We start from the raw sequence: 72089 nt of genomic DNA, 5'->3' as shown, positions 1-72089 counted from the left end.
AGATAGGAGATGGTTCACAGGCAACATAGTGAGACTCAGGTCACGGCAGGACTGGGCATGACTTCAATGAGACTGGTTTATTGTCAAAAATAATAAAACTGAAAAGGACATGCAGAACTACAGAGCTGAGGAACAACAGTGATCCCAGGTTCCGGGGTCAAGGGGTTTTGGCTTAAGGAGCCAGCGGGCTAAGGAGCTGGAGACAAGGGACCCACAAGAGCTGTACCTCACACAAGGCTAAAAAGTAAGAGGAGCTGCACTGTCTGATTCAGACATAGCTTTCGGTTGTTTGCATTTCCAGTTCCCCCATCAGTGCCACTTTCTGTAGAGCTGCTTTTTTCCTGGAGGTGAACGTGTGAATAGATTGTTGTTTCTTCCTCCCACCTTCAACTTTAGCTAAGTTTGCAAATAGCTAAATCTAAAAACATGCTCCATACTGGTGCACTGTGTGTGTGTGTGTGTGTGTGTGTGTACACGTGCACGTGCAAGCTCACGTGCACGTGTGCCTATCTGGAACTAGGTCTAGGTTGCTACAATATCCCAAGGCAATGTGAGCATAAAAATTGCTACCATTTATCAAGCACTTACTATGGACACAGTGAAGAACTCTTGAATCCCTAATCCCTATAATGCCAGAGGATAGGATTTCATTTATTCCTTTACAAGGCTAATGCTGAGCCTCTCCAGTGCTCCCCAGAACTGAGTTTATGATAGAAAATAATATAATACATGAATATAATATCATCACACCTAGGCAAGGTCTAGAAAAGTAATGTCTACACTTAGACAACTAGCCGGACCACTCTTCCTGAAATGGCTAAGTCAGCCAACCAACTGACCTGACTGATTTTGTCCAGTGAACTGACTGACTGATTGACTGTCTTGGTGGAATAACACAGTTACTTCAGCATCATTTTGCCACAGCTTTGCAATGTGTCTCTGCTGATGAAATGAAGTGAAAGGCGATGAAATTACTACAGATATTTCCCATTTCAAAGATGTTAGCCTGGATTGTTAAAACCTCGGGAACTTTTGCCATAAGCCAAACTGTATGACGTAGAATGAAAAAGGGACCCCATGGACAGATCCCTAGACTGGGTTTGCTTTTGTGCCTGGTTTTGTTTTCTTTTTTGTTTTTTTGGTTTTGGTTTTGCTTTTTTTTGTCCCTGGGTTTGCTTTTGTCCACCTAAATCTCAACTCTGGCTACTCATTAGAATCATCTACGAAGCTTTTAAAACCATTCATGGAGGAAGGTCCCCAAGACACTGATTAAACTGGTCTGGATGTGAACCTGGACAAGGGTACATATTTTTAAAACTTCCCAGGTGATGATAACAAATAGCCATGATTGAGAATCCTGGCTTTTAGTGATATGGTCCCTCTGGGCCTCAGTTTCCGTTTATTTAACAAGAATTTTGGACCAGGTGATACCTAGGGCCCTGTACAATTCTAAGATTCCTTGCTAATTTTGATCCCATCCCCAGCTGACAGGCAGCTCTGAAAAGACCACTTTCTCTTTGGATAATTCAATTCCCAAATACTGCCAAGATGGTTGACCTACCACAGTGGGCTGGCATGTAGGTTAATGAGATCATATTTGCCAAGTGTTTAGAGCTCTGGGGAAGGAATCTCTAATACATGCAGCTAAAGAATGATTACAGCAACATTAATGCATTTTTTTTTTTTTTAGGAATAGTAAACCACAGTTCACAAACTCGCATATGCCATAATTAGACTATCTTGCCTGGATGGAGAGTGGCAGAGTGGAAAGTAGATAAAAGAAGGTCTGCTCTTGTTAAGACTAGATGCCAGGTCAAGGCTTCATGAGACATGTCTATGAAATCACAATTGATATGGACTGGACTTTAATCTATGCAAAGTCCTCTCGTCCCCAAGCACACCTCTGGTAGACTTGTGACCCGCGTCTTTGTGGATCTACTTCCATGTAATAGGGACAGACGATTAATCTCTGGGCCTTTTCCAAGAATAAATAATCATCAGTGGGACTCTATTTCTAAGATGTTACTTCCTGTGTTGTTTTTGACACATTAAAATTAGAAGAGGTGAAATAACCTTCTTTAAGAACTGATTCATTTGACCTGCCCATGCATACGCTATAGCAACAGAAACAGATTGCAAAGACTCTAGAGACTGAGAGATGCGAATTTGTGTCTGGCTCTACCTCTTACAAACTCCATGACTTCTGGAAAGTCTCTTACTTTCTTCTATCTTATTTTCTTCTATTAGATAACACATAAAAAGCACCTAGCAAAATGCCTAGCATAGTTCAATAAATATTTAGTTTCCAATCTTTGTATCATACATGGGAAACCACTGGTAGATAGTATCAGGGATTTACAAGTAACAGTCAGTCTGCCCAGATGGCACTGAAGGCCTCTGGTAAGCCAGATCTTTTGTTTTTCATGGCCCATCTGCAATTTCATTCATTCATCCACTGACTTACATTCAACCAGTTTCTACGTTTTGTCTAATATAGACCCAGAGACGGACTTTGTCATTAATGATCAATTAATAATTGAAATTCTAGGGAACTTGAAACACTCCATTTTAGAGTTCTTTCCAAACAATTGGGGTGCACCAAGTGATCTGAAAATTTGTATTACTGTTTTATTTATGAATCAGTAATTCTGATCATAACATGAACTGATGAAATAAAAATTAACTTGGAATCTTGAAGAAGGCTGGATTCATGTATAGGTTTAAGCATTTCAACAAAAACACCAATAGGTTTTCTTTGGAACTTGGAAAAATTATTCTAAAACTCCTCTGTTACAACAAATAGTTTAAAATGGTTTTCAGCTTTTTTGAAAAAGAAAATTAAAAAGTGTGATGCTGACAACAAAAAAGAGACCAGCAGAACTGAATGGAGACTCAAGAACAGACCCAGGTCTATGCAAGAATTTAATACATGATAAAAAGAGTATCTCAGTTTAGTTGGGAGGGCAGGATTAGTCAATAAATATTGCTGGGGCCATTGGTTAACTATTTGGGAAAAAGTTCATTTGGCATCTCAATCCAAATCATTCACCACATTAAAAGGTAGATAGAATGAAATATGTTTAAAAAAAATCCATAACACAACTCAATGGAAATACAAAGTAGTATCTCATGCATCTCTAGAAAAGACTTTCTAAGTTTAAAAGCAATTTGAAAATTAAAAGAAAAAGGAAGAAAATTTGACAACATGAAATTTTAAAACTGCATAAAAATTATGTAAAAGGCTTTTGAACTGGGAAAATTTACAACAAACAATGGTTACTCCTGATACCATCCAAATAATTTAGAAAAACACTGAGGGGCTTCCCTGGTGGCGCAGTGGTTGAGAGTCTGCCTGCCGATGCAGGGGACACGGGTTCGTGCCCCGGTCTGAGAAGATCCCACATGCCGCGGAGCGGCTGGGTCCGTGAGCCATGGCCGTTGAGCCTGCGCGTCCGGAGCCTGTGCTCTGCAACGGGAGAGGCCACAACAGTGAGAGGCCCGCGTACCGCAAAAAAAAAAAAAAAAAAACCACTGAGACTAGTAGGTTAAAAGTCTGTGGACATTAACAAAAAATACACACACACTTAGGGGCAGCACAGGAATAAAGATGCAGACATAGAGAATCGACTTGAGGACACGGGGAGGGTGAAGAATAAGCTGGGACAAGTGAGAGAGTGGCATGGACATACATACACTACCAAACGTAAAATAGATAGCTATCGGGAAGCAGCCGCACAGCACAGGGAGATCAACTCGGTGCTTTGTGTCCACCTAGGGGGTGGGATAGGGAGGGTGGGAGGGAGACGCAAGAGGGAGGGGATATGGGGATATACGTATACGTATAGCTGATTCACTTTGTTATACAGCAGAAGCTAACACACCATTGTAAAGCAATTATACTCCAATAAAGATGTTTAAAAAAAAAAAGTTAGCCAACCCGATTAGGTAATAGAATCAGCAGCAGCAGTAATAGCAGCTACAGCCATAAAAGTGCCAGATAATTTAAACTGAGGACAAGGCAGAATCTGGATATTCATTAACACAAGGGATTATTTTAAAGAGACCATTTGCCAGAAAATGACAAAATCATTGGGAATATCAAAGGTTGGTAAAAGAGCCTTGCTACCACGTGAAGTTCTAGGACCGAGTCCATGGACTCTCCTGAACAGTGGTTTACAAGCCACTTAATATTGGTTTGTAGATTTCAAAAAGCCTAAAAATCTCTGTTTACTGTGTATACAAAACCCTTGTCCTAACTTGACCAAATATTCTCAGAGAACCTATTTGTATTACAGTGAACTGGAGGCAGGAAGAGAAAGAGACACTGAGCCACAACTGAAACCTAAACCACAACTGAATAATGTTCCCTAAATAATAGAAATTGCATATGCTGGTGTTGCCTGATTTAACATGATACTGTATGAGGACAAGTTGAGTTAACTGTAACTTATATGAAGCCCAGAAATAAGTCAGTACCCATATAGTCCAGTCCTTGCATGAAATCACATTTAGAGAAGCACAGTTCAGAAACCAAAAGCGTATTAAAAGGAATACACATCTTTACATGCATCTTTCTAAGAACATAGAGTGAGGTTGAATTTATAACTCACAATAACACTTCTCAAATGCCCATTTCCCCCCAACCCCAAGTCTTTCTCATTCCACAAATGCTCCACAACCTCTCATAGCCAAACTCCACCACGTTGTCTAATCTCTGTCCCTGTGTCTCTTTAAAAATCTCTCTGCTACTTTCCTTGGTCCTTTCAGATACTCCAATCCTTTTCCCCCCAATTTTCTTGATTCTGCTTCACAAGTCCAGAGTCTGGATGGTACAGACTAGACTCTTCAGGGGAGATGGCAGGAAAAGGTAAGGAGGAATGCAGGCTAGAAGCACAAATTAATAAATCATCTACCTATCACGCATTCAATTTTCAGTTATAATTTTAAAGATGAGTCAGAAACTGACAGACCAAATTTGACGTTAATTGCTACTCATGTATTTAGGTACATTTTAGTGCAATTTTCATGGAAGTAGCATTTATGTCTTGTCTTAGTGCTCCAGCAGCCATAGCATCTAGAAGGCCTGACATATAGGAGCTATAAAATAGAGACACACTAGCTGATAAGACAATTAGAGCAGTTTGGAGGCTAGCAAAGAAATTTCCTCAAATAGCACAGCTTTGGGGCTTCTGACCTTGTCTGTTAGTTAATTACTTGAAGAGTGTCAGTTCCTACCTTTCCTAGATCCTTACAGATGATGTCTCTAAACGCTCCTACTCATAAACACAAGAAGAGAATGTCTAAATCCTCAGCCCATCAGTGACTGGAAGGCTCCCCTACCCGCCATCATGTTGGCCTGGTCTGTGTACTTAACATCGTGCATACTTTGGGTCTCTTGATCAAGATGAAGTAAATATAGGAAAACTTTGTTCTTGGGTTTCAAACAACATTATTCCATTACCCTGACTTCTCAGAAGCAACTTTTATGTTGTGTTATTCTATTTGTTCTAAAAGATCAAAAACAAAGTTCAGCAATACATTAGATTAGCATGTTTCTTGCCTGACCTAAGTCAGCATATGCCCAACTCTAATTCAGTTCATTTAGAATGATTACCCTTGGAAAATCTAAAAGATTTAAAAGAAAGACCTTAGAACAACCATATCAATTAAAATTCTCTTTTGCTTGGAAACCAGGTGATAATGAATAGCATGTATCTCCAAGGGGACGACAATGGGAAGATGCATGTACAAAGAATAACAAATGGTTTATGAGTAATGTAAATTCACAAGAACTGCTCAATTAAGGTTTCTGAATTTTTTAAGAATTCTACTCAGTGTTAAAATCAGTGAATACAGTATTGGTTTTTATATACTGATGGATCCTTGTTAGGAGACAAAACTCGCATAAATTATTTTAGCAGAGAGAATTCAGTATAAAGAATTAAACTCTGGGCTTTCTACTGAGTTATTTGTAGTGAGGTGGATGGACCTAGAGTCTGTCATACAGAGTGAAGTAAGTCAGAAAGAGAAAAACAAATACTGTATGCTAACGCATATATATGGAATCTAAAAAAAAAATGGTTCTGAAGAACCTAGGGGCAGGAGAGCAATAAAGACGCAGAGGTAGAGAATGGACTTGAGGACACGGGGAGGGGGAAGGGTAAGCTGGGACGAAGTGAGAGAGTGGCATTGACATATACACTACCAAATGTAAAATAGATAGCTAGTGGGGAGCAGCTGCATTGCACGAGGAGATCAGCTCAGTGCTTTGTGACCAACTAAAGGGGTGGGATAGGAAGGGTGGGAGGGAAACACAAGAGGAGATATGGGGATATATGTGTACATATAGCTGACTCACTTTGTTATACAGCAGAAACTAACACAACATTGTAAAGCAGTTACACTCCAATAAAGATGTTTAAAAAAAAAGAATTAAACTAAGTAAAAGAATGTTTTAACTGAAAAACTAAGAATTCAAAAAAAATTAAAGAACAATAGAGTGTCATGAAACTAACAACCATAGGAAGCAGCTACCACCTCTAGGGTTAGGACAACAAAGGGAAGACGTTGGAACTATTAAAATTAGAACTTTGAACAAGGAGCCCCATGGAGCTGATATTCAGATCTCTGAAGAAAAGATGCTCCTCAGCTGTAGCAGGTGTCTCTGAGTTTGGAGGAGGGACCCCACGGGGCAGGGATTCAGACTTCTCAGAGGGGATGCTTAATGACAGCTGCTGGTGTCCCAGAGGGACACAATGAAACTTAATTCTGCAAAGGTTAGAAAATCTGCAAACTGAATTCAATTGCTTCTATGCGAATTAAGTGCCACTGTCGGAGAGTGATACTGATGAGAACCCAAGCTGACCAGAAGAATGGGAAGAACCTCCTTTCTTCTTTCTCCTGCAGATTTATAGTTCTCGCTGATGCCCCCTTTGTCAGAGTCTAACAGTAAGCTAACTGACAAGAAAATCCTACTTGCAGAATCCAGCCCTAACATCACAAAGCAGAGTATAAAGGGTGGATTTGGACCTGAGACACAATCTCAGGCTCAATCTCACAAGCTGCATAACTGATGCAATCTACCCCTTTGGTACTCAGCATCCATTCACACTTATTCTACATATATTTGAACTTTCATACAGCAACAAAAAGAACTCCATATTTGCAACCAACATAATGGAACTATCCTTTAGACAAGTGAAGGCATTCTCATTCTCTCCCCAAAATATAGAGATGCAAAGTCACAACTATCATTGTATCCCTCTCTGAGCTATGTTAATTACACCTCAAATTCAGTCACAGCCATATGTAAATATTCTGTTATCTAAAGATGATGTTGTAAAGTTTACCTCCAACAAAACTTGCATAAGTTTCTAAAGAAAAGGAAAATGTGTATGTGTATGTACACACATACACAAACAAGAAAGAAGATACGTAAATAGCTGCTGCAGACCTCATTTCAGCCTTTGTTGATATTTATAACCCCTTTCTTCTACATCCCATTCATGTTTTCTTTGTCCTCAGGCAGGGCCTCAGGTGGTCAGGATTCTCTACCCTACATGCAGACCAAAACTTTATTTCTGAAGGCTCTAAATCTCTAGTTGTCCTATCTTTTTTTAGTTTCTGTAGTTTCCTATTAACTTTTGCTCTTGAACAGGAAGTACCAAGAAATCTCCAAAAAATTTCCTGGGTTCCAAACGTATTCCTTTGATGTAGTTTGAATGTTCATGTCCCTCCAAAATTCATATGTTGAAAACCTAATGCCCAAGGTAATGGTATTGGGAAGTGGGGCCTTTGAAAGGTGATTAGGTCATAAGGATGGAGCCGTCACAAATGGGATTAGTGTCTTTATAAAAGAGACCCCAGAGAGATCTTTTGCCCTTCTACCATGTGAGACTACATACAACAAGAAGTCTGAAGCCCTGAAGAGGGCCCTCACCTGACCATGTCTGAGACCATCCTGATCTCAGACTTTCAGCATCCAGAACTATGAGAAATAAATTTCTGTTCTTTTTAAACTAACCAGTATATGGTATTTTGTTACCAAAAAGACTAAGACATCCTCATTTCCACTATTGTATAGCAGGAATCCAGTTTCCCACTGGAAATCAGGATCAAGCAGTAGAATAACCTCCTTCTTGACCTGTTAGTTCAATGACATGAGGACCCAAGTGGCAGTCTGAACACTTAGTTCAATAGAAATATTGTGGTGTCCCCCTTGGGAACCAAGACCACCAAACCATCTGTAAACCAGGCTTACCCAAGGTTTGTTCCTTCTCAGTCATAAGTGCATAAGGAATTCTCCATGAAGCCATAGGTATGGAAGAAAGAAAAAGACAATACACCAGCAGTTAGTGCTAAAGGAGCCTGAGGTACCTGCTCATGCAACTCCCCTGTTGTATCGTTTAGCACAAGCTCAGCTGAATTTCTTATTTGCCATTTTCCACTTGATAATTGGTTGTTATTGCTCATACCTAAATTTAGGGCTCAGTGGCTCAGAGAACACCTGATTTATGACAGAAATCTTAGGTCACCTAGTCACTTAATGTCCAATGATTAAACATTCAGTCTCTCCTGAGGCCTAGTAGCAAATCTGGAGCTATTTCTCAAAAGAATAGCTATCTGTAAAAGAAAGCATGGGTTTGCTCAAAAGCTCTAGATTGTCTGCCCTATAATTCTCCTATTAGTGCTTGTCAAAGCCCTCATAGTGCATCACTAGATTCCACAGGCTTCTCAAGTACCATCAGATCATAAACCCTAAGTGAAAAAGAAGCTTTCATTGCAACTTGGACTTGCTACAGAGCCTTCTCTTGCTGTTCTCATTCAAAAGTAGCAGCCTACAGGTTACTCGATAGGAGGTATCAAACACTCAGATATGATACACGTTGCCTCCAAAATCCAAAAAGGCCTACCTAGCATTGTGCCTCTTTTTGTTATTTGGTAGTGCAAGGTGCAACAACTTGTCTTTCACCCTTGTGGTGGTACCTCAGAAATTTCGCTGAGTTGGTTTGACGGGTCTCTAAATTTTCATGGGTTTATAATCCATTCTTTGTTTCTCATATGTCTTACTAAGGCATCTAAATAACTTGTTATTTCCTGTTCATCAGAGACAATAAGCATATCATCATCAATGCATCACTTCTACCATCAGTGGGGAAATGTGATGTTGTTTAAAATGTCAAGGTGTTCTCTGTGGAAGATATTATGACAGAAAGCAAGAAAATTAATGTAGTGCTGAGGAAGGACCACAAAAGTTTATTATAGGTCCTACCATGCAAAACAAACTACTTTTGTGGTTCTTGCAAATTAATATGGAGGGGGAAAAAGCATTTTCCAGGTCAATAGCTGCACACCAGATGCCAGGTTGTGATGTGCTTTACTATCTGCTTCAGTAAAGGTGCCACAACTTGAGCAGCAGCTGCAATTAAACTCAACACCTGATTAAATGTACACTATTCCATGGTCATTCTCCAAGATCCATCCCACTTCTACAGAGTCCAAACAAGCAAATTAAATAGAGATGCAACTCATATCATTATACCTGCATCTTCCAAGTCTTTGATAGTGGCAACAATCCCTGCAATTTCTCCAGAGATGCAGTATTGCTTTTGTTTACCATCCTGGCCGGAAGGGGAAGTTCTAGGGGCATCCACGTGGTCCTTCGTATCTAATGTCTTTACTTCATAAGTCAGGGAAGCTGTGTGATGATCCTACCAACTAACAAGTATGTCTGTTCAAATTAAGCAGTCAGTAACTTAGGAAATAACAACAGGAATCTGCAGATCTATTGAGCCCACAGTGATTCAAATTTAGGCCAAAAAATCCCTATGTATCACTTGACCACCACACACACTACTTTGACTAGTGGACAACAGTGGCATTTTGGTTCCCCTGGATTTAGCATCGATTCAGAGCCTTGTAGTAATCCTTCAAAAGTCTGGGTATTTCCTTTTTCCCAGTGTTTATTCACTCTAGTAAAATGCTACAGTTCCCTTTGGAGAAAGATTTTCAGTACATGAAAAATTTTCTGACATGATCTTATACTTCAAAAAATTAGGGTTGGGCTTCCCTGGTGGCGCAGTGGTTGAGAGTCCGCCTGCCGATGCAGGGGACACGGGTTTGTGCCCCGGTCCGGGAAGATCCCACGTGCCGTAGAGAGGCTAGACCCGTGAGCCATGGCCGCTGAGCCTGCGCATCCGGAGCCTGTGCTCCGCAACGGGAGAGGCCACAACAGTGAAAGGCCCACATACCGCAAAAAAAAAAAAAAAAAAAAAAGGGTTTTCGTGAAAGCATTGTGGTAGAGCAAAAAGATGATGAAATATTTGTTTCCGTCCATTCATTCAAAAAATATTAAGTGGGGCTTCCCTGGTGGCGCAGTGGTTGAGAATCTGCCTGCTAATGCAGGGGACACCGGTTCGAGCCCTGGTCTGGGAAGATCCCACATGCCGCAGAGAAACTAGGCCCGTGAGCCACAGCTACTGAGTCTGCGCGTCTGGAGCTTGTGCTCCGCAGCAAGAGAGGCCGCGATAGTGAGAGGCCCGCGCACCGCGATGAAGAGTGGCCCCCGGGGCTTTCCTGGTGGCGCAGTGGTTGAGGGTCTGCCTGCTGATGCGGGGGGCGCGGGTTCGTGCCCGGTCCGGGAGGATCCCACATGCCGTGCAGCGGCTGGGCCCGTGAGCCATGGCCGCTGAGCCTGCGCGTCCGGAGCCTGTGCTCCGCAACGGGAGAGGCCACGGTGGTGGGGGGCCCCAGTACCGCAAAAAAAAAAAAAAAGAGTGGCCCCCACTCGCCGCAACTATAGAAAGCCCTCGCACAGAAACGAAGACCCAACCCAGCCAAAAATAAATAAATAAACAAATGTGGGGTTAAAAAAAAAAAAATTAAGTGTACCAGAACTTGTTAAAGCTGACAGATATAAAGAAGTAACCTTAAGGATCTTACAATTTAGTAAACAGAAAAAGGAAATAATCTTATATTTCATATAACTTCAGACTTGACAAATTCAACAAAAGGAATAAACAAGGTGATACGATAGAGGTATCGGCTGGAGATTTGGGGGGTGACACATCAGAAAATGTGGTTGACCAAGGCTACTCTAAAAATGTGAAACTGAAGTTAAAACCTGAAGAAAACAATGAAACCAGCCCTGACAAGCTGGTAGGATAACTTCCCAGGCAGAAAGAACAAGTCTGGAGGAGAGACTTAGGTGGTACGTAGCAGAAGCACTGTGAGGCAAAGGAAGGGAGGTATGAGACGAGCTTGGAGAGACAAGTTGAGGCCAACACGCAGGTCTTTATAAGTAAGGAATTTGTACAGTAAGTTCTGCTATCCTACAACACACGCATTTCTGAAAACCACAGAGATATGCAAAATCCTACAATAAAAACACAGGGCTCATGGGAAAACAAAGGGCTAAAGGTAAAAGACTCAAAAAATTCGCGACACTTTAAAAAATGATAGAAACCGAACATAGCAGCATATTTTTTAACAATTAAGTACATAGATACTACAAAAACCATGGCACTTTACCTTGAAAAAGTTTGCTGGTGGAAGCGGGAGTCTGAAGGGTTGCAGCTCCGAGTTCTTCTGGAGTGGCGGAAGGAGGGTTATCTGAAACTCAGGAAAAGCTGTAACACCTGCTGTGCACAGGTGTGGCTCACAACCCTCAGTGAACTGTTGGGTGTTTGAGGTGCGGGCACCTGTGCCTCATTCACCAGGGGCAGTTCCTGCATTCACCTGGTGTTTTTCACACATAAGCAAATGTGAAACTCGCATTATGCTTAAAATTGTTCCTTACACATAGCAGTCATTTCTTCAAAAAAGCATTACAGTAGAACTGACTGTATTTTATTTTAATTGTAGGGGAAGCCATTGGGAGGTTTTTAAATAGTGAAGTGGCATGATGGGATTGTGTTTTAAAAGCTTACCCTGGCTGATCTGTTGCAAATGGATACAGATGGGGTAGGAATGCTGTTTACTGGGTTGGGTAAGGGAGAGGGGTAGGTTGGAGGGAAGCGGTCTAGTGGGAATGACGAGTAGGCAGTAGGCAGGTGGATCTATGCTTTCAATCTCAGTGGGAAGGTCAGAGCTAGAGATACAACCAGCATCTGGAGAGTATTTATGCAATGAGACTACATGAGATAAGCTAGGAGGGTCGAGGCCCGGGGCCTTTCTCATCACTGCAAGGATGAATTAGAGACCCTATGCATGTCCACTTTTCTTGTTCTGATTGGGTGTCTAAAGGTTTTTATATATGGTCACAGCACCATGACAATAAAAAAGAGAAAGAAAAGAAAGAAAGAGAGATGGAGGGAGGAAAGGGGAGATGAGAGGGGAGGGGAGATGAGGGGAGGGGAAGAGGGAAGAGAAGAGGGGAGAGGAGGGGAGGGGAAGGGAGGAGACACCATAAGATCCAGGACTCTGATCTATAATGCACTTATGGAAACCAAGCTGCAGCAAAGGCATAACTACATTACAGTTGGCCCTTGAACAACACAAGTTTGAACTGTGCAGTTCCACTTCCATGCAGATTTTTTCAATAGTAAATACTACAGTACTTCATGATCTGGTTGGCTGAATCTGCCCACAAGGCTCCTGAGGAGTCAATTATAAAGTATCTACAGATTTTTGACTTTGCAGAGGGTCGGCGCCCCATCCAGTGCTGTTCAAGGGTCAACTGTATTTGGCAAGAATCCATGCATCTACTACACCTTCCTTCCTTTATACATAATTCTTTAACCCATTATTCAGTCTGGGATATTTTGTGGGGTTTTTGGTAGAAAGAGAAGTAAGCACTATTGTAGACTAAATAGGTATATATTTTGCATGTGTGCGTGAACACAGGTGAATTTTTTTTTGCTTGAAACTTTTTCTCATACATTTATCTACTCCTAAAGTGATAACTTTTAAGTGTTTAAAGTTTCTAAAAGAATGAAGAGCCAGTCCCCTCAAGGAATAAGTTGTTAAAATGGACCACTGTCCTCCTCTAGATAAGAGCTTAATAAAATATAAATATAGTAATTTCATATATGGCATCAGAAAATCTACTTTGTCACTGATGCTATTGTATTCAAATGGCCACTGTTTTTGACAACAATTACAACCACCAGCCAGATAGGCCTCCTAACCAGGTCATGTGCTAGTACAACATCTGCTCTATCTCCAGTCCTCTGCCTATTACTAGTTTCATTTCATCCAAACTTGCTCTTCTTCCATTCCTGACTCTGGTACTTAAAAATTTTTTTTAATCTGTTTATTATATTTAATAACTCTTTATCTTAGAATAGTTCTAGAGTTACCAAAAAACTGCTAAGATAGTACAGTGTTCTCATATATCCTGCACGCAGTTTCCCCTTTAATTAATATCTTATATTGGTTTGGTACATGGCACAATTAATGAACCAATATCGATTTTTTTTTTTTTCCCGGTATGCGGGCCTCTCACCATTGTGGCCTCTCCCGTTGCGGAGCACATGCTCCGGACACGCAGGCCCAGTGGCCATGGCTCACAAGCCCATCCGCTCCGCGGCATGTGGGATCTTCACGGACCGGGGCACGAACCTGTGTCCCCTGCATCGGCAGGCGGACTCTCAACCACTCTGCCACCAGGGAAGCCCCTCGATATATTATTAAACAGTGTCAATTGTTTATTCAGATCTCCTTAGTATTTACCTACTAACTTTTATCTGTTCCAGGATTCCACCAGGATACTACAGCACCTTTAGTTGCCTTGTCTCCCCAGGGTCCTCTTGACTGTGATAGTTTCTCAAACTTTCTTGACAAATGTGAGGAGTGTTGGTCAGCTATTTTATAGGATACCTATCCACTGCAATCTATCTGATATTTATTCTCATGACTGGAGTTACAGATTTTGAGGAGTAAGACCATAGATATAAAATGTCATTTTCATCACATAAAGTTCCTAGAAGAAAACAGAAAAAAAGCTCCTTGACATGGGTCTTGGCAATGATTTTTTTGGACACAACACCTAAAGCACAAGCCACAAAATCAAAAATAAACAAGTGGGACTACATCAAACTAAAAGTCGCCTGCATAAGAGAACAATCAACAAAATGAAAAGACAACCTGCAGAATGGGAAAAAATATTTGCAAACCATATATCTGAAAAGGGGTTAATAACCAAAATATATAGAGAACTCACATAACTCAACAGAACAAAATAATAATCATCATCATCCAGTTAAAATTGGGCAAAGGACCTGAATAGACATTTTTCCAAAGAAGATATACAAAAGGCCAACAAGTACATGGAAATGTGCTCAACATCACTAATCATTAAGGAAATGCAAATCAAAACCACAATAAGATATCACTTCATGCCTGTTAGAATGGCTATCATCAAAAAGACAAGAGATAACGAATGCTGGCAAGGATGTGGAGAAAAGGGAACACTTGTGCAGTGTTGGTGGGAATGTAAATTGGTATAGCCACTATGGAAAACTCCCAGTATGGAAGTTCCTCAAAAAATTAAAAATAGAGCTACTATATGATCCAGCAATTCTACTTCTGGGAATATCTTTAAAGGAAACAAAAGCACTAACTCAAAAAGATATCTGCACAACCATGTACATAGCAACACTGTTTACCATAGCCAAGACATGGAAACAACCTAAGTTTCCATCAATGGATCGGTGGATATAGAAATTGTGGTATACATGATATTATTCAGCAACAAAAAGGAAGGAAATCCTGCCATTTGCAACAGCATGGCTGGACTTTGAGTGCATAATGCTAAGTGAAATAAGTCAGACAAGGAAAGACCAATACTGTATGATCTCACTTATATGTGGAATCTTAAAAAAAATAAGAAAACTCATAGAAGAAAAACAGATTTGTGGTTACCAGAGCAGAGGTAGAGGTGGGGAAGGAAAAATTGGATGAAGGTGGTCAATAGGTACAAACTTTTAGTTAAAGGAAAATGACTACTAGGGATGTAATGTACAACATCATGGCCACAGATAACCCTGCTGTATGGTGTATATGAAAGCTGTTAAGAAAGTAAATCCTAAGAGTTCTCATCACAAGGAAGAAAACGTTTTTTTTTTTTCTCTTTTTTTTGTATCTATATGAGATAGTGGATGTTAACTAAACTTATCATGGTAGTCATTTCACAATATACATAAGTCAAATCATTACGCTATACACCTTAAACTTATACAGTGCTGTATATCAATTATATCTCAATAAAACTTGGGGAAAAATAATACAGTCTCTCTGTTGTACTACCTGTCTGTCTCTTACCAAACGCTTTGTAAACACGCTCATCCTCCTGGGGTGAACTTAGTCCCAGCTCTTATGTCAGAGTCCGTGTACTGCACAGCTGCACACTGCAGCCCACCTCCGGCATTGGAGGTCTGGATCCAGGTTCTGGGTCCTTGAGTCAGCTCATTTCTGCATCATTTACTGGATCTTGTCTGGTAAAATTCTAAGATGTAATACTGTTCACTACTGTCTTTTTAGTCTTAACTTACTGCCTCAAAAACATAATGTTCTATTATGTTCATCAGATATTTATCCCCAACTGTAGCTGTTTCTTCCCATCTTGAGCAAGATTTACATCATACACTTAGTTCAGTCAGTACAGCCCTCTATTCAGTTTCTGTGCTTCCTTTTCTTTCTTTCTTATATGACTTATATGCTGAAATCTGGTAGCTGGTCTAAATATTGCAAACCCTATATAACCTTTGACCAAACAAACTCTAACAACTAAGGAGTAACCAGGCTCAAAACCAAGGTCAGAGATTCAGTTAACTGATGTCATGTAAAAACAGATTATATAGTTGTCTGGGAGAAATCCTTCCACATTGTCTCACTTCCCAAGTTATGTATCAGCCTTGTGTATAGATGATTATTCTGTCATTTTTTCTTACACCACTTGATAAATAGCTTTCAATCTTCAGTACATAGTGAGTGATGACATCTTGACATAAAATCATCAATCAGATTTTTTCTGTATTCTGACAAATATATTCCATCACTTTAAAAGCCTATTTTATTATCAAAGAAATAAAAATGAGAGGCGAATGTATGTAGAGAATATGTCTTTCAGCATTCTTAATGAAATATTGGAAACAATTTAATTGTCCTATATAGTTAAATTATGATATAGTCATATGATGGAATTACCATGCAGTTGTTGAAGAAACTATATAGTCAAAGTATATGTATTGACTGCAAGGAAGTTGAAAGAAAAATAGTTATGAAACATTTTGGTAACACTATGAGTCCCATTTGGTAAAAAAATGCTTCTGCACTCATAAAAAATTCAAGAAAGACATTCTCTTTGAACACAACACAAAATATTAATTGCAGTTACCACTGAGATTACTAATGACTTTTATATCTTCTGTCATATCCATATTTTCTAATATCTCTACTATGAACGTGTTTAATCATGTAACAATATTTTTAACTCTTCTCTGAACTGGTGAACCATCAAATGATAGTGTTTTCATGTCATCTGTGGACTGTAATTGTTTGTATTTTTAATTCTAGTCCCATCCTTCGTTATAATTTAGTTGCATTGACTTCAAAACTAAGGACTCACATATTTAGGGAAAAAAGAGACAGGTTAAATATATACCATATTTTGTAAAACTATTCACATGGGAAAATATGGTAAATGGCTATTTCAGAAGGAGAGTGTTGTACACTAAAATGTTAAGAGTGGTTTGTTCTGGTTGTTATTATTTTGAATGACTTTTTTCTTTGCTTCCCTTTCTTTTCTTATTTTTCAAAATATGCTACCCTTAAAAGGTTTTTAAAAGCAGAAGACAAATGAAATGTTATTGGTATTATAATGTGCCATTATTCGATGGAATTCTAAAAATGCTAGCATAAACAGAGTAGCCTGGGACAAGGAGCTTCCCAGCCTGCCCTTTTCCTGCAGGGTTCTCAGTTACACGCCATTAACTGACTCACAGTAAAAGACTTGATAGTAAAGGCAACTCAATTGTAAACCACTGGTGGCTGTGGGGACCACATCTTAGACAATTGGGGACCACTGAGTGCTCTGCATAGAGTAAGGGCACAGTATTTTTGTTGAAAGAAATAATAAAGACCTCAATAGCCTTACTCAGAAGTTTCAGGAGATTGACATTCACCTGGACCCACCCTTATCAAAAATCACTTATGTATTCATTCTTTCCCCCCTAGTCTTTGACCCACCTCAATTAACTAGAACAGGCATCCAGTCCCCTGTAAGTTGCCCAGTTCCTACCCCTACCTCCACTCTGCCAATGTCTCCTGCATATCCAGAGCTTCTCTATTCCGCCCAAGACTGACTATCAGAGAAGGCTCAGCCCTCTATCTCCAATAGATGATTGGGGCCTGTCTCACTCACAGGGACTCCTCAAGCTTTTCCAAACGATAAACCTCTTCTCAAGTTCCAGAATGTAACCTCAACAACCTATAGATATAAATAATTACATAAGTACCGTGATGTCCTGTTCTGCTTCCTACCACACATATTTTTAGGATCAGGCTATTATAAAACATATGCATCTTCTAGAGAGACTAATAACATGGCACCCCTATAAAACTACATTTCACAAATATTTATTCAGCATGTTTTAGTGGTAGCAGGATTAATGCCAGCAAGGAATAACTTTTGTGAAGCTGCCATTTGTTTTCTTAATTTCTTCTTGAGGCAACTGCCTATGTCAATAGGAATAAGACTTAGCAGTATTCTGAAAATAATACCCATATTTTTTTTTATAAAGTGATGAACATTTTGGCAACCTCTATAAGAAGTCAGACTTCAGGACCTCCATGAAAAAGGTACAGCTGGCATAAAGAAATAAGATCCTGAAATAAAATGGCAAGACAGGAAAGAAACCAGATAAGAGGGTTGCAGAGAAAGTAAATATTCAATAACACTTATAATTAACTTCGGGAGAAGAAAAGATCAGAATTCACATTATAAAAACTTGAGACCATGAGGGAAAGGACAAATTTGAGACATGGTCTCAAAGCACAGAGAAAAATGATAAAGAAATGAAAACCAAGGAAAGTAGAGAAGAGAGATCTAACCTAAGAATTATATTTTTCTCTCAGGAAGCAACTAAAACAATTTGAAAAAATCAAACCTATAATTAAGCAATCCTCTAAATTTTAAAAAGGGTCTTGGGGTCTCAGATTAAAACAGTTCACCTCATTCCAGGGAAAGCCAGCTAAAAGAAATTCATCATTAGACGCAGCCTGGTAAATTTTTTAAATTAAAACAAGAAAGAAAAAAAATCTTATAAACTTCCAGTCTGATGGAGGTAAAGGGAGAAGGAAAAGTAACACAGATTGGTCTCATTTTTAAAAATTTCTTCTACAGTGCTAAATGAAAAAAAGAAACATCTACAGCTTTTGAACAAGAACAAATTTTGTAACCAACCAAGTTGCTTTTCATGCAGAACACAACAAAATGACATTCACAGATATGCACAGATATTAAACATACTTCACAAACATCCTTGCTCAAAAAAGCTCATAGAATATATACTGGCCAAGAATAAGTCAAAATAATAAACACTAATATCAGGAAATCATATATAGTAAGATTGATAAGTCCTTTCTGGCATTAAATTCCAAATTCAGGAATTTAGTTGGATTATCTGTACTCAGGAGGGTTCTGCCCTCTAGGGGTAAAGTTTGATGAGTCTCTCTCTGAGTTCCTCTTCATTCATTTATTAAACAAATAATCTGTAAGCACTTCCTTTGTGCCAGACACTGTGCTGGGCTCTAAGAATATAGCAGTAAATCAGATGGTTGTAATCACTTCCTTAAAAAAACCTGCAGTCTAGTGTTTCACTTCTGTTCCATTCTCAGTAGAAAAGATCATTCTTGGGTCACATGCTTCATACTATATTAAGCAAGAATCTCTTCTCATATCTGCTGTCCACTTAAAATAAAAATAGGTGTTATCATGTTCCAGCAATGTTAGGATAGTTATTTTATACTTGGGACACTGTGCCAGAAGAATTATTCTACGAAAGATCTTTGGTTTCCCCTCCACAGAAGCAGAACTGCACAGAGCAAAATAACAGTCATTTTCATTGCCAGGAAATGCAAATAATGATTTCTCCCTCTTTAAAGATCACATTTAATGAACAGAGTCATTTGAACTTTTTAACTGGAAAAAAATGCAGATATTGTTTGTCACAAAACACATTTTCATATTGCCTTACATCCAAGAGTCAGGTTGGTTTTTGTGTTGACTATACCTTAAAATTAACTCTTATAGCAAGTAAGTACATGAAAATGTTCATGGAGTTTATAGAGGGCCTTAACTGACCTTGGTGTCATTACCCTCTCCTTTAGCAACCTTTCCCCTATCAAACAAGAACTTAGTCCCAAGGCCTGGAATAGTTTAATTCAGTGTTCTTTTTCTCTCCCAAGGTTACATTGCAGGTGGTACAGATCTAAACAAATGAAAAACAAATACCAGAATAGTACACAACAGAGCATTCCAATACTTACAGAAAATTAATAATGCAGAAAGATAAGGTTATTTTCAAAAATCTAACACAATTTCACAAATCCCTCTTCTTTTTAGAATAATTAGACTGCCCAAATATTTTTTGTGCCAAAAATTCAGGTCTATAAATTATGTCTAACATACCCAATGTGAAATATTCTGCTGCCATTAAATAATATTTAATTAAATATTGATATTGATATTAAATATTATACTTACACAGAACCTGAAACAATATGAAACTTCAGGAAACTGATTAGCCTGATTGTGAGGAGAACTGTAATAATCAGGTTTTGATCAGAGAAGCAGAACCACTGAGGAATATATGTAATCGGTATTTATTTGGGGGATTTATCCCTACACAATTGTGGGATCTGATTAAATAATCTATGTGAGTCTGTGTTTCTGTGTCTGGTGCCTGAAGTCCACAGAGCCGACAGTTAGGAAGGGAAGATGGAAACAAAATGGAAGAAGCAAGGACAAACCAGAACCTGCTGTCAGAGTCCAGGATTTTGACCTACTAAGTTAGCCTTAACTTAGCTTTAAGCTCCATAAATTTAAAAAAAATTTATGTTATTGCAGTATAGTTGATTTACAACGTTGTGTTAAATTCTGCTCTACAGCAAAGTGATTCAGTTATACATACATACATATATATATATATATATATATATATATATATATATATATATATACATTCTTTTTCATGTTCTTTTCCATTATGTTTTATCATAGGATATTGAATATAGTTCCCTGTGCTCTACAGTAGGACCTTGTTTATCCATTGTTGTTTATCCTTTTTGTTTATCCATGTAATTGTTTGTGTCTGCTCATCCCAAACTCTCATTCCTTCACCCCATCACCTCCCTCTTGGCAATCACAAGTCTGTTCTCTGTCTGTGAGTCTGTTTCTGTTTCATAGATAAGCTCATTTGTGTCATATTTTAGATTCCACATATAAATGATGTCATATGGTATTTGTCTTTCTCTTTCTGACTTACTAATTTACTAGGGATGATAATCTCTAGGTCCATCCATGGTAAAAATGCTTTTCAAAAGCCTCCTGCAAAGCAGCCATGATTGGATTCATTCAAAGTTAGCTCCTTAGGAGCTAACTTTAAGCTCCTAAATTAGCCTTTTACTATTCAAGGATCCTGGCAGAAGACATGAGATAAAGTACGCTGTTACTCACAGTACAACAAGCAGCATGACCATGAGGTTTGTCTGGGTTCCCCTTGTCCCCCAAGTCCCATGGGGGCAACGCAGAAGGTCCCAGATGAATGCTGCACATACAGTGAATTTGCATCCCAGCTGAGACACTCTGAGCTTGGAAAATTCACCAAAATAAGTAAGTGTAGTAAGCAAACATGTTCTTTGTCCCACGCGGAGATATTGTCTCATCCTCAAGGCGGGCTTGCTGTAAACACAGCCCTGAGAAATGTCCAAGTAGGAGGAGACTTGCTCTCTTGGCTCTCCCAACAAGAACATCAGTGGACACTCCTAGCCCATGGTGGATTGCCTCCCTCGCTCCTGGGAGGTTGAGCTTGAACCCATATGGATGGGCTGGAACCTGCCTCTGTCTCTCACCACCTCCAAGTCTCCAACTTTGATGATGGGTGTGTCCTGCAAGAGACCCAGTGCCCTTCACCTTAAAGCTAAACACACACCTAAGCCCAGGAGTTGGGGGTAAGGGTTGCCTGAAGGAGGATGAGGCAGGAGCTGCAGTTGATACAAGCCCAGCTGCTGTCCCATGCCAACCAGATGAGCCAGTGGATAAACGACAGCACTCACAATCTTTAACAGTGCCTCACTAAGCTTCAGAGAATCAAAAGCAAGCTGACTGCTGTTCCACTTCTGCCTTCTGAATCCTGTGCAAAATATCTCTCATGACCTATGCTAACCCAGAACCATACCGGAAAGGGAATTCTGGAAAACACAATTTCAGCTTAGCTAAATTAACCTAATACAATCCACCACAGGCCATGGACATACGGCCTGCCCCTTACTTTCCTTCCAAAGCTATTAAACCTCATTGTCCATCTTTGGGCAACAAGACTCCTATCACTCTCGTTTCATGAAGGATTGGCTGAGAACAAAAGGGACAATGGAAACCACTAGTCATATTATTGCAGGGGTTCCCAAGAACACCCCCAGGTTCAATGTTTCTCTAGGAGAACTCACAGGTCTCAGGATATAATCATACTCACAGCTAAGATTTATTACAGTGAAAATATACAAAGCAAAATCAGCACAGGAAAAGCTGTATGCAGAGAAGTCTGGAAAAAACCAGGCACAAGCTTCCAAGAGCCCACTCCCAGTGGAGTCCCACAGGATGCACTTAATTATCCCAGCAGTATGTTGTAACAACACATGTGAAAAGTTGTGAGCCAGGGAAGCTCATCAGAGACTCATTGCCCGAAGTTTTCCTTGGGGGCTGGTCACGTAGGCATTCTCTGCCTAGCACATACCCAAATTCCAGACTCCCAGAAGGAAAGCAGGGGTTCAGCACAAGCCAAATCCAGTGAGCTGCTCTTATCAGTTGTAGCCATGATGAGAACCTTCTCAAAACCCAAGTTCCCAGATGCCAGCCAAAGGCCAACCATGCAAGCTGATAAGAGCAAAGTAGGAGAGCAGAGGCTGTGATTAGGAGGCTATGAACAGCAATCTAACTGGAGTGGATGATCTATGTAAGGAGAACATGGGATCCAGGACTGGAAAGATGGTTGGGGGCCAAATAGGAAGAGCTTTGAGCTACAGAACACGATTCAGACTTTATAGAGTTGGCCACGGGAAGCTACTGAAGGCTTCTGGGCAAGTGGAGACATGATGAAAATGAGACCTAAAAAGTAAACTGGCAAAGATTATAGCAGCGTTCCTTAACTTTTGTTTTATTATTGTCCCCTAACACACACACAAGCAGCTTTCACAGGCATTTTTTTCCCCTAGTCACCACTCCCTGTGATTCTTTTTTTTTTTTTTTTTTGATTTATTTTTGGCTGTGTTGGGTCTTCGCTGCTGTGCACGGGCTTTCTCTAGTTTTGGTGAGCGGGGGTTACTCTTTGTTGCGGTGGGTGGGCTTCTCACTGCGGTGGCTTCTCTTGTTGCGGAGCACGGGCTCTAGGCGCACAGGCTTCAGTAGTTGTGGCACGTGGGCTCAGTAGTTGTGGCACGTGGGCTCTAGAGCTCAGGCTCAGTAGTTGTGGCGCACGGGCTTAGTTGCTCTGCGGCATGTGGGATCTTCCCTGGCCAGGGCTCAAACCCATGTCCCTTGCATTGGCAGACAGATTCTTAACCACTGTGCCACCAGGGAAGCCCTCATGAATTTTTAATACCACAGATATACTGCTTATCTGTTTATGTACTGTATGTATATATCTATGCTTTACACACAAAAAGAGTAAATTTTTTTCAGCCCCCAAGAACCAACTTTCACCCTCTTAGGGGTGATATTTCCCCCACTGAGAATATATAGACTGTAAGATGTGTAGGACTGGAGGGTGATATATCAACAGAAGGGAGTACAAAGTATTTTTGTATTCCTTGTAGCAACCTAAGCAAGCAAGGAAAGGGAGGAGCTGGTGCCTAATGAGAGAAAACGTGTTAGATCCGAGCGCTATCTGGCGGCAGACTGAGCTAAGAGCAGGAAGGGCAACCAGGAGGACAAGGAAGGGTTCAAAGAGGTGGCCACTTCAGGGGAGATGGGGCAGCAGCTTGCGGCTGGATTTCCAGAAGGCAAGAGGCCCAACGAGGCAGACGGAACATAGTACCAGGGCATCCGAAATGGTGACTGGAGCCTGCCAGCCATGATCACCCAGGAGATGTGCTACACCATGGCCAACTCACAAGACTGCCAACAGGAGAGAGAAGAGGCTGACACAAGACAAGGTTGCTAGAAAGAGGACTGAAGCAGAAGTGAAGTCCTGGGAGCCTGGGGCAGAAGGGGCAGAAGAAGTGGTGTCTTCAGACAAATCTGGGACCCAGAGATCAGCGGTAGGAATCCCGCCCACAGCCCATCAGGGCAACTGGTGACCATCATCCGTGAGGGAGGTAGGGAGGTAGTTTAGATACTGTCTTCTTTATGTCAACCTGATTGGTGCATTAGGAACGGGGTCAAGGCTTCTGGAAAGGAGACGCACTGGTGGTGCAAAGGGAAGTAGGAGAGCAAGGGCACGGGAAATTGGCAGGACTGGCAGAAGAGGCTCTAACCAGCACGGGCACTTACAAAGTCATTTCAGGACATGCAGCTCTAGATGGAAGTCTGAGTAGTTATGAACCTTGGACTCTAAGAATGAGAATCAAGGCGTTAACAATCTCACAAAAGAAAGAATGGTGGGGGGGAGCCATCAGCGCAAGAGAAATGTCATCAAATTTCTGGGAAATGAAAGAAGGGAAGGACAAGAGTTGTCTGATGAAGGCTTAACCAAAAATACACAGAAAAGAGGCTGCACACAATGAGAAAGACTGACTGCCCCACGGCACCCCAGAAAAGATTGTGACTCACAAATATCAAGTAGCATGGAGGTGAGAAAGGCGTGCAGGACCTAAAACAGAAGAATTAATTGAAAATCTGTATATGAAATAAGGCACATACACACAGTACCCTGGAGCTCAGAACCCCTCTCACCAACTGCTTACCCCTACCTCCAGCCACAAAACAAGAAAGGAAGGAAAGGACGGAGGGAGGGAGGAAGGAAACAGAGAGGAGAGGAGAGGAGAGAGGAGGGGGGAAGGGAAGGGAGGCAGGGAGGGGAGGGGAGGGAAGATCTTTTAAAAAGATTGCAGGGCATGTCTAAGGAGAACCAGGTCAGATAGTGAGTACAGCCACCCTCAGAGCCAAGCCACACACATGCTGATATTTGGAGGTGCCCAGTATGCAGCAGGTCTAGAGAGAAATCAGCCCAATCAAAGGATGGGGGCTCCAGGAAAGAAATCCCAGGAGGAAAAATGTGGGGAAGGTGCCGTAGAGTTCCCACAATGCTTGGATATTATAGACACTTAAGAAACAATAGGGGGCTTCCCTGGTGGCGCAGTGGTTGAGAATCCACCTGCCGATGCAGGGGACGCGGGTGCGTGCCCTGGTCCAGGAAGATCCCACATGCCGTGGAGCGGCTGGGCCCGTGAGCCATGGCCGCTGAGCCTGCGCGTCCGGAGCCTGTGCTCCTCAACGGGAGAAGCCACAACAGTGAGAGGCCCGCGTACTGCAAAAAAAAAAAAAAAGAAACAATGAAGGCAGATATCATGAGGTTGGAAGATAAAAGTATACCAGGAGATGTCAGTTTATTTATCTCTTGTAAAAATAACATACAGTGTGTGTGTGTGTGAAAAAAAAAAAAGTATACCAGGAGGGAAATAAAATCATAGAACACAGCTAGGTTAGAGATTAGTCAATAATCTGAACTTTTCCATTTCAAATTGTAGAATCAATATACTGACAAAAGACTTAACTGGGATCATAGGCCAGAGTGTTTATAGGATTAATCCTGACCATTTACAAAGCAAAATTACAGTTGACAAGAGTTGTAAGATGAAAAGGGGAGAGGAGAGGTGAAGTGTCTCTAATACCCTTACTTTCCAAATGAGGGTTCTAGAGATTTTTTGACAGTTGTGGGAACAAAAAATGAAAATGTAAATATATTGTTTAAAGGTACACAGGTAACCTGAGAGGATCAAAGAAGAGCAACATAAGAACACTGAGAGGAGGGAGAAGAGAAGATGAAAGGAAAGTGGGGTAGATGAGCTTGATCACCACCTACTATAGCACAGAACCAACAGAAAACCTTGAACTGAATAAATGAGGAAAGAGTAGTATATATACATAGTAGTATTACAAGTATTACATACAAAAATATATATTTGATGGATGAAACTTCCTGGAAAAATTTAAATGGAAAAATGTTTAAGGCTTTAAGGCTATTTAAGGCTTTTGACACCCACCCCAATGGGGAATGGAATAGGCTGGGAAGTGAAAGGATAAGGACTTCTTCTTTTCCTTATACTTCCACATTTTTTGACTTTTTTACCTGGTGCATTTATTGCTTTGATAAAAAATAAAGAAATGTTTCTTTAATAAAAAGAAGTCATTTGTGTAGTAATAAGTTAGTTCTAGAAATAGGGGAGTAGCAGGAATGGAAAGGAGGGGGCAGATGTGATAGACATAATGAAGGAAGAATTATTTGGACTTGGTTGATAATTAGTTTAACATGAAAGACACAGAAAGGAAGGATATAAAAATAGCCCGAAAGTTTTGAGACTGAATAATTAGAAGAATTTTAGAGCTACTACCAAAAACAGGGAATTTGGGAGGGCAAACTTGTCTATGGGATGCGTGATGAATATAGATTTAGACATTTGTGTATGAAAAGACAACGGTTTAAAAAAGTGAATTTAAATTTTTAAAATATTCCTTCATTTCAAGTATCAAAACCCAGAAGACAAATTCATTCAGCAGAAGGGGATTTTTTTTTTCTCTATGTACACCTCTGGCTGTGTCTTTAAATGCTGTCAGGTTGAAAAATGAAGAGAAATATACATCATCCATAGAAAATATCCAAAGACTTTACAGGGGAAGGCGACGTGCTCCATGCTCCACTGCAGGGCTGGGAGAAGGAGAGAAGGTGGGACTTAACTACCAAACATCTAAGGGGGGAAAGACAAACCAGGCTTCAGAAAACACTGAACATCCTAAACCAGGGAAAATAAGATGATTCTAAGCCACAAAGCGACAGATGAGTAACCAAGTAGGGAATTAAATTTTAAATTCACTTTTCGTCTGAGTGTTGGGGTGAGGAAGATTGTGTAGGAATACCCTCTGCTGCTGAAAAATCAACAAGTTCAGTTAAGTAGAAGTGCAGTTTTATGTGATGCAAGTAAATTTGTGCCAACAGCACCACCCACTGTCACAAGATAGACTGCCACAGACTTGGTGGGAGATTCTTCAAAGTGCATGTGTACATACACATGTTCAAGGCAGGAAAAACATCCTCAGAGGTTTTTGATCATTAAGTATACATTCAAAATCAGGTAATAAAATGTTTTGCCCCATTTATGTCAGCTAAATTAACTAAGGATATATATTATTTGGAAGTTTCACTTATACCTAGGATGTAGAGCATCATTCTTACCCTAATAAAGGGAAAATGCTGTGTATACCACAAAAACATTTTTTGGAAACCATCTGTGATTGGCAGAAAAATGCCCCCACTCCCAGTCAAAAAAAAAATCCATGTCTTAATCCCGGGAATCTGTGAGTACATGACTTCATATGGCAAAAAGGTATTTGCAGATGTGACTTTGAAATGGAAAGAGCATCTGGACTACCCAGGCAAGACCAGTATAAACAATAAAGGTCCTTAAAAAAGGAAAAAGTTGGAGACAGAGAAGATGTGAGGTCAGAAAGAAGAAATTGCAGTGAATTAATTGTTGGCTTTGAAGATGCAGGAAGGGCCCAAGAGCTAAGGAATCCAGGCATCCTCTAGAAGCTGGAATAGACAAGGAGATGGACTCTCCTCTAGAGCCTCCAGAATGGAGCACAGTCCTGCCAATGCCTTTATTTTAGCCCAGTGAGAATGCTTTTGAATTTCCAACCTCTAGAACTGTTAGATAATAATTTGTGTTATTTTAAGCCACTGAGTTTGTGATAAATATGTGATGTCTATATATTAAAAATCAGATAGTGGCACTTCCCTGGCGGTCCAGTGGTTAAGACTCCACGATTCCAATGCAGGGAGCACAGGTTCAATCTCCCTGGTTGGGGAACTAAGATCCCGCATGCCACACGGCAAGGTTAAAAAATAAAAAAATAAAAATCAGATAGATAGATACTTGAATTTGTAGTTTAAAAGTTTCCAAAAAAAAAAAAAGCTCATGACAGGCTTCACTGGAAAATGTACCAAACATAAAAGGAAATTTTTCATACCAGTTCTACACAAACTTGCACAAGATAGAATAGAAATACTTCCCAACTTATTTTATGACTCTGATACCAAAACTAGACAAAAAAATAGTTCAATAAAAGAAAACTGCAGACCAGTATCTCTCATGAACATAGAAACAAAAATTCTCAAAAATATCTTAGTAAAACAAATCCAGCAACATAGAAAAGTGATAAAGCATTACGACAAAGTGCAGTTCATCCTGGGAATGCAAGATTGTTCAAGATTTGAAAATCAGTTGATGTAATTCACCTTATCAATAGAAAAAGAAGAAAAACCAAGAGTCTGGTTCAAGATGGCAACATAGGAGGATCCTAAATTTACCCTAAGAGACACACCAAATCTACAGCTACATAGGGAACAATTTCCTCTGTAGGGTTAAAAAAAAAAAAACACCTAGCTGAGTGACTCCTACACATCAAACAAATGAGGAAAAAACCCACAGCGAAGCGGGTGGGAGAGGCTGACACACAATCTCACCATAAACCCCTCCCCAGAGCGACACCCCACAATGGGGACAGAACTCAAAACCCCAAGCTTCTCCCTGAGGAGCTAAGGGTTTGAACCATACACCAGGCACCCCGATTTTTAACACCTACCCCTGACAAACCCTCAAAATATCTGGCTTTTGAAAACCAATAGGGCTCATACCCATGAGACCTACAAGACTACAGCAAACTGAGAAACAGTTCTTAAAAGGCTGGCACAGATCACCCACCCAGGGCCCAGCACAGAGGCAGCCAACTGAAAAGTGCCCACACTTTCTGTGAAAGAGACTTGTGTGAATATCTTAAGGTGTCAGCCTGAGGGGCAGGCATCTAACTGAACACACCTCTGAAGGCCTCCTGAAATATTCTCCAAAGATAGAGGCCAGCAGGCACCGTATCTCACTCTCCCTGTGCCTCGCTCCAGGCCACTGGTATCTCCAGAAAAGAGCTTACGCACTCATCTGGTGCTCCAGGTGTTGTGGCTGCTGCCCAGATGTGTCCAAATCTAAATCGCCTGCTCTGGCGGCCAGCGCAGCTCACATGCACAGGTCCAGTGGAACTGTAACAAATGGAGAAAGAGCTCCTAACTGGCTACCCCCAGCGCACAGCAGAGATGCAAAAGACTGAGGCATCCAGCCTCTCTGAAAGAGGCCTATTATATCTTCCTGGCTGAATCCTGAGGGGCAGGTTTCTAACTGAACACACAGCTTAGGGCTAACTGTAATTCTCTCCAGAGACCCTGGAGGGCAGGCACCATCTTCGTGCTCTCCCTCTGCAACGGTCCAGGTTACCGGTATCTCCCATAGGGGAGCTTGGGCACATATCTGGTGCCCCAGTTTTTAGTCTGGTGCCCTGGTTTGTGTGGATGCCGCCCAGGGGACACCCCTTGATCCCTTGGCTCTGGTGGTCAGCGCTGCCTGCCTTCCTGAGGCTGTAACAAATGTGGGGATAGTTCTTGGCAGACTGCCACTCTCAGGGCACTTCACAGATAGCAGACAAGAACACACTCCCAGTCTTTCTTCTGTGTAAGAGGCCTATTTGCTTATCTTGGAACTTTGATAAGAGGGCAGGCTTCTGATTTGGCACAATTATAGGGACCTGTAGAGGTGCTCTCGGGGGAAGGATGCCCATGGGTGACATCTTTGCACACTCACTCTGCCTCGCTCCAGACTGCCAGTCTCTCCCAGGAAGGAGCTTGTGCACTTGTATGATGCAACAATTTTTGCAGCTACTGATCAGGAGACATCTCGTGGTTACCTGGCTCTGGTGGCCAGCAGGGCTTCACTCATATGTCCCACAGGACTCTTACAAACAAATAATCCTTGACTGGTTACCCCTACTCAGGGCACAGCACAGAGACAGCAGACTGAAAGGAAGAAGTAAAACTGTCATTTTTTGCAGATGACATGATACTAAAGAGAAAACCCTAAAGACTCCACTAAAAAACTGCTAGAATAAATGAATTCAGTAAAGTTACAGGATCAAAAAAATAATATACATAAACCTGCTACATTTCTATACACCTATAACAAACTATCAGGAACAGAAATTAAGAAAACAATTCCATTTACTATTGCATCAAGAAGAATAAAATACTTAGGAATAAATTTAACCAAGGAGGTGAAAAACCTCTACACTGAAAACTACAAGACATTGATGAAAGAAATTCAAGAAGACACAATAAATGGAAAGATATTCCATGTTCATAGATTAGAATAATTAATATTGTTAAAATGTCCATATTACCCAAAGCAATCCACAGATTCAATGCAATCCCTATCAAAATTTCAATGGTATTTTTCACAGAAATAGAACAAACAATCCTAAAATTTGTATGTAACCACAAAAGACGCCGAATGGCCAAAGCAATCTGGAGAAAGAAAAACAAAGTTGGAGGCTGGAGGCAACATGCTTTCTGATTTCAAACTATATTACACAGTTACAGTAACCAAAGCAGTCCGGTATTGGCATACAGACACACAAATCAGCCCAACAGAATCGAGACCAGAAATAAACCTAGGGATATATGGTCAATTAATGTTTAATAAAGGAACCAAGAATATACAATGGGAAAAGAACAGTCTCTCCAATAAATAGTGCTGGGAAATTTACAGCCACATGTAAAAAAATGAAACTGGACCACTAAACTACACCATACACAAAAATTAACTCAGAACGGATTAAAGATTTCAATGTAAGACCTGAAACCACAAAACTCCTAGAAGAAAACATAGGTGGTCAGCTCCTTGACATCAGTCTTGGTGATGATTTTTTGGACACCAAAGGCAACAACAACAAATATAAACATGTGGGATTACATCAATCTAAAAGCTTCTGCACAGCAAAGGAAACCATCAACAAAATTAAAAGGCAACTTACAGAATGGGAGAAAATATTTGCAAATCATATGTCTGATAAGGGGTTAATATCCAAAATATATAAAGAATTCAAATAATAATAACAACAAAAAATAATCCAATGAAAAAATGGGCAGAGGATCTGAATAGACATTTTTCTATAAAAGACATATGGATGGCCAAACAGGTACATGATAAGGTGCTCAACAGCACTAATCAGGAAAATGTAAATCAAAACCACAATGAGATATCATCTTGCCCGTTAGAATGGCTATTACGAAAAAGACAAGAAATAACAAACGTTGACAAGAATGTGGAGAAAAGGGAACCCTTGTGTACTGTTGGTGGGAATGTAAATTTGTACAGCCCCCATGGAAAATAGCATGGAGGGTCCTCAGAAAATTAAATTACCATATGATCCAGCAGTTCCACTTCTAGGTACTTATCCAAAGAAAATGAGAACACTCAGAAAGATATATGCACCCCCATGTTCATTATTTACAGCAGTCAAGACATAGAGGCAACCTAAGTATCCATCAATGAATGAATAGACAAAGAAAAAGTGATAGCTACACACACACGCACACAGAGCAGAATATTATTCATCCATAAAAATGAACCTCTTGCCATTTGGGACAACGTGGATGGATCTTGAGGGAATTATGCTCAGTGAAATAAGTCAGAGAGAGACAAATACTGCACGATCTCATTTATATGTACAATCTAAAAAGCAAACAAACAAACACTAATAGAAAAAGAGGTCAGATTTGTGGCTCTCAGAAGCAGGGGTGGGGAGTGGGGAATTGGAAGAAAGTGGACAAAAGGTACATACTTCCAGTTATACGTAAGTCCTGGGGATGTAACGTTCAACATAACCATACTTAACACTGCTGTCTGGCCTTTTGGAACTTGTTAGGAGAGAACCCTAAGAGCTCTCATCACCAGGAGAAACATTTTCTTCTTTTTTTTAATCTATATGAGATGATAGATATTAGCTAAACTTACTGTGATAATCATTTTTCAACATACATAAGTCATGCCATTATGCTGTACGCCTTAAACCTATCAGTGTTGTATGTCAATTATATCTCAGTATGTGGGGCTGGGGGCAGTAGAGGCAGTTGATTCTCAACTTGGCTCTGCATTAGAATTGCCTACGGAGCTTTTGAAAAAAAAAATAGCATGTCATATATACACACACATAATTTTCAAAGCTCTCACAGTTATTCTGATGACCAGCCAAGCTTGTGAAAAGAACAATATCACTAATTAAGAGTTGTCAGTAGGAGAGTAGTCCATTTATTAAAATGTCTTATTAATAGCAATCACTTGCTTTTAAAAACACACATTTATAAGGGAGTAAGTGAAAAAAGGAAATTGACACCAATTCAAGAAGCAGTTTGAAAGCAAAAAACTGAAAGGTAAATATTAGAAGAAAGAAGCCGCTTCTCTCTTTTTGCCTCTATATTGCCTGCTTTTTTATCTCAAAGAAGGTAGTAGATGAAAACAGGAAAAACAAGTTGATAACAGGAAAGTGAAAAGTAACACTCTGAAATTTTAGGTTAAGTTTTAAAATCAGCTTTTCTACTAAGCAACTAACATAAGCATTGCTTTAATTGACGGCCACATAAATTAAATGCCACCAATAAATCAGAGACCCCCTTCAACTCTTCCCTCATTCCACACTGCACAGACAATTCATTTTGCATGTTGTATTTCAAGCTTTTCACCCAAAAGCCAACTATAAATTCAGTTGTCAACTGACAACACTGTCAACTGACTAGCTTGAAAAAACATATCATTGTTAAGTAGGTAAATTAAATAAGTTTTCTTTAGACATACACCCACACGTAATTCAGGAGGAAGGAAATGTTTATTATTCATTAATCCTTTGAATGCAACCACCATAATTTTTCAGGTTTAATTTAGTAGCAAACTTGATTAATAACATTTCCAGGAGTTCACAATTTCAAGGCTAAGGTTCCGATTAAGGTAATGCGGTTATCAATTTAATATAAATGAAGTTTTTAAAAAAGGCTGAAAGCAGTCTGACCTCTTAAAGGAAAATATAAATGATCCAGACTTTAGTCTTAGTAACATAAGTACACTTCAGGACTACGACAGTCAAAGAGAAGGATTTTAATGAAGATCAGAAAGGAGCACCACTATTTTCTTCTACAACATATATGTTTTGGTCATAGCATGCTAGCATGAATAAGGCAATGTGCCATGCTCTGGCGTGCAGAAAGTGCAGTGAGATGCACTGCAGGAAGGCAGTGGTGACGGTGGCAGGCACGGTGCAGGGTCTCTCCCCAGGCGCACATCAGTCATCTTCTCCACAGAGCAGCAGGAGGGCTTTCTTATAGTCCCCAGATGTGTCCCCCTGAAACCCAAATGTACTCCGTTAACCCCCATGACTCACAGAAGCCACAGAAAATAAAAACTAAGACATATCTGGCAACAGGTTTTATTCACGTGACGTTTCTCCCAAGTGGGTAATCTCTCTGTGAGTGCCTTTCACAACAGGAATGTTTTACAGAGAATTTCCTACTGATGCAACTGATGTTTAACTTTCTAATTTTACCCCTTAAAAGCACAGTTCTACCTAAGACAGTGAAGTATGTTCTTCCCTCTAGTAACACAGAGAACAGGGAAGCTTTTACAACCATGTTCAAGTCAAGGTTTCTAAACAAACTCTAAGTCTCTCATCACAGCAGTCCCTAACCTTTTTGGCACCAGGGACCGTTTTCATGGAAGACAATTTTTCCAAGGACCGGGGGGCAGGGGATGGTTTCGGGATGATTCAAGGGCATTACACTTATTGTGCACTTTATTTCTAGTATTATTACATCAGCTCCAACTCAGATCACCAGGCATTACATCCCGGGAGTTGGGGACACCTGTCTTATCACATAGCATATGGCTAGCTATGGGAGGCAATGCTGGGACTGCCTGGCTGTTATGGCTTTGCCTCAAAGACAGAAGGGTAAGGTACATTTTGCCTTGGCTTGTGTCATGCACAGGTGTGTGGGATAAGTTAATGTTTCAAGCTATGAGTCACTGGGAGAACTCTCTAGTACCCTTCAGCCCAGCACACCACACACACACAAAGTTCAACGCTTTCTCAACTGAGATGCTGCTTTGCACACAGCCCACATTCCCCCTTATCAAAGAGAAAGACCAAGACGGAGAGACAAAAAAAAGACAGAAAGACAGACAGAGACAGGAAGGAAGGAGGGAAGGATGGAAAGGACGGAGGGAGGGAGGGAGGAAAAGAAAGAATGAGGAAGTCAAAAGGCCTTAAGCCAAATTTAATTATAGGCCACAGTGTCCCTGGCTTTTAAAAGGATGAAAATGACAGTAATACTTAAGCTCTTTACTTATTCCTGATATGACCTGGTTGGTTCTTTCCTGAACTATGAACCAATACCAGAGATAAGGTGATAACAGACAATAAAGAAAGAAAACACTGATATGAAAGAAAGGAGAAACTAATAAAGACAGCTGGAACTGATAAAAGGCAGAAAGAACCAACATATTGTTACCGTGGACAAGACTGGGTTTAGTGAGTCATCTGTCACCACTAATAAATAATGCTTCTAAGCTCCCCAAGAGCCTCGGCCTTCACCGAGAGCCAATCTTTCACTCAGGAGCTGTTACCCGTACTTCAGGGGACATTACGCCAAACTTTGTAACTCACAGCTCTAATCACATCCCTAAAACTCTATACTTAACACAGGAATTAGGTTCTCCCACCCATGTCTTGCAAGCTATGCACTGGTCTGCTGTGGATTTCTAAACATTTAAAGAAAGGTTCTACTACCTTAATCATGGAATAAAGAGAGGTGGCAAAATTCTTCCTAAACTCCTTCCTAATGTTAAACAGGTCGATCTCACTTCTGGAAACCACAACTCTGATAAGGGTATGATCATCTGTCCCAGCTCCCTTTAAAAAAGAACAAAAGAGAGGCACAGTGTTTAAAATGTCAATTATAGCATCAAACTCCCCTGAGTTGGGGTGAGTCAATAAAGTAAAACAATTTAGTAGAATTGAACTACCTGTTTTAAGGAGAAAAAAAACCTCAAAGTCTATCATCTAAGACATACTAGAGAGATAAATTAATTAGATAGAAGATTCAAGGCATGCACTTACCTTCATAGCATAGTAGAGGGTTTCTGCAAGGTAGGCAGGTATACTGCGAATGGATTTCACTACGAAAATAAGTAATATAATGGTCACACGCTATGCTGATGTGAAAAGGATACAGTAATTAAAATCAAAGCTGCCTTACGCTTATAGCTCTACTTAATAAATACAGTATGAAAGTAACACAGGCTCAAGAGCTGCTTATTTGCAAGCTGCTCTGATCTCCTGACTACAGAGAATCTCCATAGCTACTGGCTTGAGTTTTCCTTAGAGTTCTGAGTTCTACACAGAAAGGCACATAGGACAGGGGCTGCAAGTTTTTCAGTGCCCCTTTCTTCTATGAGCACCTTTATGCTGTAACAGTTTTGGCAGCCTGGGCTGTTGAGCCACAACCTTCTTCATCCCTAGTAAATTATACAAACGTCCTGGGAGTTTTCATTCCAATATATTCAAACAAATAATGTAGGATTATTACCCCATCTAATCTGACAAACCTTAGACTATCTGTCTGTAATCTTAATATAGGTATTCCCTCCGTGTTCTATTGATATAACATCCATGATTCACACAGAGCAGCATGAGACTCACCCATTTTGGTAGAAACATCCAGATAAACTGGTAACAGAAAAGAGTATCTTCCCTGAATACGTACATACCTACTGTATGTTAGGGCTCCTCAGAACTCAGTCTGCTTAGCTTCAGAAACTATCATAAAAATTCCTTAATATACAAAAATAACAAATCCTTGATTGGGGGCAGTGTGTTCTTTTCCAATGCTTAAGAAAACAGCCACCAGTAACTAAAACTGTCATAACTTTTATGTGTATTCTATTATGAAGGGGTCATCTAAAAGATTTCTATTAAAATTCATTAACTGTGGACTCAAATGAAAGGTTACTGTTAGTGCTGGTTCATGCACACATTTAGCTTATTCTCCAGAAGACAGAGAGCACAAAAACTTCAACTCAACACCAAATACTCAGAACAAACAGCAGACAGAGGTTCACTCCAAACCCATATGAAAACTGGGACCACAGGGAACTCACAAACTAGATTCTCCCTGGAATTTGGTGAGTACATAATCCGACAATAAACTGCACAAACTCGTTTCTCCGATGTTTCCAGGTTATTCTGAATATTTAGCTAAAATAAAATTCTAAACTATTTACTCAGAAAAATAACCACTATCACACATCTTCCATTATATCAAAGATACTTATTCTAAATCAGATTCCAATTTCTCAGTCTGCTTCAAAACTGTGAGGATGGTATTCTAAAGAAAAATAAAATTCCACAGATATCAGAAGTAACATTTACAAGCCTCTGAGATTACAATGTCCACATTTCAGGTTCACAATGAAACAGTAATACTTTTAATGCAGCTTCAAAATGATTTTTAAACAATTCTCTTAACGTTTCCATAAGATTAAATGAAATAACCAGATATTTCACGTATTTCCAACATCAAGACAGATTTTGAATTGGAAATTTAGGAGTTTGCTTCACCCAAATATCATGATAAGCTCTTTTTTTAATAAAGAAATAGGTGGTTATTTTCAGATACAGCTTCAACTGAATCAAATACTTTAACTCTTAATACCATGAATATCATATACATTATAAAATTACCTACCGACAGCAAGGAGCAGTTGTTCCAAATTACCAGAAGTCTCTCGGTCAATGGTTTCTTCAATTTGAAATCCTGATATAGTCATGTATTTGTCAAACACTAGAAAACAGGAAAACAATTTATGAATCACATAAGAATCACTCTTTCCAGAAAGATACTTCCTCTAACCAGGCACTGTCCTACCAAACACAAATCTCCCCTTTCTCCTTGCTGACAGACCTTGATTTTGTTCAGAGCCTCAACGTGCCAAGCCCGAAACAATGGATGATAAGTGTTCTTTGTTCACTCATTTCCCAGCCCCTCCTTACTGGTTATAACCAATGAGATCTAAAGGGAAATCTGTGGGACAGGATTCTGAAAAATCTTTCTCTTTCCCAATTAAAAGTAACAGACAGATATGGTGAGTTTACCCCTTTCTTTTCTTCTTGCTGTGAAAATGGTTGGTAAGTTTGGAGCAACAGCAGTCATCGTGTGATAATGAGGTACCGAAGATGAGAAAGAGAACCAAAGCACTAAGGACAGCGGAGAAGAAAAACAGAAAGAGCCTATGTCCTGCCAAATCAGCCAAGGAATCTTACCTACAGAAAGCCCAATATTAAAGCCACTATTAGTAGGGTTTTCTGTCACTTGCCAGTGAACTTATTCCCACTTGATACCACAAGTACTGATGAATACCCAGAAGTGAGCTCTTAGGTGCCACTATCTAAGAGGAAATACTTGTAGTGAGCTACAACTCAGTGATTTGTCACTATGAGTAACAATCTAGAGGCCTATCTCCCTCATCACCCTGATAGCAAAGAGTGGACTAAGGATCTCTAAGTTTTGTAAAAGCTACAAGAGAAGCAGAGAATTATGAGATTTCTCAAGGTCACCAAAAGGAAGAAATTTAAAAACTGATCCATTCAGTAAGATCCTGTTATGCAGAAGGTATTTTGGCATACTGACTCTTGTATTTTCAAAATTAATCAAAGTACCTGTATCATACACATTTTTATCACTCACCCCTTCTCAAATGAGACACACTTCGTGTTCCAAAGATAGTAATAAACTTTTCTTCATCTGTTCCCCATTTAAGTTCTCCAGCCTGAAACAAAGTCTGTGAAAATTTCAACCTCAATTAATAAATTTTTCTCCCATCTCATTTCCAGGTTCTTAATCACACTTGTGTTTTATTCCCTGAATATTAATTTGTCTGATGCATCATCTTATATTTTTCAATTCTGATGTTTCCTACTCTGAAACTCAGCTCACTAAGTTTGGGGCTACTTGGGAGCTTGCCACTAAACTGTGTCAAAGCAATAGAGCAGAGCAATGGTGCCAGGTTAAATGTTCCCAAAATGTCTACCATGACTTCCAGTCATTCAGGAGCAAGGATATGGTTGGTGGAAAGTTCTGATTACCTCACTGCTGATACGTCCATTTACCGACTGGGAAAGTTTAACTAGGATCTAAGGGGTCTGCGTTTTCTGTTTTGCTTGCTCTGTAGCTGTTTAGTAATACATGATAAAACTCCATATTCTCTCTTTACAACTGAAATTTAACCAATGCTAGCTACAAAAGTTTTCCCATTTGTAAGAGATCACAATGAATTTTTAAAACATTGTGAGTATATAGCACAGTGCCTGGCATACAGCAGGCACTTAACATATACTTGTTGAATAGTTTGAGTGTCTACATTTACCTTTTTACATGGAAAAGAATATATGCTTTCCAATGTCCATATCATTGCTGAAAAAATTATATATAAACATCATCATTAAATCTGAGTCCACTTATTAGGTTGTAGATTATTTATTAAAACCCAAAGAATCAATCTTTAAAATGTCTGTACTACCCTTTTAATCATTTCAAGGTAAGTATACCTATTAAAGCAAGCCAAACGCAATTTGCTGAGACTACTACTCCGAGCTGCCTTTATGGCCACAAGTGGCAAAACAAATGATACGAGGTGATCAAAGCACGTGTTTGGATGTAGAAATTTTGATCACAGTATGTTTAAGAATATAGACTACGCTACTACAGATCTATTTTGTATTACACTTCCAGAGAATCATCTTTACACTCAATTTTGAAATTAATTTATTTTAATGATAAAAATAAACAACATCAATCCTGGTCATGTGAGCATGCTCTTCAAAACTAAAAAGAGTGTTACTATGAAAGTCATGCAAGTATCTGAACCTTAGAACTATATCAGGGTGTTGTAGACCTCTCTTAAGATAACTTTTTAAATCTAATTACAAAAATTACACATGTTCATTGATAAATTTTATAAAACAGAGAAAAAACATAAATAAGGAAATTTAAATTACCAAGAATATCACCATCCCAAAGATACTGGCTACTACCTCTAGTATGTTTTCCACACACAGATGAGATATACATATACATTAATGCCTAAAAGTGGTGAAGGGCTCATCCTGTACAATACTGCAAGCACTGCTGAAGCCTCCTTTCTTATCAGTTGTTCTATATTTCTAGGGATGTTCTCTAGTAGCTGTAGCAGTTGTATGGAAGAACCTGGTGAGATGGCTATTTTTAAGTATAATCTCTTAATTTTCTTGGAAGAATTACGTTTGGGATCATTACCTAGTCTAAAACTACTACTAACTAAATCATATGCAATAATAATGACGGTATCATCATATAGAGCAATATTTTAAAGTTTTTTGTTTTGTCTTGTCTTAACGTAAGGGTTAAATGAGGCTGCCTAATATCCATGGAGCTCTTCTGGATGAGGGACCCTCACACCTCCTCACCCTCCCCCTACCCTCAGAGGGGGCTTTACAGTTTAGCCCAAGCAGTTTGATAACCTCTGGTTCAGTGCAAAGTACAGAGGTTTTGGAATCAAAATAGAACTGGTCCTGTCCTATCTGTGAGTCTTAGATGAGTTACTTAATCTCTTCTTGAGCCTCAGTGTCTTCACCTACACAATAGGAATAATATTTCTATAGAGTTATTCATGGAGATTATATAACTCACATAATGAATGCACTGAACAGTGTCAGGCAATCAATAGCAGGTACTCAGTAAACATTGATTCCCTTCTCCCTCCTTCCTCTAAGAGTTCAACTTTCTCTCCAGAGAAAGCATAAAACAAGGATTTGGTAGGGGAGAAAGTAAAATCAATTAAACGCATTAAAAATGTTAAAAAGTGGGGCTTCCCTGGTGGCGCAGTGGTTGAGAGTCCGCCTGCCGACGCAGGGGACACGGGTTCATGCCCCGGTCCGGGAAGATCCCACATGCCGCGGAGCAGCTGGGCCTGTGAGCCATGGCCGCTGAGCCTGCGCGTCCGGAGCCTGTGCTCCGCAACGGGAGAGGCCACAACAGTGAGAGGCCCGCGTATGGCAAAAAAAAAAAAAAAAAAAGTTAAAAAGTTAAGTGAATTAACTACAGAATGTTCAATTCCCAGGGGAATGACTCATCGAGGCTTTTATCAAATCCCTGAAATAACAGGAATCCTCTTCGTGTCAGGTATCAGTAGGGAAAACAATTCAAATGCTTATGAAAGGGCCCCTCAGTTGTCTTGGATGACTCTCAATTAAGAAATCTGAAATTCCCATTAGTGATAACAGTCCAGGTACTCTTGCTACAAGGTATAAATGGGTGTGTTCCTTTTTTATAATGCTGAAAGGATAATTGTTTTCAACAGGCTGAATTAATTAATAACATTTTTATGAATCAAAGATCAATAGCCAGTCTGTATTCTGTGTTGTCCCTGGTCACTGAAAAGGTAAAGAAAGCCTGGATACTATTTCAGGGGTATTTTAAAGTAACTTCATAAGTCAGTTTTCAGATGTACAAAGTTTCCCCTTCAGGGTTCTGAATGGTCATATCCCCTGCAGCAGAGGTAAGTGATGCCTATACAGCCTCAGTACTCAAAGTGTGGCCCCAGGATCAGCACGGGCATCACCTGAGGGCTTGTTAGAAATGCAGATCCCAGGCCCCACCCAGACCTACTGAGTCAGAATCTGCAGTTAAGGAGACCCCCAAAGGATTTATAGGCACATTAAAGTCTGAGAAGCACTGCTCTAAAGTGAGTGCTCCAAGCATAGAAATCAATGAAAACGAGGTAAAAATGTACTGTTCCCATTCAGTAGCCTCACACTGCAGCAGTGCTCTCAACACACCAGCAGCTGTGCTGGGAAATCTGCCCACCGTCCGCTAATGCAGGCCTCACTGCAGTCATCTGAGACTACTAAAGCTGCTCCTTTCACCGTGACCACGACCCCTGAAAAGCATCCAGAAGTCCCAGTCCTGAGAGCAGGAGTGTGAGAACCAGCACATCTCCTACAGACCCACAGACAGTGCAAGCCTGGAAAGCAACAAGCTCGTCTCAGCAATGAGCAAAGCCCATAACAGCTTGGGAGTACAGGTTTGTAAGGCTGCTCTAGCCCTGTTCCCTCAAGTAGGCAGGGTTAAGCAAGATTTTTCCTTCCAATCTATACTTACTAAGCCTGCTTTATGGTAGTGGTAGCAGTAGCGGAAAGGAGAGAAAGGAGCTAACAGGTAAGAATGCCAAGACTGTTGTCTAGTGAAAGAGGAAGGGCTTTGGGGTCAGATAGGCCCAGGTGGAAATTCCAGCTCCATTCCCACTCAGTGGGGGCCATGGGCTTGTTTCTCGAACCCCTGAGCTTCAGTTTCCTTATCTAGAAAACAGAAATGATCCCCTCTATGTTAGAGTTATAAACTGGGTCACTCGTCAGCAACTCATAGTTACTAAGTGCTAACCATACGCTAGGGGCAAAGGATACAAATTGAACTGACAGTTCAGAGTGCCCTGGGTGGGCAGTCAAGTAAACAGGCAGCTTCGATATTAGGTGGCAAGAACTGTGACAGGAAGCTTGAGATGCTATAGTCTCCCCTGTAAGGAGCACCTGACACACACCTTGGGGGTCAGGCAGGGAGACCTGAAAAGCAGCTAAAAATTTGACGACTGACCCCTGAAGAGGAATTATTTAAGGGACGTACATTGTTTTTTAGATATAATGCTATTGCACAGTTACTGAAGTATAGTGTAAACATAACTTCTATATGCACTGGGAAACCAAAATAATTCATGTAACTTGCTTTATTGTGATAGTCACTTTAGTGTGGTGGTCTAGAACCAAACCCACAATATCTCCAAGGTAGGCCTATATTTGAAACATGTGACCAGAGAGATAGGACTACAATATGTGATTCTAGGAACCCAAGTAACTCCTTTATTACCATTTTCCAGTTTTCAGGTCTCACGTTTCAAATTTCCTAACACTTATTTCCTACATTTGACTACTTTATAAACCATACTGAGGCGATAATGGAATTTAAAAGCCACTTAAGTACAAAATTTCATTAGGGAGTGACTAAAGAGCAACTGACAAAAGAACAACCCTGTTTAGAAGTCTATCAAAGGAAAGGTGGAGGAATTTTCAAATTCTACAATAACGTGTCATCTATTATGTAAAAAAACACCATTTACCACTAAAATATTTTTTCTTCTTTATCCTTTTCTACGAAGAGACTGCCACATTGGCAGTAGAATCCATAACACCTGGTTTTCTTGTAAAATTCTCTATTTTGAGAATGTCCCATAATCTAAAGGAAAATAACATATCCAGGCGGAACTCATTATTTACATGTAATTTATTTTATTTCATTTCAGCCTTGGGATAAAACATTTTGTTGGCCACCTACTTACATGCATCTTATGATTTGTAAACGACCCGTTAGACTATTTTTAGATGCTATTACAACATATTATGATTTGCCATTAGCATGGATTCTTTTTTCATTTATGTCATAATGAAGTCATCACAGATTAAGTCTCACTCACCTGAGCATCTTGTTCAACTTGTGCTTCATCAATTCCAGCATCAGGGTCTCTATTAGCCTAGAAGAGATAATATGTCATGTTATTGGATTACATGAATATTTTTGTTCTAAAGAAAAAATGGTTCCACCTAATGGTTATGCACATAAAGCTTAGGAATAATATGCATTAATTAAGATCTTATCAATCCTACAATATTTTTACATTATCACACAAACACTGTCCAAAACCAACCTGACCCTCTTGATTTTAAAATCTATGAATAAAAGAGGACAGTGATATCCAAAAAAAAAAAAACAAAACTATGAATTAGCTATTACGAGTTCAGATCAGATATTCTGAAACACAAACACACAATGGCACCACACAGCCAGAATCAAGCAAGTACCAGAAATAATTAAAAGAATTTTAAGGGACTTTACTTAACTAGATTCAGACCAGTCCGGCTTCAGATTTTTTAAACCACAAATAGCCTCCACCCAATACCTGAAGGAGGACCACCAACATCCTCTGGTAGTACCCTGAAGTGTCCCCCACCACATCATCTTCCAGGCTCGAGCCATATTCTGTAACAGAATAATTTCACACATTTACAGCTTCTTTCAACTAGAAAAGGATATCTTGCCCCATTAATCAAATGGAAGAGACATAAAGGAAGAAATATTTGATTAGCATAATAGTTCATGCTTCTCTGAGCACTCTGAAGACTGAAGGCAAATGTTTTCAGTGGTGAGTGGCTGGAAGAAAAGAAATTAAAGTCTCCCAAAAGCACTCAGTTCAAACCTAAATCATGACTAGGCCATTTATAAATGCTCTCAACCAACATAGTTATTAATCTGTTATTAATCAGATACATGATGGTACTGGAAAGTCTCTAAAATACAATCAATCTTAATTTTAAACTTTGTTTCCCTTTCTTTCAAATGTTTTACATGATTCATCTCCAAAGGTCTTCCACTCTCAAATATTCTGAGTTTTTTTTTTCCTTTGGGGCATGGCCATTCCTTCCCCTAATAAGATATTTTTCCTCTGCAACATATAAAGTTAACTCTGAGAGACAACAGTGATATTTTAAAATATTCCCTTCTCCCCTCCATTTCCAGCTATTCGACATAAAGCCACAGCAAAGGGGAAAACCAGGATCTACAAGAGTCTACAGGCACTTTTCACCGTCTCTCAACCAGCTGCCATTGAAGGAAAGGAGGTATTACTCTAAGGCATTTAAACATTTCATCATTATTTGAAAGGAGACAAACTTTAAAAGTTTGACACTTCTAAAGATACAAAAGAGATACATATCTATTTCAATCAGTTGCTCAAATACAAAACCTTGAAGGAATTTTTTATTCCTTCCTCTACTCCAACACCTATATATAATAAACCATCGAATCCATTTAAATATTTCTCCTCTCTCTGATTGATTCGCCTCATACCTCCCACCAGCCTAGGCTGAGACATAACTGTCCAGCTTACCTCTCCCAACACAGCTACCTAATCAGCCTCTTAATTCAAACCTTCTTCCTCCCTCAATTGTCCCTTTGATACTCTACTATCCATTCAGGAGCTTACAATGCTTTTGAACCAAGTCCAAACTTCTAATCCAGTCATACAAAACCATCTGTAACAGAGCCTAACTGCTCTTATTCAGTTTATCTCCACAATGGACATGTACATTCCCTCCACTACAGTCACATTCTCTTTGTTCCCTCAGCATACTTGTCTCAAACTGGTCTCCATGCCATGGCAGACAGTGGGTGCACCTTGACCAAAAATGCCTTCTTCACCCACTCGAAATCTATCCAGTCTTGAAACCCTGGCTCAGTGTCTGACTGCACTGTGAAGAAGCCTCTCCTGACATCCAAAGCCAAAATGACCTCTCTTCTCTGAATGAATTCTTTCATTAAACATGTTTGATGTTTGAATTTTACTATCCTGTAACTCTTGCAGTTTTTTCTAAGTCATGTCATCCCTAAATAGACTGCAAAGTCCTTGAGGACATGCGCTTTGTTATGTGCATCTTCTGCATCATTCATGACAGCCAGTACGTCGCTGGACACGTAGATAGTGCACAATAGCTCGCCTGACTGGATGGACCACACACAGTTACTATACCTCTTGTGGCACCCCATCTGTCACCCCGCAGCACAAAGGCTCATTCATCAATGTCAACAACCCCAGAAGGAGATATTTGAATATTATATCAGGTAAAAACTCAAGCGTGATCACCTGCAGCTGAGATACATGTATCACCTCTGACTTAGTGGCTGGGTAAAGAGGAGCAGGAAAGAAAGATTCCAGCACTTCAAAAGGTAATTGTTTAGTTGCCATAAATTTCACACCATTCTAACTTGCTGGGTTACAGGGTCATTTCTAAGATTAACCAACTAATGCCAAGATAGGGACCCATCTTCCTAGCTGCAGGCACTAGGCTTGGAGGTCTGTTGACTCAGCTGACAATCTGGACAGTCTGGTCCTCTTCAGTCACGCAGAGGGCAGAGTCTTTTACAGAAAATCTGACGAGAAAAGGACTCCCTATTTTTACTTTTTATTACATTTTCTTGGTTCCATTAACAGGATATGCTTCAGATTGAAATATAGATTTTTTTTCACACAAAAGAAATTTAAAAATCCAAAAGAAAAGACACCAAAAAGAAAAGTCAAAATGCAGAGTAGTCAAGCACTCCCCTTAGCTAAAATGACATACATTTACTCAGACATTATCGACTCTGATTTGGACAAGGTTTCTTTTCCTTTTTAGTAATTCTTAACTTCTACCAACATAAAACTGAAATTTTTAAGGAAGAAAAACCACTTACATCTTAAATTTAATGTGAAAGAGACAACCTGTATATCCCAACACTGACTGTAAATCCTATATGAAAATAAGTCCCATCCACATCAGAAGTTTCTTACAAATACTAAAGTAGTTATAGGTATAGAAAAAGGCAGTCTCTTCCCTACTGAAAGAGAAACTAGCTTGAATGGTTGCTTATTTGTTTACTCATTCCTTCACTCATCCAGAAATCACGTATGGCCTGCCCTCCTATAACTCCAAAGAACTGCATTCACTTTAGAGAAATGATAAAGTGACAGCGGAAGTGAAGGGAGATGTAATTCGAAACAGTTACCTTCTTCATAAACTTGTTTTATGGCTCTCAGTTCTTCAGGTGTCCTTGAAGCAATAATTTCTGTCAGGACTTTTTCATTTGTCCCAGCTCCCTGTTTGGAGATTTATTTTTAATAGAAAAAAACATGTTAATAAGATTAAAAAGAAAGTGATTTTCCCAGAACAGATGTTACCCCAACTGCATAAATATATATATATATATATATATATATATATATATATATTATCCAACATAACATTCACTTCCTATATGAGTTCTATTAGTTATAGAAATATGAAATTTCAAATTAGTTTTCTTTCCAAAGACAATTTTATCCTTTTTTGCCTAATGAAAAAAATGTTTATTGTATGAATGTCTACATATATGACATATAACAGATTACATAAATTTGTAATTTTATCAGTTTAATTCTAAATAGTTTTAAAGAGAAACATTTTAATGAAACAGGAAATAATAAAAAGGCTGAAATAGTAAAAATGAGAACTTTACATAAATTTACATGGAAGAACACTGATACTTAAACAATATGTACCTCAAAACATAAACAACCCTGCCCTCAAATTAAGTTCTCTATAGATCACAGGGAAATTCTGCAACACAGGTAAAAATAAATATAGCATGGCTTGGTTATTAGGAATCAGTTATTGGATCAGCATAAAGGAATTGGGACTTGCTTTCTGGATTTTTAAAGAATAATTGTAGTTGGTTTTCCTTTTTCTGATTATAAGTCATATCTACACTACTAAATTAGAAGATACAAGCAATGACATAGCTGAACTTAATTTTAAAAGATAGCATATTTAAGCCTTAATTTCCTTATATTTCTGTTGCTTTACCGAAAAATCAAACACTGAAAGAACTAGGTTTATGCTCGGGCAGAATTTCAGCCACTGCTAATATTTCCGAAGGCTGCAAAAATGCCCATTTCCAATAACCTAATATTTTATTTATTCCAAAGAATCATTGTAGGAAAATGAAGAAGCACAGAAAGGTTCCTAACTTGATAAACTCTCTCCTCCCTCCACCTGAGCTACATCATCTCCTTGTTGTTAATTTCAGTTTGTCCATTCAAAACCTAACTACTAGTGACTGAGTTATTCCCTGTCCCATAAGTCTAAACAAATGATTCAATGTAATCACATTTATACAACATTGCAAACACCAGGCAAGGGAATACACATTTAGTTACTTGCTACAATGAAATTATATCAAGTTTACCAGCTGCTTCATTTTAGTATTTAGAAGTACAGGAAAGAAGGAAAGGGTATTAGAAAATCTTTCTTATCTCAAAATTCTCTCCAAAGCTTCATCTTTTATGCTAAAACGATTAACAATATTATTGTTCCCTAATCAGGCAACTTTCTAAACTAAAAGATAAAATACCTAATCTGTAACATTTTAAAAACATATCTCAAAATTAGAAAACAAGCATGAAAATAAAGTACAAAAGGCTGTAAAATACACTAAAATTTTAAAAAACCACTACTACTGAGTTAACTATATAAAAAGACTAAATGACACACTTGTCATTTTCTCCCTCCTTTTCTTATTGCCTCCTACGCAGTTTTGTCCTTCAAGAAACCCCCAGTGAAATAATTCAATTTGTTTTAATATAAAAATACCATAACCTGCTGTATAAAAAAAATAAATTAAATAAAAATTTTAAAAAAAGAAATAGCTGTTAGAACAGCTAATTGTCACGTATAATGACTGTAATAGACTGATGTGATCATTTATATGTTCCAAAAAAAATAAAAAATAAATAAAATAAATAAATAAAAATAAAAATACCATAAAGTAATTACCAACACAAAATAATATTATACACATGACAGGAATATTTTTCGCACTCATCCTTTCACCTTAAGAGCATGCTTCAGTTCATAGGCATCATAAAGCCGAGAGGGTTTCATCAGAGCCACAATTAATTTTTCAAATTTTCCAGTCAGTTCTGATTTCAGGTCATCCAGAAGGTCCTAACTCACAGAAAATATAAATTGGTTAACTATGCAGAAATTTTAAGGAGGTTCTTCTTAAATATGAACAATAGCCCTTTGCTCTAATGAATTCTTTACATTGCTATCTCCAAGTAGAAGACACATGAGCTAAACAACACCCTGTGGCTTTTAATAATGTACTTTTGACATCTGACCTTAAGCTAAAGCAAAGCCACTCATGCGTCAAGGTATTTGTTTTTAAGATGTTTTTCTTAATCTCAGAGTTTTTAAAAAATGAATGCTTTTTATAAAAAAATATTTATTTTAAAATATTTTAAAATAAGCCTAGAATATTTTAAAAATACTCTTCTGAGAAACATGTCTATCTCAAAAAAATAATTTCCCCAAAATATCATAATGCATTTTTACAAAGGACAAAATTTGGCCTATCATACCTAAACAAAACAATGTTTTATTTTCTCTCCATATCTAGTAATATTCTAATACATACATAATAGATTATGTTCATTACTATGCCCCTGACTACTGCAGGACAGCTGCTATTATGGGGAACTTGCATAATTATAAAGACAAAAGCAGTATTTCTCATCCATTTCAGTTTCAGCACACAGGCAACTAGAATTTGTGTTTAAAATACTTGCTTTTTTTTTCTTTGCATTTGTTTCTCGAAATAATGAACAAAAATTTTCAGAATAATAAAACTACATTTCAGTTTTTCATGTCTGTACTAATTCATTTAGTAACAAATTTAATTTTTACTTTGAATTGTTAATCAAATAAGAACATTTAAATCAATGATTTAAAAACTAATTTATTAAAAGACCACTCCAAAAGGAACCAAGACTGTGACTGTGTCAGAGCAAAACATATTGCAATACAGGTTTACACCTGGAAAATAATACAACAATCTTGAGTGGGAAACACAGAAGGAAAGAAGGGCAGTTATCCCCATTGGGATCTTCCAGCACCTATACAGTGTCGTGAGGAAACACAATCATATGAGGATAAGTTGAGTGAGCATTTTAACCAACAGCTGATAACTAAGAAACAAACTAGAAAAGAAATAAGGAGAAATAGGAAAGTCAGAATCATAAGATTAATGATATTTACAAAAGAATATCAGTAGATTTCAAACTAGTCTTAAAAGAGAAAGTTGCTCTCACATTCTACCTTGGGATGAAGTATAGTCTTACCCTGCCAAATAGAGTTTTAAAAGCCACAGCGATCTCCTGGCGCTGAGCATTACTGCGGGATGTCAGCAGAGTCAGGATGCTCTCCTCATCGGTGCCTGCAATTATGTTCCAACCATTACATCCCGGCTTCCACATGCCCACTCTCTCCATAACCTTTGTAACCAGCTCCCCAGTCACTTTAATTCCTTGCCTCAAAAAATATATTTTATTAAATAATTTATTAAACTATAAAATTTACAATATCAAAATGTTATTGTTTCCAACAATACGTACTACCCCTACACATTGTGAAGGAGATGCAAAAATTCTCCTGACTTTTTAAAAACTGAGTGCACCTAGCTTTTCTTGCAACAAAGTTATTCAAATAACAGCTCTTCACAAGGCATGAAGTGTTGGGTGTTCCAGGGGGTTGAGAAAGGAGAAAAGATATAGACCCTGGTTTCAAGTTACGAACAATTTAGCGTAAAAAATACAAAATTTTTTTTGTGAGGTAAGGCGGAATGTGACAAGGGCCTCAGGAGAGGTCCAGGTGTTAAATGGGGTTCAGAGGAGGTTCTCGTAGCTGAAAGGCAGAGGAAGACAGTTTTGGGAAAAGCTTCATGGAGAAGGTGACACCCACCCAAAACAGTCTTGAAGGATGAAAAGATTTTGACAGGCAGTGATGTAAGGAAGAAAGACAGGCTTTTAGAATCCAGGAAAAGCTCAACAGTAGGAAAATACAGAGCTTTCCTGAATAGCAGATCACCTGGCACGGTTGGATCAGAGGACACATCAGGTAGTAATGTGTGCTGAGACTGACAAGGTGGGCTGGAATACCAGGGAAGGCCTTACAAGGCCAGAAAGCCTGCACCTGATCCTGCTACAACAGGATATCTCACAAGATGTTCAGAATGGAGAGTGATGGGGTCAGAGCCAAGTTTGAGGAAGATAAATCCCTTCACATGGACACTGGTACAGAAGGAGCCTGAGGACAGGAGTATTAATTATATGTGGAAGTCCTCAAGATGAGAGGTTTTTAAACTGCAAAAAAGGAAAGCTGAGAAAGAGAAGACGGTGGGATGTAAGAAACTTATAGAACTGGGTATCTGATTGGATGCTGAGAGCAAAAGGCTGCACAGCTGATCACCCTCAGGAATGTCTGTTTATTTACTCAGTCAGCTACCATACGGGTAAAGCTGAAAAGCTAAAAAAAAAAAAGAGGCTGAATTTAACTCCTGTTTGGTTCTAGAGACTAAATACTAGGGGTGGTCAGTCATTATTTTTGTTCCTTTAATGTTTCTCTCTATATATGTTCAGCTCAAAATATTCTAAAGTTAATCTTACTGTAAAACAATGACTTTTTGTTCAGAAAAACAAATGTCACATTTTTTTTTAGAACAAAAAGAAGGCTGAATTTACCCAGGCCTTTCATGGCCTTCCGAAGAGTTTCTGCATCGGCCCGCTCATCAAATCCAGGGAAGTCAGTCACAGTGCCTCTGAGCGCCTGACACAGGAAAAACAGCAATATTATTCACAGCATGACTAATATGATAGACAACATAAACAGTAAGCCGCTTGCTCTGTTTCATGTTCAGACTTTACATAAATTTATCATTTGATAAGATATATCAATATAACCCCATTTGAAATGGGAAACAAACCATTACAATGTGGATTAGCAGTGCACCAATTCAGTGCACAAGCTCTCCTGGCCCACCTGCGATACCATTAGCAGGAAGGCTGGCTTTCAAGGCCCTCTTCCTTCAGGCATTGCCCCAATGATCAAGCTCCACCAGTACCTCCTGGTTCACGGAGGGCACTTCCTTGCAGGCTTCATTCCCGGTAAGCCTCTCGCCACTTTGATCTGGGAGCATGCTGAGCCAGCATTAAAACTTGAGGCCTTTTGTGGCACATATATACAATGGAATATTACTCAGCCATAAAAGGAAACAAAATTGAGTTATTTGTAGTGAGGTGGATGGACCTAGAGTCTGTCATACAGAGTGAAGTTAAGTCAGAAAGAGAAGAACAAATACGGTATGCTAACACATATATATGGAATCTAAAAAAAAAAAAAATGGTCATGAAGAACCTAGGGGCAAGACAGGAATAAAGATGCAGACCTAATAGAGAATGGACTTCAGGATATGGAGAGGGGGAAGGGTAAGCTGAGACAAAGTGAAAGAGTGGCGTGGACATATATACACTACCAAACGTAAAATAGATAGCTAGTGGGAAGCAGCCGCATAGCACAGGGAGATCAGCTCGGTGCTTTGTGACGACCTAGAGGGGTGGGATAGGCAGGGTGGGAGGGAGGGAGATGCAAGAGAGAGGAGATATGGGGATATATGTATATGTATAGCTGACTCACTTTGTTATAAAGCAGAAACTAACACACCATTGTAAAGCAATTATGCTCCAATAAAGATGTTAAAAAACAAAACAAAACTTGAGGCCTTACCCTAGGCACTGAACTCTAAGCAATGCTCTTAATAAATCTAGTCCTGTTTCCTTATACTTACTTAAGAATTTTAAGATAACCTGGCAAAACCTGAAAAGATTTTCAGTAGCTCATGTGCCAGAATACAAATTTCTGAATTTAGAACTTTTAAAGATATATTAGAAGATACTGTTTGTAAGAGTTCCTATTTTATGTTATCATATATAGTACTTTTAATCATCCAAATATTTTAATACCTCCAAAAACTGTTTGTAATATCATTAGATCTTTAGAATCAGAAGGCTTTATTAATACTGAGCCATAAAGTTTTATCTTATGATAAAGGGAGGCTCCCAGGATTTATTTTTACCAATTAATGTTCTTGAAGTACCTCACAACTCCTGTCAAGGTTCCATCCAAAACTGAGAAATAAACAGCTATAAGGGTTGGGGACTGAGAAGACTTGTCTGGTTTACTATCACTTCTGTTTTATTATGAATGCATGGAAGCACGATCACCTACAAGGAAAAAAATTTCTCTTCCACCTTAACATCCAACTGCTGCATTTGCCTACAATATCTTAACACCAACCACATTAAAAAAAGAAAAAAGACAACAGAGAGACATATCCATGGGGAAGAACTTGCATGAGACACAGCACCAGAGGTCAGCTCTGAGACCTCTCTTCAGTGGCATTGCATTCCGCCTCCTGAAAAAGTAGCACTCAGGGGTCCAGGAGACAGACTCTCTCCTTGACCAAACTTCAGACAGGCTCCTCAGAGCACACTTTTTGACTAGGACTGGTCTCTAGCCTGCCAAGCCCAGTTGTAGCACGAATCCTGCTAAAGTCAGTTTACAGAGAATCCCGCAAACCTTAATATCTGTTCAAGTTCCTCATCCTCCATCTTTGACGTATAAATCCATGGGCTGCCTTTAGCAAGAATCCTCTTAGGCCAGTTCAGCGAGAATCCCTCTACCCTTAATGTCTCCTCTTAGTAAATTTCCATCCACTGACCCCCTTCATCCTGCCCACTGGTTGTAAGTTCCCAGCTGCCTTTGCTATATTTGGACTTGAACCCAATCTCTTTTCTTCTATTGCAATAGGCATGACCTTTACTGCAGTAGTTTTGAAAGTCTTCTTTACCATTTAACAAGTGCGAGAATAATTTTTTCTTTAACAATAGTCTCCTCTTGTTCAAGGAAAGAAGAAAGACTCTTCTTTCCTCTGAACAGAGTCAGCCTTGAGAGAACTTACAGGAAAACCTTAGTGTTGTAATTATGTGGCCAGAAGCATACAATCCAAGAGAAGAGGTGTTTTCCAGTTTCATCTCCCAGCCCCAGAGTGTTGACTGGTAGCAGCTTTCATCCCCCCAAGCCATCCCCCCCCATCCACATCCAAACAAAAGATTGTGACCAAGTAGGAAAAGGAGGGGCAGGGAAGCCTCACTTATCTCATGCGGAGGTCATGAAACTAAGCCAGAGCTCTTCATTCTACTAAGTGGGAAAATGCGATACTGTGATTTATAATAAGAAACATATATTTGGTCTTTGTCCCCATTTCCTGCACAGACCTCCTAAAACCCTTGGAATTCCCGGAAGATAAGAGTGATAAATTTCATAATGCTAAGAGCTTGATATTCATAGCAAACCCCCTTCAATCACACCTGACTTTGTTAATGAGGTGACTTTTGGGAAGCATCTAAGGATGGGGGTTTTGGGGCTGCTTGCCCGGGGAACCAACCATGCGATTAGAGGGTTGGAACTTTCAGTCCCACACCCACAACCCCACCTCAAGGAAGAGAGAGGGGCTGGAGATCGAGTTCAATCACCAATGGCCAATGATTTAGTCAATCATGCCTATGTAATGAAGCCTCCATAAAATCCAAAAGGACACGGTTTGGAGAGCTTCCAGGCTGGTGAACACATGGAGTTGTAGGGACAGTGGCTCACTCGGAGTGGGCACTGAAGCTCCCTGCCCCTTCCCACACACCTTGCCCTAGGCATCTCTTCCATCTGGCTGATCCTGAGTTGTGTCCTTTTTATAATAAACCAGAGATCTAGTAAGTAAAATGTTTCTCTGAGATCTGTGAGCCAATGATGGGGTCATTGGAAACTCCAATCTACAGCCAGTCAGTCGGAATCAGAGGTGACAATCTGGCCTTGCAACTGGCGTCTGAAATGGGGGTGGGAGTATGAAGAGGGGTGGTCTTGCAGAACTGCGCCCTCAACCTGTGGGAGCTGATGCTATCTCCAGCAGACAATGGCGGAACTGAGTTGAACAGCAAGACACCCATCTGGTACAGGAGAACTGCTTGTTGGTGTGTGGAAACCACACCCCACATTAGAAGTGGGTTCAGAACCCTTTGAGAAATCCACCCAAAGCCAGCCTAGTCTCCATTTCCACCCTATCTAAAAAGCACAGATGCATAAGGGCCAATAAACTCCCTGCCATTTGTTCTATAGCTTGACCATATGAAAGTGAATGGTTGAATACCGGCAGCTTCAAATGGTTCAACAGAATTAAAAGGAGCAATAGGTTGGGAGAGAAACTGGTAAGATTTGAGGAGATGGCCCTTCAAAATTGGTATGGGTTAGGAAAGTTATTTCTCTCAAGTCAAACTGCAGTTCCTCTCTGTTTAGTAAGACCACTTCAAATTGATGAGGAGGACACCATCAGTATCATCATAAAAATGAACAAATACCATGGGTTCTCTCACTGTGAGAACTTGGATGACTTAGTTCACCTGTCTGCTTATCTATTCACTCAACAGCCATTTTCTGAATGCCTTCCACTGCCAAGTATTGTACTAATCACTAGGAAAAAGTCAAGATCTCTTAAGTCAAGAGAAAATGATAGGCATGTAAGTAATCAAGTGTAGTAGAGTATGTGCACACAGAGGTTTCCTCAGGGTAATATGAGCACATAAAGGAGGGACTGAGACAGGAAGAGTGGAAAGAAATCAGAAAAACTTCCCCCAAATGTCTTGAAAGTTGCCTGTAATTTTGCCAGGCTGGCTCAGGAAAGTAGAAAAGGGCAGGCAGCTATTTCAGTATGTATTAAAAACATGGAAGAGGAGCAATGTGGTGCTTTGGACAAAGGGTTAAGTATTTCAACAGACTGGAACAGCAGTAAGATTGGATAGAAAAACAAACAAGGGAAAAGGTCACAGTGGGGAGCGAGGACGGCTGGAAGCCAGGCTGACAAGAGCAGCCTTCACCCCGTTGGCAAAGGAAGCCCTTGGAGGGCATTTAAGCAAGCAGGCAAGGAACAAGGTCGACTCTGCACAGTAATATTACTAGGGCAGCAGTGGAGACAAAAGGACAGAATTGTGCATGTGTGGAGACAGAAAGACTTTTAAAAACTACTAAACATAAGAAGGTTAAAAAAGGCCTGATCTAAGTCAGGAGCAGTGGAAATGGAAAGGAAAAGGCAGACAGGAACAGGGCCAAGGCAGAAGGAAACCATTGAGGAGGATGATTCATTTTTTGGATAAGAAACAGGATGGCTGGTTTTGCATTTCTCCACATACTGAAAGAGAAGCAGGCTTGTCAGTTACTGGTGCATATAAGTGGTAACTAGAGCTGTGGGAGGGGGCTTCACGAAAGGCAATATTAATGGAATGGAAAGAAGAGCTGCAGAAGGGAAGGTCACCTACAATCGGAATGGCAGCTAATATCAGCTAAGGGCGGCAATGAGCTCAGAGCTTCACATGGGCCATCTCAGTGAAACCCCATTTTACAGATAAAGAAACACGCTGGCTTAGAAAGGTTTGGTGAATCACCCAGGTGACCAGTAAGCAAGCAAGTAGCAGAGCTGGCACTTGAACACACGCCATGGGACTGTGGGTTCTTAACTGTGGGCTCTACACAGCCTCCCAAAGGCAAAAAGAAAATCCAAAGAAGGTGATGGAATGGAAGACAAAGGAGAAAAATGTTCCAAGGAAAGGAAGAAAAGGCAGTGCCCGAACCATAGGGCAATCAAGTAAGCGGGAAGATGGAAAAGGGTCCACTGGATTTGGCAACTAGGAGGTCTTTGGTGGTGGTAAAAGCCTGATTGGAGGACACTACAGAGTGAATTGAGAGGCAGAGCATCTCTGTGAACTCCCATTTCACAAACAGGCTTTTTTAAAAAAAATACTTAATAAAAACCACACACTTTAAAAATACTTTTTCCAGCTTATAGGCTCTGAAGAAGTTTGTAGTAGATAGAGAAACAGCGAAGAGGTTAAGAACAGAGGAGACAGGAGGAATTTGCCTTAAAAAGAAGAGACATCTCACCCCTGAGCCTGAAGGAAATGAGGTGAACAATGGAAAGAAGAGAAGTATCCTTGAGTCTCAGTTACTGTGAAAAAGACATAACTGCTGGTTGTATTTCTGAGAGCTTTCTAAAGATTGGGAAACACTCTTGCTACACTTCCATTTGATCAGTCATCGTGAAAGCTAGCAAAGCCACATAGCGGTAGTAAGGGACCAGATGTGAATCACAGGACATGACTCACACAGAGAGAACCCTTGTTTGGGCATCCTGTCCAAGCTCCATCCCCACCCACATAAAACCATCTACACTGGGCAAATGGGACTCTACATGACTCACAGAGAGGGCTTCCCCTGCTTCCCATCTTTGCCACTGGCCTCAAGTTCAACATGTACACCTTCCCCACATGAATTCCAACCGTAAGTAGCTACTGTTCCCTTCACCCATCCTCAGTTCATCCTCATTTACCTCAATCCTCTGCCACCAGTGCTGTACCAAGGGAATTACTATATGTGCTCAGACAGTACGTGGCCAAAACATATAATTCGGTCTGTTAACTCTCAACTTCAAAATTATCCATTCTTTTAGCTCTATAATTTTGTTGCCTTTTTTCACTTGTTTGCTCTAAATGAAAAAGTTCTTTGCCTGAAAAGACTAGTTATGCCAAAATAAAACAAATAAAATTAAACCAAAACACAAGTGAAGAGTTGCTTTTCTAGACACAGAATTTAAATGCACAGGAAAATAATACAGAAATAACAGTTCAAATTTAAAGATGAGAAAACATCACCTGGTCTGGAACATTTTAAGAGAACTAAACCCTCTTTAAATTTGTCATCCAGTTCAATGAAATCAACACCTAAACAGCTACCCACCATTCCACATACTACTAAGAGCCAGAAATCATTAAGCAAAACACTACAGCTGAGCAGCTGTACAATGACTGTGTTTTTTTAATTAACATGTAAAGCGTTTATTTATTTTTTACATCTTTATTGGAGTATAATTGCTTCACAGTGGTGTTAGTTTCTGCTTTATAACAAAGTGAATCAGTTATACATATACATATATCCCCATATCTCCTCCCTCTTGCGTCTCCCTCCCTCCCACCCTCCCTATGCCAACCCTCTAGGTGGTCACAAAGCACCAAGCTGATCTCCCTGTGCTATGCGGCTGCTTCCCACTAGCTATCTATTTTACGTTTGGTAGTGTATATATGTCCATGCCACTCTTTCACGTTGTCACAGCTTACCCTTCCCCCTCCCCATATCCTCAAGTCCGTTCTCTAGTAGGTCTGTGTCTTTATTCCTGTCTTACCCCTAGGTTCTTCATGACATTTTTTTTCTTATATTCCATATATATGTGTTAGCATACGGTATTTGTCTTTCTCTTTCTGACTTACTTCACTCTGTATGACAGACTCTAGGTCCATCCACCTCACTACAAATAACTCAATTTCGTTTCTTTTTATGGCTGAGTAATATTCCATTGTATATATGTGCCACATCTTCTTTATCCATTCATCCGATGATGGACACTTAGGTTGTTTCCATCTCCTGGCTATTGTAAATAGAGCTGCAATGAACATTTTGGTATATGACTCTTTTTGAATTATGGTTTTCTCAGGGTATATGCCCAGTAGTGGGATTGCTGGGTCATATGGTAGTTCTATTTGTAGTTTTTTAAGGAACCTCCATACTGTTCTCCATAGTGGCTGTACCAATTCACATTCCCACCAGTAGTGCAAGAGTGTTCCCTTTTCTCCACACCCTCTCCAGCATTGATTATTTATTTATTTTTTTGTGTGGTACGCAGGCCTCTCACTGTTGTGGCCTCTCCCGTTGCGAAGCACAGGCTCCGGACGCGCAGGCTCAGCGGCCACGGCTCACGGGCCCAGCCGCTCCAGGGCATGTGGGATCTTCCCAGACCAGGGCACGAACCCGTGTCCCCTGTATCGGCAGGCAGACTCTCAACCACTGCGCCACCAGGGAAGCCCCTCCAGCATTTATTGTTTCTAGATTTTTTGATGATGGCCATTGTACAATGGTTTTCACCTACGGTTCTTCTGAGGCTCAGGTTTCTCAAAAAGCCTTTCCCCCACTCCCCCAAGAAAGGGTGGGGTGGGGAGGCCAAGGGCAGAATTCTGCCTTCCCTCTCCAGTCAGAGCAGTTCAGGTCTTATCTGACAGACACAGTACAGAACAGGCCCATTAATATTTCCTTTGATAATGGGTCCCACTGATAAGTAAAGAAAAAAAAATTGAAAATCACTGTAGTAGGAAAGAAATGAGATGAGCAAGAAAGGAGGAAAAAGCCAGGGAAACATGATTATGATTTGAGATGAAAAGTAAATTAAATACCAGAAAAAACTAGAACCTCCAAGAGTACTGAGGGGCACAAACACATACCATGAGGCGTCAGAAATAATATCTCAAGTCCTAATCTTCACTGTTGCTCAGTCCCATCAAAAGAGGTGAAAATTATAGTTCAAAGCCTCAAATTCAAACTGGTCTATAACTTTTGCTAAGTTTCACATAACTTCCTTTCCCTTTCATGCTCTTTATTTTTGCTTCTTTCCATTTTGTCTAATCATCCAACTACCTTTGACCTCTCAAAGTCAGATGTAAGGAAAAAGAGCATCACTATAAAATAGTTTACATTATGTGCACAGTGGTAGAAAAGTTTTTAGTAACTTAATAAAGGTTTTATCAACATTATTTAGATTTTTGTTGTGTTTCTTTAATGCTCCTATGGCTACCTCCCTGCTAGTATAAGAATGCCTTCCCTTGGCAAATACTAATAAAGTGGAAAGTTTAACTGCCCATGAATAATGGTGATACCTTTGAGTCAGTAAAGTGGGCAAATGTATTAACCTCCGAAGAAGGGGCTATTTTACCTAGTTGTTGAATTGGCCATTTTGCACATAGCACGTGAAAAGTTATTTCACTAACCAATTCATTCACATTGATGCTTCCGAAAACAATCAAGTTTACAGATTTCTCATATTAGAGGAGAGTGTGCATGGATTCACAACTTTACTTCCTTTTGCATCTAAACAAGACACAGAAGTCTAATGAACTTGGCTGGTCCTAGACAAAGGGAGGAAATAAGTTAGCTTCAAATCTTTAGTTGTAGGAAGAAATAAATAATACATAATCAAATGGCTGACCTATAGAGATGAAAATAGATTTAAAGATCACATACACCCTGCTGTGATAGCACCACCTAAATGTTTTATAAAGAACTCAAATTCAACAAATCTACTAACTCTGCTTTTCTCCCACCTCCAACCTGCATTCCTTTCTCAAAGAAAAAAATCAACCACTCCATCAAGGAAGCCGCTCATCTTCACCTTAACCTGGCCCTTCACCAACTCCCACTCACTCATGCATCCAATTTGCCCACTCTCTCCTACAGTCCCCTCCTATCTAAAGTCCCAGCTACTGCCTAGTTTAAGCCCTTAAGATTCACCGGGATTACAGCAACAGATGCCCAAGTAGTCTTCCAATGTCCCGCTTCCCTCTCCCCTCCTCAACTCCCACACCACCATCCCGCCTCTGCAGCCCCCAGAAGCACAATATCACATTGACCCCGGGGCTATCTTTGTTAAATACAAATCTGACCATGGCATACCCCATAATGACTCTCTGGTAGCTCTCCATTACCTACAAAATGGCTCATATTCTTTAGCTCTGGCTCCCCTTTCCGAGGCAGGGTTCCATCTCCCCAACTGCCTGCAGCTTCAGGCCAGCAAGACCAGACTGCCTGCAGCTCCTGGCCCTGCCAAACTCCTTTACACCCCTGAGCGTGTAGTTTTGCTCCTGTGGCCTCTACATATCATGCCTTTCCCCTCCTTTGTCCCATATGACTAACGTCGGGTAAGTTAACTCAATTTCCTCTTCTGTGAAACTGAAATAGTAATATTTATTTCCAAAACTGTATTATGAGCACTAAATAGTGCATAAAAAGGACTTGGCAATGCACCTGTTGTATCAATAAATCTTAGCTCCATTTCCCTTTTTATTTCCCATGTCTAATAATACCTGACACAGAGAAGGAACTCAAAAGCTTCAAACATTCATGAATGTATGCATGAATGACAAAGTAAAGAGAACAGTTAGGAACTGGAGTCCAAAGAAAATGATACCAACTGGAATATGTATTCCTTTCAATTAATCAATTGCTTACAGATCTACATATTATACAAACCAATAAACTGAAAGATGGGTCCATAAAACACAAAGAAAAGGTCTTAGGAGCACTAATTTGGTAAACAAACAAACAAACAAAATCAACTGATATATTTGTGAAGTTTTAGAATAGTATACAGGTTATACGAGTAAAATTTATTTCAGAACTGGACCTCAGACTAACTTGCCAACTATGTCCAAGGGGCACTAGCTCAAGATAAGAGAATTAAGGTTTACTAAACACCAATGAATTGCTCAGCAGCTTGCAAAGCAGCCAAGCAGCTTGTGATGTAGTTCTTTCTCAGCATCCAAAATGAAGACCATAGTCAAGGAATCAGGAACTGAGAAAGACTAACCCAAAGCAGCATAGGCCATGTGTAAACAGGTAACCTGATCTAAGAACCCCCAAGGGAATCACTACAGAGAGATTTGGCCTTAAAGTGAATGGCATGAAAAGATGCACTCAACATCCAGTCAACTCCTCTGGAACGAACCTCATCTCAAATTTCCTTATTTATATTGATCCTGCTTGCTCAGCACAGGGCCCTTGTAAATTATCATAGTGCAATGATTTCAAGCCAACCAAAAAACTTTCTATTCAAATTTTGTACAGTTTAAATATGTATCAGGCTGATAACTATGATGTCCATGAAGTTTCTAGTCAAAAATTATGAATTATGTACCCTGCTTTTGCTTCATGACATTCCTGATGCCCTGGATATATTAACTCTTTGTAAACAACACTATAAATTAAACTAAGTTCAGACCGCCCAAAATGTAATTTTTTAAAGTTTCATTATCCTAAAGAAAATTAAAGACATAAAAGCCTTAAGTTGAATTAAAATGTATTAAATGGATCATTTGTCTATGAAATATTGCCAACTCTTGATTTTTCCAAACCAAAGAACACAGAACTACACAATGTACTTTCAAATACTTAAATAAATTAGAATATCTATGAAATAATTTGGCTGTAGCTAAATACTGAAATTAAAAATTTTAAAAACCTGTGTAAGCAAGTAAAGCCATAGGAGAGAAATAGGTCAGGAGCCTATTTAAGAAATCCAACCCCAAATACTCTAAGTCAGATTAAAGAAATGACCCTAAAACCTAATGAAAAATTCACACTTATATAATCAGAAGTTGATTGTTGAGAGAAAAAAGATTAAGGGATTCAAAAATATTTACTATATATAGATAACTCAGGCAATTTAACAGCTCTTTGGCTATTCCTTAGTAAATATATTCAACTAGCTTGTACTCAAATTTAACATAGTAGATTTTGTTACTGATCCAATAATCATAATAATTTATTACTCATTTAGCCTTTTATGCTAAAATAACATGGATGCTGTGGTTTCAAACCAGATAAATATAAAACCATTCAAATGAATAGTTTCAAACATATAAAAAAGTACTGTCCAGGAACTGTTTACATGCAGGTATATTTGTAATTTATATTCCTGTATGTCATGGAGAAGATAGAGTTAACCAGTGTGCTCTCTTTGAGAAAAACTGGGAAGCCTCAGGTTAGACTATTTCTCTCCAAATAACAGTTAACTGGTTGAATCCCACATATTTCAATACTAATGGATGAGGATTAGGACCAGAAGAAGGGCAGAGCTCAAGTAGTGGTGCCTCCAACTCTGAATGTATTTACCTAAAATGATAAGTCACTTTTTATGTTGTTCCCAATATTTGCCCAGTATTGCCAGGCAGATTAAGAATCTGCCTGCCAATGTAGGGGACACGGTTCGATCCCTGGTCTGGGAAGAGCCCACATGCCGCAGAGCAACTAAGTCCGTGTGCCACAACTACTGAGCCTGTGCTCTAGAGCCCGCGAGCCACAACTACTGAGCCCACGTGCCACAACTACTGAAGCCCCCGTGTCTAGAGCCCACGCACCGCAATGAAGAGTAGCCCCCGTTCGCCGCAACTAGAGAAAGTGTGATGCGCAGCAACGAAGACCCAGTGCAGCCAAAAAATAAATTTAAAAAATTTAAAAAAAAAGCAGCATTGACATGAAGTACATTCATTACAATATAATTCAAAATTTACTTACAAATATATTAATATAAATATTCATAAGAGTGTAAAATATACCTAATATTTGTTTACATAAAAAAAGAAACTCCAATGTATCTGTCAAAGATCAATCAAATTCTTAATAAGACAGTCGTGCCCGTGATCTACATATGCGATAAATGATTCCTGGATATCTGCAAACTGTTATCTGCAGGGTGGTCCCAATGTTAAGTAAGAAGAGAAAACCACTGGTATGGAAGATGTAGCTCATAAACATAAAGAATCACTGTTGTGGGAGGCTACATTTTCACTTTTCATTAAATAAAAGACATTAATATTTAACAACATATTTTAAATTGCCAGAATGTGCACCTCTAAGACTCAGCCATGATGCCATTACTCTACAGATGGCCAGAGAGTGGAAGCCCATACTGCACGTCAACAAAAGGTACTACCATGGAAACTGTTTGAAACCCAACACTGAAGTACTTCAGCTTTCCTACAATTACACTGGGGTCCAAAGGAAATTTCAGTAAAAGTGCAATTCCATAATGTGGGCATTCTGCACACCATCAAATGTAGGTATAAAGCCAACAAAACTTCACCTTAATATTAAATACAAAACGTTTTACTTCCATGGTTTCCAAGGATAACTAATAACAAAGCTAGTGTAAAATTCAACACTGTATCTTTCTTAATATTACTTGTAACTTTCATGATAACTAAAAACTGTGGCTTGGATAGAAAACAGTCCTGGTTATATTGTAATAGAGGTCATGTACAAAATTCTATAATACAAGCCACCATTCTCCCAGGTTTTGTATATATAAGGGCTTTTACACTATTTTCATTCTTTGAAATTATCAATGTCCACATTTGGGGAAGTGTGTTCATTTATGCTATCTTGGGTAGAGTCTACATAATTAAAGGAACTGACTGAAAAACTTCAGAAATCACTGGGTAAATTTACAAAAGAGACAAGAGAAACAGCCAAAAGAGCTAGGATAAAGAGAATTATTCTTTAATGCTTGCGAAATCTTCATTTACATCACCACACCAGCATATCAAGATAGGAAAAATAATGCTCAGCAAAGTTAATTCCATATAAAAGTATCCTTTATCTGTTGAAGAATCTAAACCGAAGTTTCCACTTGAAGTAATATGAGACTTGGTTTATTGTAACACTCCTTAAGTGCAAAAGAGGAAGTAAGAATGGAAGTACTGTATAAATTTAATAAAATTACCAACTCCCCTTAATCCTCCCATCTTCTCTTGGAAAGGATCATGAAACCTTATTCAATTTTGATAAGTCAACCTGATTTTTTTTTAAGTGAACTATACATGAAAGAGGGCATTGTTTGAGTTGGACCACTTGTTTAAAAAAAGTTTCTGGACTCTGACAAGCCAGTTAGATCGATGAGATCTTGTAAAATTAGTTTCGGGGTGGAGCTGTCGTAAGCACCGATATTTTATTCACAAAAGGCTGTACAACACGGTCAGTTTTTAAAGAGTGCTATACAAATTAAACGATTTTCTCTTCCCTACATTTTTGATAAATGATAAGAACAGCAAAGAAAGCCGTTATTAGGTAATCAAATTCTGAAACAGTCCCCAGGCAGATTCAATTCAGAACTCGTTCCGCGAGTTCGTTACTTAGGAAAAGCAGCTCTTCGGTTTAATCTTTTTGCTTGGGGGGAAAAAAAATCAGTACCAACGACGAACAGTTCCTTTTAGTTAAGTTGGGTTGAGCGACTGGAAAAAGCTCCACTACAACTCAACTGGAAAAAGCCAACGCCCACTCATAGTATTCAAATACAGGAAACTTGGCGAAATAAATAAATAAAGCCAAGAAAAGAAAAAAAGAAATGCGTTCGCTTCACATGACCACAGGGAGCTGTACTTGCTCTGGTTCTAATTTCAGCCACTCTCTGGATTTTTAGGAAGGCTCCCTTTTACACATTCACTCACGAAGAGGGAGCGCCCCCCAAATCCGGCCACGTCACCGGCGGCTGAGCCCGCTGTGCTGCAGCGCCAGGTGGGAGCAGGTTCGGGTGGGCGCTCCCTAGGAAGGGGAGCAAAGGGGAAACAGAAAGGTGTAAGAAATTCCCGAAGGCAGATTCAGTTTACTCCTAAACTCCTCTGGCTTTCCAACAAATTCTAGAACTCCTGAACAGTTTACAAAGTTGGTAAATCCGAGTGCTGCGCGGGGGCGCACGGCCTTACCTGTGCCATGGCGACTGCCCAGGTCAGGAGAAGGTGACTGATGCAGGACTGCAAGAGAAGAGAGAGACGGCGGGTTCAGCGACCCGGACTTCGCCGCCGCGGCGCCCAGACAGCCCCCCGGGCGCCGCCGCAACCCGCCCTCTCCGCAGCTCCCGGGACAGCCCTCCGCCGAGCGTCCGCGCCACCCCGGCACCCCCGCTGCCCTCAGCGGGCTAGGCGAGCGCTCACTCACCCAGACCCGAACCTCCGGGAGAGCGGCGGCGCAGAGAGCGGGAAGAGACGCGGGCGGAGAACACTCCAGGCAGCTGCTTTCTGCGGGTTCCAGGCAACGGAAACGGCATCGGCCCCGCCCCGCCCCCGCCGGCCCATCCCTGCGCGCCTCCGACACGCCCCTGCCCGGGCTTCAGTGCGCCTGCGTGGAGCCCGGCCGGTCAGAGTCCTTGCATCCTGGGTGGGGCGCTGCTCCCTGAGGGCCCCGGGGACAGCCTGGCCTTCGCGCATTGGGAGGGCGTGGGGAGTTGTCCAGGACTCCGTGCTTGGGATCGCTGGGGCCTCCCTCCCCTCCGTGGCCGCAGGAACGCGGGCCTCACCCGATGCTCGGCCTTAACGGTGCAGGGGCATGAAGACCAGACAGTCTCTGCGGGCAAGGACAGTGCGTCTTTGACCACGGTTTAGAATTCCCAAGTTTATTTTTAAGTTTGTTTAAAAAAAAGAAGTGTCAATCGTTGCTTCCTAGATGGCCTTCTCTTAAATGTATATGTAGATCGTTGGTGACTTACTTGGGAAATTTAAAAACCTCCGCCTGGGGTCGGCTCCTATTTTCAGAACCAGCCTAGAACTTTCAAATAACTTAAATTTGAGCCATTCCCTATTATTAGTTAAACGTAAAATACATGAGTATGAGAGAGAGAAAGACAGACGGAGACACAGACACTACAGGAGATTGTACTAGGCTAGTGCAGAGAACGCAAAGACAGAAAGACAGTGCCCTTCTCAGACTTACTAGCGTGGCGAGAGGGAAGGCACCGGGCGGGCGCCGGGAGGCAAGAGGACAGAAGCCGGCAACCCTAGACGCAGTAAGATATTCCAGGATGAGAAGCGCAAAGTGCTGTGGAGATTCAAGGTAAGAGGTAAGAATCTAGTCTGCTTGGGGGAATAAAGAAGAGCTTTTGTCATAAATTAAATACGAATGTGTTCTTTGTATAGATAGAACTCATTTGCTTTCACATATGAGCCACACGCTTAATCAGGCCTTGACAAAGTCACAGCAGAGTGATTGTTTGCTGGAGAGAGAGGCAAAATTGCAAAGCATGTGGAGCTCGCCACACACACACACACACACACACTCCCCTTTCAGCTTGCCTTTCTCTTCCCTGGAAGCCTCTTCCCAAGCAGCCGGCATCTCTATGTGGCCTCAGGCTCCCTAGTTTGAGCACCTCTCCCAGAGCACTGTTGACAGGCAAAGGAGTGTGAAGGCAGCCCTTTCCTCTGCATCTTTTTCTCCTCACTTATGCTTATCATTTTCTCTCTGACCTTCACCAAGAGTAGCTCCTTCAGTGTGGCCTGGAGCATTCTTTTCCCCTCACACATCCACTTACTTGAAGTCCTTTTCTTCATCATCTCTCTCAGTTTCTACTCTCAGAGTAATGGAATGACACCAGAACTCAGCAATCCTATGTTTAACGATGTTGTTGATTTTATAGGAAAATGATGCCCATCACAGGTTAACGACTTGCTGTGTCCTGCAGCTAAATAGTGATAGAATTAATGAATTATTAGACTCAGTGTTTTGATATACATACCCCAGTTGGTATTTCTTTCACTTCTAGTTACATGGATTTATTCAGTTCCTACTGTGGACCAGGCACAGTTCTAGGCACTGGGGATAGGGTAATGCAGTAAATGAGACAAAGTCCCTGCCCTCATAAGTCATACATTCTGGTGGAGGGGACAGACAAGAAAAAATACCTATTATGTCCAGTATGAAGTTTTCTATAAAAAAAATAAAATGGAGCTGGGGAATCAGGCTGAGGGGAACACTGTTTTGCAAAGGTGGTCTGAAGCTGTGGAGAAGGCCTACAGAAGAGTCTACTCCCATTAATATTACAGATAGAGCATGAATACAAATACTACAATGGGAGACAAACTGTAAATCATAAACAAGATGCCTAAAATGTAATCAAAATGCAACTGGTTTCAGAAGAGAGACAGCTAATATTTTGTCAAGGGATTTAAAAAATTGATGGATGTGTCATTTGAATTAGGCTTCGAGGGAGGATATTTTGTCAGGAAATGAAGAGGAGAAAGGGTGATCTGGTTAAGTGAACAGCAAAACCAAAAGAAGGAAAGTGCTTTTGTGTGTGTGTGAATTGAATTTCTAAAATGGCTGGAGTGCAAAGTGCATAAAAACTACCACCTAAAGACTCTGCTTTGAATGGTATATTTAATTGATGGATTTTTAATGAGTGGTATTTTATAACTACTGGGTGTTATAAATGATGGGCACTCAGAAAATCTCCTTTATTATGTCTTAAAAACAGTATCTGTCATCTATCCCAGAAGTCCCTGCTCAGTGTCCAAAGGGCATCCTCAGACTCTCCACCAGATCCTTCAGTTAACTCTTTCATCCTCCTAATTAAACTTTCCCTTTCTTGAATTTAAAATTAAAGTCTTCTTAGTGCGTTGTCTTTATGTTGCTTTAATTTTAAGTATTTTGTGATAATTTTGGTTTGTTTGCTGTACAGTTCTTGTGTGCAAATAATGGATTTCAGCTATTTTCTGATGAGATAATCAGGTATCAGGTTACAGCCATACCTAAAATTTTCTTTTCATTGGGGAAATGTACCAAATCTCAGATAACTAATTTACAAACCCATTTTTGTTTTTTCTTGTTTGGTTTTTTTTTGGCCAAGCTGCGCAGCTTGTGGGATATTAGTTCCCCAACCAGGGATAGAACCCACGTACCCTGCAGTGCAAGCGCGGAGTCCTAACCCCTGAACCACCAGGGAAGTCTCCAAACACATTTTTGAACCTCAATTTCTTTGTAAACTGGAGACTTTCCTGATTTCCCTCTTTACCTCAATTATTTGGATCATTCAGGAACTAGCCAATTTATTCTAAACAGGTCTAGCTTCCTTGTGTTGTAATTTCTACATGTCTCAAATCTAATATTTTCATCATATATTCATTGACCTACTGCTTCCCTTAATTATACTGATGCATAAAGAGAAAAAAAAATGAGTATTAGGCTTTGTATAAGTAAGACAATTTTCCCTAATTCTAGAAGAGTTAGTCTTGTTTTTTAGAATATAAAATTCTCAATTAGTCTTCTTTTTAAATTAATTTCATTTAATAAATATAGTTGTTACAAATTATGATTACTTAAAGAAGAAGAAAAGAAGACAAGATAGTGAATTGCAAGAAATTAAGGATTAAATGAGCTAATTTGTAAAAATGCCTAGCAATTATAAGAGGATTGGTTTCATTCCTCCACAGTTCTTCCTCCTTTGAAAAAGCCTCACTACCATTCTCGGCTCCCAACCTGATGATTCAGCCCCTACTCTCACATTTAAAACAAATTAATCTCTGATGGTCCCACTGCCCCATGCAACAGGACCTGTCCTATCACCAGCCAATCCCTCAGGCCTGGCAGGCCCCAGCTCTCCAGGGCCAAGCTGATGCTTCCTGGTTCCCTCCTATCCTTCCTCTACTAGAGTCTCCCATCAGTGGCCCCTATCAAGTACAGCTAAATGAGACTGCCACCCTCTATACTCCTCTCCATATGCAGGCTCCCACGGTCCCCATCTGATGTGGCCAAAGACTCCAGAGGCACCATTTGGAATTTAATTCAAGCCGCCTACGTGGCCTCATCTCATCCATCCCTGAACCTCCCAGGGTGAGAAGGTGAGGCCTCATTCTTCTGCAGATTCTGCCCTGTCCATTTTCACCATCACTTCTACCTCCCAGAAGTAATACTGGAACGTAGCCAGCATTCTAGTGCCCCCCCCCAACCTTGCCCTTTAGACTTAAAGTGGTTGTAATGTCCTTTGGAGAAATAGGTCCAGATTTACTTTCAGAAACTCATCCTGAGTCAACAGTGTGAAATTATGAGGAGACTTTAATAATCTCCCCTTATTGAGATCCACATGCTCACCAGAAATTAAAGGCAGAGACTCCTCAGGAGATTTTTATCTTTAGAAGGCCTTCCACTGTTTTTATTCAAAACAATATTTGTGTTTATCCAGTAAAACGTAAGTCAGCTTCCCTAGCAGGAGACTGGAATATAGGTCTTGGGTAAATAATTAGGTAAAAAAAAGTTTCTGATAGGAATCTTTCAGGAAGGATTTTTAAGCTTGATTAAGATCTTCAGAGCAATTAGTAAAAAGAAACCCAAAACTACTCAGCCTGTTTATAAAAGGACAAGCATCCTGTCTCTCTTGTTCATTGCTGAGTCCCCAACACCTAGCACAGTGCCCTTAGTAACACTTAGTACCTGCTCATAGCAGCGCAGTGAATGTTTTGAATGGATGCGTGAATGGCTGAATGAAGCCACTGTGGTGTGGGTTATTAACTGCAAACCGTTGATATTCAAAATGACTAGGAAGATATAAAAAAAGTTAAAAGGAAACCTTGTAAGAGAGAATTTTGCCAGTGGAATAGATGTAGTCCCAGACAGGGATTCTGAATTCTGGGGAGGACTCATCCCTGGGTGGGTAAAGTTTTGCCTTATGATCTTAGTAGTGTGTGACCTTGGACAATGATTTGATTTTTCCTAATTTGGGGTGGTGGCTAGGATTAGATGAGCTCACTTGTTTAATGCCTAAAAATAACAGGAAGAATGGTTTCAATTTCTCATCCCTCTTTCTCCTTCCAAAAACTCTCACCATGAAACCCCACCCTCATCTCTTCCATGCTGATGATTCAGTCCCCACCCATCCCACTTAAACACCCAAATTAAGTCCCTCTGCATCCACTGCTCCACTGCAGCAGGCTTTACCCATCAACAGCCAGCTTCTCAACACTGGTCCCCTACCCCCAGCCCACTCCCATTTCTGGGGCCAGTTTATGGTCCTCTCAGCATTGGTTTCTTTATCGGAAGTTTATCTTCATTCATTCAACAACTTTATTGTGTGTCATACCCTGTCATAGGCACTAAGGATACAGTGATTTAAAAAAAAAAAAAAAAGATAGAATCTGTCTAATTACAGTGCTCGGTCTAGCAGATTAAATGAGATGACACAGAAGAATTCTGTTAACCTTAGGGTAGGAGGTAAGAGTAGGAAGCAGGCTTAAACAAGGAAAGCCTTTGCCGGGGGTGTGTGTATGTGCAGCGTGGAGGGCTGGGAGAAGGAGGGCGGGAGGGTGGTGTCCTTCCCAGAAGTCAGCCTAACGGGGATATCAAGGCACGTGATGGATGGAAGTAGTGTTATTTTTTTCCCCTTTATGCAACCTTATTATTTGGATAAGAGGGAATGAGGGTTCGCTCTCTCACACCCTGAACACTGCCATTCTCTACACGGTTCCTCCTCTAAAACTTTACTAATTCCCACCCCCGGCAGCTCCCTCCTTTTCTCCATATTCTCCTGGCATTCCAGCCACATCTGCTAGTACTCTCAGACTTCACCCACCCCTGGCCTCTCTTCCCACCCAGACTACCAACCATCCTTTCTCCTGCTTCGTTTCTTCTCTATCCTACCTATGGCCTATAGAGTAAGTCATTTCCCCACCGTCTTGTCACTTTCCTCCAGTCTACTCTCTTCACACATCCAACTGACCGCTACCCCACCATCATCTGCCCCTACATGCAGGCTGCTGAGCACAGTGGGACACAACAAAATCATACCATAGAGTGGCCATGAAACAGATTTGGAGTCATCCATCTCAACTGGGCCCTTGGCTTTTCTTAGTGACCCTTTAATATGTCCCTGCTCAGCTCTTTTTCCATCCCTCATCATATTTATTTTAATCTTCACTGCTCTCCTTAAGATTCTAGCCCTCATCCTTTCTCCCAGCAGATGACATTAATTCCTGCTCAGCCAGTCTCCTTGCCCTGAATTCTCACCCTACACCTACAAACTCATCTTCACCCATGCCCATTCTTACCTCCTTCTTTCTCACTCAGAGGGTGAGAGGACCCTCTTCCTACCCAAGGTTTAAGGTTCATCCTCCAGGATAATGATCTTATTCTCATCTGTATTTAAATCTTTTCCTTTCACTAGCTTCTTCTCAGGCTAAATTAACAAAGCTGTTTAAGTCAGGACTTTCTTAGTTTCAAGTGACAGAAACCCAACTCAAGCTAGTTTTGGTAAAAAGCGAGAGAGCTAAGAGCATGTCATCAGTCATACTTCAAGGTCTTGGGAAGTGAGTGCTAACTTCAACTTTATGGAAGCAGGATCCTTCCTTCCCACATTAATTTCATAGAAGTTAAAAAAGAAAAACAAAAACAGAAATGCCAATAAAGGGAAAGTGTGACTGATCACACACTCTTAGCTCTCTCTGTCTCATTTTCCTCTCTCAGAGACCAGCTTTCTTCTTGTGGCAAAAACATGGCTACAAGAAATAATAGTTCAGCATGAAATAGAGTCCTAGGTCCTCCTCCAGGGATACGCATAACAATCTGATATATATCTTTGAGTTCTGCAGGAAATAAAGCACCCACCCAGGTGGAGGATGGAATGATGATGTTGACATTTTCTGACTTCAATCAAGTAAAGCTTGGACTCCGTCAACCTTTGCCCCAATTCTACACTGAATTCTCCTCTGCTCAAGCCCCTTCATTAATTTGCATGTACCCTTAGCTTAAAACTTCCCCAATTTTGCTATCCTGGGAGATATCCCAGGATATCCCAGGATCTTTGGGAAAGATCCCCAGTGTTCTCCTTACTTGCTGCAAGTAATAATAAATCTTTCTTTCTCCTGCTCTTTGGCTTGATTGTGTCTTTTGGCTCAATACCCACCAAGAGGCAAATCCAGTTTTCTGGTAACAGCCTCTCCACCCTCTACCCACTGTCAGTAGTAACCTCCCCCCCTCCCCACTGCCCCTGTTGTGAGAAATAAAAATGTCTCCCAACGTTGGCAAAAGTCCCCTGCAGGGCAAAATTGTCCCCAGTTGAGAACCACTAACCTATATAAGGGGTTCCTTGCTGAGCCACAGCTCCATGTTCATTCGTTACTGTGTCACCCAGCCTGCAGCAGGCCCGGCCACAACAAAGGACACTTCCAAATCCTCATCTTCAGCTCAGACCTCTCTCCTGTGCTCTAGGCTCACATAGCTCCCTGCCTGCTTCTCTTGTCTCAGCCAGGATGGGCCACAGGTAACTCACAAGCAACATGCCCAAACCGAACTAACCATTTTTCCTTCAAGACCAGCTTCTTCCACATTCCCTGTCCTGGTTAAAGACATCACTGTTAAGCAGTCACTGATGCAGAATCCCAGCAATACTTCTGGATCCCTCACTTTCCCTCGCCAGCCCCTCGCACCACCACATCTAAGGTGGTAGGTTCTAATAACATCCCTCCTTGTCTTGTTCCAGCTCCCTTCTACCCATTTGCTTTGCAATCATTTTCTACTGGCCTCTTAATTTCCCATCTCTCTAATTTGTCTTCTAAATGCAAATCTGATTGTGTTACTCCATGCTTAAAATCAACAGATTTTTCGCAGATCCAAATTGCTTGTGGGAAATATTCAGAATTCTTTAGCAAGATGTTACTGTGGCCTTCCTGAGTTTTTCCTCCAACTTTACTGCACTCTCTACTTTCTCGCTAATGAACCACGTAAAAGTTCCTATTTTGCATTTACCTCCTCTGCCTGCCTCAAACACCCTCCCCTACATTCTTTCAGTTTCCCTGGTGAGCTGCTGTTCCTCCTTCAAGGCCCATCGCTAAGCATCTTCTTCTCAATTTTCTCTTAAGGCTCCTCTCTGGCCACGTGTGCCGACACCTTGACGGCTATCTCACGACAGACCCTGAGCTCAGCCACCCGGCTAAGCTCCTCCTGAACTTCAGACCCACACAAATGATGAAATAAAAAGTGTTTACTGTTTTAAGTCACCAAGTTAGTTTGGGGGTACTTTGTGACAGAGCAATAGAAAACCAGTTCAAACAGTTTACCTGCAGAGGTCAGCATGAACGAAATTCCAGACCCAAGTTTCAAGTGTGGGGTGCTCAGTCCTCCTAACTCAAGCCTCCAGGGGTGTTTAAACAATACCCAGGAACTGTCTTTTATTTCTCCAGTTTCTTTTTGAAACACGGTAAAACTAATTTTATTTTTAGTGGATTAACTACTCAATGTTCATACAGTAATATGCAGAGTAACAGTTCAAAATTCTATTATTATTATTTAATATGGCCTTAAAGACTCAGGATGGGAGTTGAGGAAACATCAAGACATTTCTTTTTCTTTTTTTCTTTGGCCGTGCCACACGGCTTGCAGGATCTTCGCTCCCCAACCAGGGATTGAACCCCGGGCCCTTGGCAGTGAGAGCATGGAGTCCTAACCACTGGACTGCCAGGGAACTCCCAGAAGCCAGCTGACTCAGGAACCTGGGGAGTAGGGCCACAAGGATCTTGACATTCAAGCTTCTATTTTTCCAATAATAGAAGTCTATAAGATACAGAGACTCTAATTCCAGTATGTTAGATAATCAGCTAGGGATGTAATTTTTTTAAATTGAAGTATAGGTGCTATACAGTATTATATAAGTTACAGGTGTACGATATAGTGATTCACAATTTTTAAAGGTTATACTCCATTTATAGGTATTATAAAATATTGGCTATATTCCACGTGTTGTACAATATATCCTTGTAGGTAATTTTTTTTTTTTTTTTTTTTTTTTGCCGTACGCGGG

The 72089-nt window shown here is 40.2% G+C and overlaps 1 protein-coding gene and 1 long non-coding RNA gene across 2 annotated transcripts; one reads left to right on the top strand and one right to left on the bottom strand.

Moving 5' to 3' along the window:
- Positions 1-32384: 32384 nt before the first annotated feature.
- Positions 32385-63249, bottom strand: ANXA5 (annexin A5; the record flags this gene model as incomplete). The annotated part of the gene is made up of 14 exons (XM_079711447.1): positions 32385-32644; positions 34085-34207; positions 34415-34473; positions 36042-36137; positions 37041-37134; positions 41854-41910; positions 42337-42416; positions 44979-45069; positions 46841-46954; positions 48130-48224; positions 49528-49612; positions 56985-57040; positions 62943-63079; positions 63197-63249. 14 exons carry the CDS (start codon positions 63247-63249, stop codon positions 32585-32587), a joined length of 1200 nt encoding a protein of 399 aa, XP_079567573.1. The 3' UTR covers positions 32385-32584.
- Positions 63250-64113: 864 nt separating this feature from the next.
- LOC307048566 lies at positions 64114-70150 on the top strand. Its single transcript, XR_013810711.1, has 3 exons — positions 64114-64363; positions 67028-67143; positions 69883-70150. It is a non-coding gene; the product is annotated as an uncharacterized lncRNA (long non-coding RNA).
- Positions 70151-72089: the final 1939 nt, after the last annotated feature.

This window comes from Hyperoodon ampullatus (genome assembly GCF_949752795.1).
Source record: "Hyperoodon ampullatus genome assembly, chromosome: 1".
NCBI lineage: Eukaryota > Metazoa > Chordata > Mammalia > Artiodactyla > Ziphiidae > Hyperoodon > Hyperoodon ampullatus.
This window is presented reverse-complemented; position numbering and strand designations above follow the sequence as displayed.